This window comes from Mobula birostris, chromosome 3, assembly GCF_030028105.1.
Source record: "Mobula birostris isolate sMobBir1 chromosome 3, sMobBir1.hap1, whole genome shotgun sequence".
NCBI classification, from domain to species: domain Eukaryota; kingdom Metazoa; phylum Chordata; class Chondrichthyes; order Myliobatiformes; family Myliobatidae; genus Mobula; species Mobula birostris.
Window position 1 is genome coordinate 114,790,061 of NC_092372.1, and position 60,948 is coordinate 114,851,008.

The window sequence follows — 60,948 nt, forward strand, 5'->3', positions numbered from 1 at the left end:
AGCCAGAAAGCAAGCCGAGGACTAGTGAGGAGGATAAGGAAGACAGGAAGCAGTTTGATAGGAAGTCTCCTGGGGTTGTATGCTATAATTGTGGGAAAGCTGGTCACTTTGCATCCGGGTGCTTTGCCCCAAAGAACAAGTCAGGGGAAAGGAAAAACGACGATTCTCACTGGCTGTATTGAGCTGGCAAACAAACCGCTAGAGGAGAGACAGTCTGATAAAGTTCAGGAAGGGCGCGAGAAGTTTATTTCGGCCGGATTGGTGTCGGTGAAGGAGGGGTCAAACCCAGTTCTGGTACAGATCTGGAGAGACACTGAAGCTTGTCAGTCATTGATCTCAAAGAGTGTGTTAGACTTTAGTTCAGAGACCCAGACTGGGGAGGTCAGGGTGATAAAAGGCATTGGAAAAGGGACTGAAGCAGTACCTTTGCACCAGATACACCTAAAAAGTGACTTGGTCTCCGGATCAGTCACGATAGGGGTGAGGCCCGAATTACCGATGGAAGACGTGGAGGTCTTACTCGGTAATGACCTTGCAGGCGGGAATGTGTACTTAGCAGTAAAACTGACAAGCAAACCTGCCAGGATTGAAGACCTGCCCATGGACTCACAGGTTTATCCCGTTTGCGCAGTGACTCGGTGCATGTCCAGAAAGGCTGCCAAAGCGAATGTACGAAGCTGAGACGTTTTTACCAGCCTTGTACCAGGAGGGGTTAGAAAGTGAGAAGGAGCGTAGTGAAGCAGAAGGAAGTGAGGGAGTTGAGGTAGACTTATCATTAGCAAGGAAGGAATTTATACAGGCACAGGAACGAGACGCGGAGATGATGGTTTTGACGGAGACAGCTCTCTCTGAAGCAGAATTAAAAAGGGAGCCAGTGGGCTATTATGTGAAGGAGGGAGTACTAATGAGGGAATGGAGACCAAGTACCGTGCCCGCAGATGAGGAATGGGGGGTGGTGCACCAGGTGGTAGTGCCGAAAATTTATAGGAACGAGATTTTTAACCTGGCCCACAAAATACCCCTCGGTGGACATTTTGGGATGAGGAAGACAGTCGATAGAATTATGAAAGAGTTACTGGCCGAGCATGAGGGAGGATATTATTGAGTATTGTAGACGTGAGCCGACACAGTTACAGTCTATTGATATGCTAACAGCTTGCCATGATAAGTGAGCAGACCTAGTCGGTGTTATCACGAAAATTAATGAGGCTAGGGTGCCACCTGATGAGGGGAAAACCCATTTTGAAAAGATAAGCATGGTGCCGACCAGATGGGAGAACTTTATTGTTTTGGCCAGCTTTGCTGATAAAGTCTCTCCCTTAACTCCCGAACAGAGCGAGCCGCTGAGAAAGCTAATTAACCGGCACACAGATGTATGTTCGGATGTCCCGGGGCGATGCAGAGAGATGGTACATGGTGTTGTCACATCAGGTCAGCCTAGTAAGCAACATCCCTTTAGGATGATTAATCAGTGACAAAAGGGCTAAAGAATGCAGAAGCGTATATTGACGATTTAGTGGTCTGGAGTGACACGTGGGAGGAGCACATTGGGGCAGTAGAGGAGCTGTTTAAGAGGCTGTCAGAAGCCAACCTAACAGTGAACCTCGCAGAAAGTGAATTCGGCCACGTGAAGGTCACTTATCTGGGATTTGTGGTGGAACAGGGGCAGCTGGACCAATACAGGCTAAGGTGTGGGCTATCTCTGAAGTCCCCACCCTGACAGACAAGAGAGCCCTGAGAAGGTTCTTGGGGATGGTGGGGTACTATCGGAAGTTTTGCAAAAACTTTGCGGATATTACCCTCCCTCTTACTAAGCTCTTGCCAAAGAACGCGAAGTTTGTGTGGGACGACCTTTGTTATATTTGTCCGGCACAGAAACCACTGATAATTTATACTGATCACAACCCAGTAGTGTTTTTGGCCACTATGAAGGATAAAAACAAAAGGTTACTAAGTTGGAGCCTGGTCTTACAGGAATTTGATATTAAAATAAAACAAAAAAACAAAACAAAACAAAAAAATAAAATAAAAGCTCTCTGTATTAGCCGAATAGCTGCTGACCCTGTATTTTAGTGTGTATCTAATAATGTATTCATGCCCATAATTTTTACCCCGGTAAAAATCCTTTGAAGGGTAGGGATGTGATGCCAAAACCAAGTTATCAGACGATTGATGCTAATGAGAGAGATAAGGGAGACAATGGAGAAACGTTCAAAATGTTAATGAGAGAGGAGAGAGAGATAACAGAAAAGAAACAAAATTCAGAATATTGACAGACTTTGAACCTGAACTGTTTGAAGTTTGATGGACAAGCGATACCCCAGCAGGGGGATAAAAAGAACAGGTTCGCTGAGGCACAACACACCATGAGATCACGAGATAACGAGACCCTGGAAGAGCGGTGTGCCCCCACAAGTTGGTGGGAGTTTGGAGGTCCGATTCGTGGGAACCAACCATAGACTCACAGGGTGTAAAGGTACGATCGGTGGGAACCTGGTGTGTGTGTCCACCCTTGCCAGGGTGCCGGGTTCACCACAGAAGAACGATTGTATCTGGAACTGAGGGGTCACAGTCGGTGACCACAGCTGGATAAAAGACATAAAAGAGCCCGCCTGAAACCAACTGCGAAGAACATCAAAGGTCTGCCTGAATCAAATTTGCATCCCCCCCCCCTCCAACGGCACAACAGCGATTACTGCGAACTGTACTAAGCTGAACTGAACTCTGCGTCACTTAAGACTGATCATTTTATCCCGAGACTGTGATAGAGCTTGGTTGATTCCTATTACCCTAGTTCTGTGTACATGTGTGTATTATTGCTAACCTGTTGCATTTATATCCTTACGATTAGAGTACTGTGTTACTTGCTTCTTTAATAAAACTTTATTAGTTTGTAGTACTCCAGATTCCAACTAGTGGTCCATTTCTGCTGGTTTGGCAACCCAGTTACGGGGTACGTAACAAAGCATAACAATATAGCTGAAGCTCTCAATCTGCTTAATTCTGCAGACAGTTAAATGCTGTCATTGGTCCTGTGCACTGCGTATACTTTCAGCTCTAATCTAGTTATTAGAGTGGACCACTCGGTGCCCATATCCAGCTGAATTTCTCAGTAAGATGAATTATTTAAAAACCCTGAATTGCCAATCATAGGCTGGCTTGGGAAGAGTCAGTGCTTAAAAATGGGGAAAGGAAAGGTGATACAAATTCACTAGTACATGAAGAAACCGTTTGATCACGAAGTTACACAAGTAAAATTTACCCTGATTCACTCTATACTTAGGTTTCGTTAAGATCATAAGACATGGGAGCAGAATTATGCCATTCAGTCCATCGAGTCTGCTCCGCCATTTCCTCATGGTTGTTTTATTATCCCTCTCAACCCCATTCTCCTGCCTTCTCCCCTTAACCTTGGATGCCCTGACAAATCAAGAACTTACCAACCTTCACCTTAAATATATGTAATGACTTGGCACGCACAACCTTCGGAGGCAATGAATTCCACAGATGCCCCACCATCTGGCAAAAGAAATTTCTTGTGTTCCTAATGGACTTGCCTCGATTCTGAGGTTGTTGTGTCCGATGGTCCTAAACTCATTCATTATAGAAATATCCTCTCCACATCCACCTGTATTCAATAGGTTTCAATGAGCTCCTCCTCATTCTTCTAAACTCGAGAGAGTACAGATCAGAGCCAAATACTTCTCATATGTTAACCTACAAATGATGGGCAATTGACCCACTGCACCATCCTCAAGAACCCCAAAAAGTTCAGGACAGTATACAGGGTGATATAAAGCTCTGATGTATGTAATTGAACTGTTCACACAATGACTTTCATTCCGTATCTGCATTTTCGCAGTGACAGCAGCTGCTCCTGGCCCCGTGAACTGAAATTGTTTTCATCCAGACTGAAACAAGAGAAAATTTAGCTGATTACACTGATGACAATCACAACAAAATATGTTTAATACTGCAACAATAATTATGAGATATTTCATCTTTTAAAGTGTGTGATCCTATTGATACTGAGTATCAACTTAAATACTCAGTAGAAGCACTGGAATTCATGGTGGGTTGGAAGCTGGTCCCTGCTGGCCAGCTCCATCTCTCGTGCTGCTCTCTAGTGTTGAGTCCCTGGAAGGCAAGCTAGAACACTTTTGTCTGTGGATACCTAGCGTGAAACAGGCTGATTTGCCCTCACCTGTGGCTGACCCAGTAGGAGATGAGGAACTGTTGTCTGCTTGTTCTTGCATAAAAATAACTCCAGGATAACATCTTGCACCATCAATTGTCAGGCCATGCTACTCAGAGACTTGTGCTAACATTATTTTGTCACTATACGTGCTGTGTGTGACTGTTCACTACATTTTGCATCTTGGCTCCGGCATATGGTTTCGTTTAGCATGACAATTAAACTTGAACTTGGTACTCACTCTATCATGTTCAGATTTCCACACTTCATTATGAGGGTGCGAAATGGCTCAACAGACTCATCAGTAAATGAGTTAGACCTAAGGTCCAATTTCTGCAGCGATTGGACTGCATAGAGAGCACGGACAAGATGTTTTGTGCATAAATCAGTGAGATTATTCTTCCAGAACCTGTGAATCAGAGAAGAAATGAAGCATTACCCAGCGTTAATTTACACCATCACTATTTCTCATTGTCGGACACTTGGTTAGTACAAACAATTGTGACTTGTGACTTACTTCAGCTTTTGTAATTTAGAGTCCCAGTTCATCAGCCCCTCACACAACAATTCCATGCCCTTGTCTCCCAGTTCATTACCACCAAGGTCCAGAACAGTCAGTGAGCAGCTTTTCCTGAGCATGGAAGTGAGATCAGGGGCACAAGACACAGTGAGCCCAACAGTCCAAAGTCTAGGGATGAGAGATATAAAAGGAAGCTAAAATAAAGATGTTTTAGTGCAGATGCACAGAGGTTATTGAAAAGAATAATCACTATGAAATTAGTATTAGAAACTATCCAGAGATATTTATCAGGAGTGCTATGTTCACAGGGCCCTTAGCACAGTCAATGAACCTTCCCATCCATCCAACAATCGCTTTGATCCCCTACCATCAGGTAGGAAGTACCACAGCATTAGGACATGGACTGCTAGGTGGCAAACAGCTTCTTGCCCCAGGCCATGAGACTATGGAACTCCCTACCACCACCCAGGTCTCATCATAATCAAGATTTAATACCACCGGCATATATCATGAAATTTGTTAACTTTATGGCAGCAGTACAATGAAATACGCGATAAATATTTATAGAGAAAAAAATTAGTATACCCATGCCTATTAAATAGTTAAGTTAAAATAAATAGTGGAAAATAACAGAAATAAAAAAAAGTAGTGAGTTAGTGTTCATGGGTTCAATGTCAGTTTAGAAATTGGATGGCAGAGGAGAAGAAGCAATTCCTGAATCACAGTACGTGACTTCATGTTGTAAATGCCTCTCATTATTAGTGGTAATATTACTTGATGTTTCGTATGAGAGTTCTATGGACTGTGTTGTGCACCACAGCCCGGAGGAACATTGCTTTTTTGGGTGGTATACATGTAGAGTTGAATGACAATAAACCTGAACTATTGTTAATACTAGTTAATACCAAGTCCTGCAATCATTGAGATCATTTCAGATCATTTCACTTACCGCAGTTCCTCCAGATTTTGGTTCACTTTCGTAAGTGCAGCAAACAGTCTTTTCATTCCAGAATCTCCCAAATTATTGTTGCTCAGATTCAGCGCTCGTAGTGACTGGTACGTACTGAGAGTGGAAGCAAGATCCTCCGTGCAGCAGGCTGAGAGATTGTTATCATCCAGCCTGACCATCAGGGGTTTCAAGGGAAGGAGAAGCCAGAAAGTAAGAGTACGGAGAAGTTTACAGGGACAGAATGGCAGGAGGGGGTAGAGAGTCGAGAATTAATAACAGATGTTTGGTGATGGAGGACCAAGAAATTACAAAAAGACATACTCAGTGGCCATTTTATTTGGTAGAGGAGTGAAACTCATTGGGATATTCTGCGACTGTAGCCCACCCTCTTCAAGATCCAATGTGTTGTGTGTTCAGAGATGTTCTTCTGCAAACCACCGTTGTCATGTGTGGTTAGTTGATTTACTGTCACCTTCCTGTCAGCTTGAACTGGTCTGGCCATTCTCCTCTGACCTCTCTCGTTAACAAGGTGTTTTTGCCCACAGAACTGCCGCTCACCACGTTTTTTTCCATTTCCAGCATCATTCTCTGAGAACTCAAGAGACTTGTGCATGAAAATCCCAGGAGATCAGCAGTTTCTGAATACCCAAACCACCCTGTCCTGCACGAACACTCAATCCACAACCAGAAGTCATTTAGATCACATTTCGGATCGCTAGCAGGTGGTAAGGATGGGCTCCCTCATCTCTGCCCTTTTGACCCTCAACTAAGCCTCCCCAGGGTTGTGTACTGAGCCCCCTCTTCTACTCCTTATACCCCACGAATGTGCTGCTACGCACAACTCCAATTTACTGATCTAATTTGCAGATGATACGACATTGATAGGCCATATTTCCAACAATGGTGAGACAGCCTGCGGAGAAGTCAACCCCCAACACAGTGGTGTCAAGAAAACCACCTCTCCCTCAACGTTGAAAAAAACGGAGCTGATTGTGAATTACACACAGGCTAGCCCCAATTGACATTGATGGGACTGTAGTTGAGAAGGTGAGTAGTTTCAAGTTCCTTGGTATACACGTCACCGAGTATCTCACCTGGACTGCACATACTTACTGTCTGGTGAAAAATGCACAACAGCACCTCTTTCACCTCAGGCAGCTGAAGTTCGGCACAAGTCCCCAAATCCTCAGGACTTTCTACAGGGGCACCATCGAGAGCATCATGACTGGTTGTGTCATCGCCTTGTATGAGAACTGTCCTACCCTCAATCGCAGGGCACTGCAAAGAGTGGTGCGGACGGCCCAGCGCATCGTGGATGTGAAATTTCCTCTATTCAGGACATCTACAGCAACAGCTGCATAAAAAGGGCCCGGAGGATCAGCAGAGACTCCAGCCATCATAAGCACAAACTGTTTCAGCTGCTACTGTCTGGCAAATTACACCGCAGCATTAAGCCAGGACCCACAGGCTCTGGGATAGTTTCTTACACTAGACCAAAAGACTTATCAATATACAGTGGCTCGGCCGCCAGCTAGACCTCACACCGGCTCAGTTGCCTGCCAGACCGCACAGCTACAGCGGCCCAGCCGCCTGCCTGACCGCGCACCGGCCCGGCCGCCTACCTGACCGCGCACCGGCCCGGCTGCCTGTCAGACCACACACCGGTCCGGTCGCGTAGCTGACTGTACATACATGTATACAAAACAATTATGTATACAATTTTAGTGTTCGGGCAATATGCTCCCTCACTTCCCATCTTATTGCTTGTACATTGTGATGGAGATGCAACATAAAGAATTTTACTCCCTCATGTTGTGAGATGGATGTAAGAAAAAAAAACAAAACTTAAATAAACCTTTAATCTTAATCTTAAATCTTCCTCACTCTGATATTTGGTCTGAACCAACTGAACTTCAACCTGTAGGCTTTTATGCATTGAGTTGCCACCACGATTGTCAGATTAGATATTTGCGTTAACAAGCAGGTGTACCTAATAAAGTGGCCACTGAGTGTACGATGCCAGGATCTGGTACTCACTCCAATTCTTCGACGTTTCGCAGACACTTGGGCAGTTGATGCACTCCTGCGTCACCCAACTTATTACTTCCCAGAGACACAGTTGTCAGTGACTGATTTATACTGAGAGCGGAGAAAAGATCCTCAACACAAGCAGCAGTGAGACCATTGGCTTTCAGGCTGAGAATTAGGAAGGAGACAGGTGAAGGGACAAGGAAGATGTGTATTTTACTATGTGCAGTTGTCAAGTATGCAGTTAATATCAGCATAATTCCACAGTATCTGGCACATACCTCAGTTTCTTTATTTTACAGCCTGGATTCTTCAAAGCCACAGACAAATATTTGATCCCGGAATTTCCCAGTTTGTTATTACTCAGTTCCAGCACCAACAGTGACCGATTTTCACTGAGAGCAGCGGCAAGATCCTCAATACAGGAAGCTGTGAGATCATTAGCACCTAGTCTGAAGAGTCAGCCACAGAGATAAAAAGGCTGATGAGAAAGGGCAAAGGATTCTGTATAAATTTCATGAGTTTTCTAACCATATCATTGACTATTATACTTAATCATAATACAAATATTGAACCATAGTTCACAATACTAACATCCCCAATGACTGTAAGAGCATTTCTCAATCTGTTACTTACTGCAGTTCCTTTATTTTACATTGACGATTCTTTAGTACAACAGACAGTAATTTCACTCCTGAATCTCCTAGTTTATTGTTCCATAACCTAAACAAAGACATTGAAAAAGAAACTGAATGAAATCCTGGATCTGTTACAATTTCTCCTGTTGCACGATATAGGTTACAGAAAACATGCCAAGGTATTTATGTCATTTTCTTTAGTCATTCTCTCTGACTTCCTAGATATTGGGTGCCACAACAGTATAGTGGTTAGTGTGACACTATTACAGTTGGAGCTTGGGAGTCAATTCCAGCACAATCTACAATGAGTTTCCACATTCTCCATGTGACAACATGAGTTTCTTCTGGATGCTCCAGTTTCCTCCCACAGTCCAAAGATGCACTGGTTGGTAGATAATTAGTCATTTTAAATGGTCCAGTGATTAGAGTAAGGTTAAATAGGTGGGTTGTTGGGCAGAGGTGGCTCACTGAGCCAAAGAGACTTTTCTGCACTGTATTTCCAAATAAATAAATATTTTGGGATCAGAGTAGTTGTTTACTGGAAGTGCAATATGAACTTTCTACCTGTCCCTCAACTTCATCTCATTCCCAGATGACTGGATTTGTTCTCCTGCAGCTCAATGACTAATAATGTCATGGAAACCTACTGGGATTTCCTGGAGATGGGGAAATTTACATGAATTACATGATAGCATGTCAAGACCTTAAGAAATTCCTTTCCAACCCTTTCAACATCTCCTCACCCAGCTTGAAAGTTTTTCCTCCTCTCAATACAAAGCTTCTTTGATTACAGACCAAGAAACTACTGGGTTGCAGTGTATCATTGGTGTCTCAAGTGACCTGCTAAACCAGATATCCTGCAGATCACATGATAAACATCTTACATGTATCAAATTTCAAGCCAAAGTATGAGTTGGCAAATTGTGCAAAGGTGCTACTTTCAGAAGGAAAAGAAACATATCAAATGGTAAAAGGCCTTGATAGAGTACATGTGAAGAGGAGGCTTTCTACGGTGGGAGAGTCTAAGACCAGAGGACACAGCCTCAGGCATCCTTTCAGATCGGAGATGTGGAGGAATTTCTTTAGCCAGAAGGTGGTGAATCAGTGAAATTTTTTGCCACAGGCAGCTGTGGAGGCCAAGAGTTTACATACATTTGCATATTTAAAGCTAGAGGTTGATAGGTTCCTGTTGGTTGGGGCATGAAAGGATATGGGCAGAAGGCAAGGGACTGTGACTGAGAGGAAAATTGGATCAGCAGAGCAGACTCGATGGGCCAAATGGCCTAAATCTGCTTCTATCTGAGTCTGAGGCTGCCATCGATCAGAGTTCACCATGAATATTGCAACTTAGCTGTCCAGATTCTCAAGTCTGGCCAGTACAATATGGAAAGCAAGCTGTTGCCCATGTAGCAAGCTCCCCCTCTCCACACATCTGATGAACTCAAAGGAACAGCAGAGACCGAAACAGTTTTGTACCAGCAGAATTGCCAGTCTGCATTGAACTCAGTGTGGGACTGCCTTAAGAGCTCCTGCTCTGGATTTTTCCCTCGGGGTTCACTCCTGAAGACTTCCCCATGAGTGGGTATAGCTGCAAGGCAGTGGAGGTTTGAAATCAGAGTTTTCCTTCTCCTAAAGGAACAGCGAACCATGGCTGACGAGCCCCATCTACCCGAAGCAACTGGTTTTAAGGCACCATTTTCCTGTCAGAAACAACAGTTCTGCCAGCCTTAGAGCTAAGCCACACATGAAGACCAGTGCTGGACTTGGTTTTCAGAGGCTATTTGAGGCACATTTAGTAGATTGTGGCAGTTTGCCCCCATTACCACCGCCAGCTATATCTTGCACTTATATCTTGCTCTCCTCTTCACACTGACTATGCAATGACCTTGCTCCCACCCCTTGAGGCAAGCTGAAATGCTGTTGCAAACTGATTATTGCAGTTAGTATCTTGTTTTGGTGCAGGTAGCAGTGAAAGGGGATATTGTCGATACACACCACTGGAAAACATTTATTGCAACTAAATCAATTGTTCTTTAAAATTATAGATGTGTACCATCCCACAAGCATGCTAGGAACCACTTAACAATCTTTCTGTTCCATACCATATTCTCCTTCCCTCCCTTTGGAAGCAAGCACAGATAACAGACTTTTTATTTGCAGTTCGAGACAAAGCAATGATTACCTTAACACCACACACTTCTGCAATCCTGGTTTCAGCCACTGGAGTCCATCACACTGGATGGCGCAGTTCTGCAGATCAAGGTCTTTTATTGTATCACAGAAGCCAATCACATTGGATAGGACAGCGCAGTCAATCGGATTCATTTGCAAACCGCTAAACTTTAGTGTTTTCACCGAGCCTACTGTGGACTTGGTTAGTGGTACATTCTGAGACTCAAAGAGATAGTAGAACATATTCAGGAGATTCCGTTTATCAGCTTTGCTCCCTGTGGTTTTAAACCGCTTTTCGATTTCCATCTTTATCCAATCAATCACTTCACAGGTTATTTCATGAGGAAATTGTCCCAGAAACTCTTTCAGGGGCTGATAGGACTTTGAAGATAGACCTACAAAAAATCTGAGAAATAACTCGTATCGCCCATCTTCCTCCTGGTGGGCTTCCTTACAGAGCCTCTTGAAGTCCCCACGATCTGCAGTTAAGAATTGTGCTAGTGCAGCTACAAACTCTTGGACAGTGAGATGTGTGAATGCGTATACCACATTCTGAACAGAATCATCTCTCTCCAAAAGTTCAATCACAAATCCAGAAAGGACCTGGGATGGTCGCAGATCATACTCAACCAGATCTTCATTCCGAAACATGATGTTCTTCTCAGAGACTCCTGTAAAGGCCATTTTACCGATCCTCAGCAATACATCACGTGGCTTCTCGAGGTTGTTACTGTGGTTTTTCAGGATGTTGTAAATATGGTAGGAATACAATTCAGTAATGGTCTTGGGAATCTGCTGCAGATCATTGCCTCTTTTTATGAAGATAGGGCCTAGGGTTTGACCAAGGATCCAGCAGTAAGAAGGATTAAAGCTCATTGTGTACAGGATCTGGTTCTCTTGTATGTGTTTGAAAACGGCTGCTGCCACTGTCTGATCTTCAAAATACCTGTTGAAATATTCCTTCCGTTCTTCACGAGAAAACCCAAGGATTTCAGCCCAGACATCGATCTTGGCACTTTGCAGTAAATTCAACGCAGTGGGACGACTGGTTAGCAGCACTGAACACCCTGGGAGCAGCTTACGTTGTATTAACGCGTACACAATGTCAGCCACTTCACACCACCACTCAGGATCTTTGCACATATACTTGGGATCTGTCTCTCTCCGACTGTCTGCAAAATCAATTTTGAACTTGTATTCATCCAAGCCGTCAAATAGAAATAATATTTGCTCTGGAATTTTCCAAATTTCACTGAGCACGTTCTCGAGGTAAGGATACTGAATCAAAATCAATTCACGTAGGGTTATTCTACAATTAATATCATTCAACTCCCGAAATTTAAAACTGAATACGAATTTGAATTTCGGGTAGATTTTCTCAGTGGACCAGTCATAAATGATCTTTTGCACCATTGTTGTTTTTCCAATTCCTGGAATTCCACTCACTGCAGATGAACTCCCAGTATTGTATTTACTCCTGCTATAACTGCTACAGAACAATTTATCCATCCCTATTATATCCAGATTATCCTGGAGCTGTCTCTCTCTCCACTCTTCATGCTCCTGACCTTTTGCCAACAGTTCATGTTCTACAAGTTTCCAATCTCGAATGCATGGAATGACTGTAAGCTCAGCATATCGGTCAACCAGCTGGCAAACTTTAGGCCCCTCTTTGCCTTGAATTGGGTTCATTCTCAGCTGTTCTGTTTGTTTCCGGAGTTTTTCCATGTGTTGCTTCTGAACATCTTTATTAAAACAAAGCAGGTCACAATATTAGCTTAAGCAGAGAAATCCACTGTTCATTCAGATTGTGAGAAATCAATTAACAACTCCAACAGCATGTAGAAAATATCAGTTAATAAAATACATGTTTGAACACGATACACTGTTGAAATATACAAAAAATGCTGGAGGAACTCAGCAGGTCAGGCAACAATGATGGAGGGGAATGAACAGTTGATGTTCAAGCCAAGACACTTCATCAGGACCCAGCCCAAAATATCGACTCTTTATTCCTTTCCATAAATTCTGTCTTCCCATTGAGTGCCAGAAGCTTTTTGGGTGCGTTACTCTCGATTTCCAGCACCTGCTTTCCCTTTCTCCCATGGTCCACTCTCCCCTCCCATCAGATTCATTCTTCTCCAGCCCTTTACCTTCCCACCCACCCAATTTCACCAATCAAACTTAAACTTAAAGCTTGTCCTCCTTTCCCTCCACCCACCCTTTTTATTCTGGCATCTTTCCCCTTCTTTTCCAGTCCTGATGAAGGATCTCAGCCTAAAATGTCAACTGTGTATTCAGTTCCATAGATTCCGCCTGACCTGGTGAGTTCCTCCAGCATTTTGTATGTGTTGAAATTGAAACGACTCCTTAAATCCTCATTTGATTCTAATACATGGTGGTTACTATGAAGGCAGTACTTTGTTAATGATATGTAAAACTGTTTACTATGATGAACCCTTTCATTATTCTTCATGTACAGTACAGAATGCTCAGATAGACAGTTTCTGCTAACAGCTGGGATTGCTTAGCCTTTGCAGAATTAAATCATTTACTTCTTTATTAGTGTCAGACTCTCTAGTCCTTCAAGCCACGCCATTCTAGCAAGCCTCTGACAAATCCAAATAACCCTAACTACCCAGGAGACAATTTATAATAACCAATTAATCAACTGAGTACATGGACTGTGGGAGGAAAGAGGAGGACCTAAGAAACCTGACGCATTCCACAGGGAGGACATAGAGACTCAATATAGAATGGCACTGGGACTCTGGAATGCTCTGAGCTGTAATAGCATCATGCTAACTGCTAGGATACTCTGGAGCCTGAAACGCAACCACCTTCTGTCGCTCTGGGCATTTGCGTAGGTTACCTAGCGTACTCTGAGCACTGGGAGAGTGGCGGCCTGAGATGGACAGGTTACCCACAAGAGCCAGATTCACAACTGCTTTAGTTATATCAGTATTTAGTGTACTGGAAAAGCAAGACTATCCAACACCGTTTCCCCACATCCGGCCCTGTAATGCCACCCACTTCCGGTCCATCCTCTAATGATTGAACCACATTCCTTTTGTTCCTTCCAGACTTGAATGTTCTGCTCAGCTCCTGGCCAGTTACTTTCACAACAATTTTCAAAAACTCCTGCTTGCTTCTAATTCCAAATCCCTTGTCTGAACTCACACTGAAGCATTTCCACAAAAAAGTAAGACCAGAACACCAACAGATACAGGAGCAGAACTAGGCAATTCGGCCCACTGAGTCTGCTCTGCCATTCCATCATGGCTGATTTCTTTTCCATTCTCTTGCCTTCCTTCTTTAACTTTGGGCACCCTCACCAATCAAGATCCTATCAACCCCTGCTTTAAATATACCCAATGACTTGCCTTCCACAGCTGTCTGTGGTAATGAATTCCAAAGATTCACTACCCTCTGGCTAAAGAAATTCCTCCTCATCTCTGTTGCTTTGGGTTCTATTCTGAGGCTGTGCCTTCTGATCCTAGACTCACCCACTATAGGAAACATCCTCTCCATCTCCACTCTATCTAGGCCTTTCAATATTCAATAGATTTCAATGAGATTCCCCTCCCCGTTCTTCGAACTCCAGAGAGTACTGGCCCAGAGCCAATCACTCTTCATATGTTAACCCTATCATTCCCAGAAACATTCTCGTGAATCAATTCTGGACACTCCCTAGAGCACATCCTAGATATAGGGCCCAAAACTGCTCAGAGTACTCCAAGTGTGGCCTGACCAATGCCTTATAAAGATTCAACATGACATTCTTGCTTAGGTTTTAACCATATAACAATTACAGCATGGAAACAGGCCACCTCGGCCCTTCTAGTCCATGCCGAACTCTTACTCTCACCTGGTCCCAGCGACCTGCACTCTGCCCATAACCCTCCATTCCTTTCCTGTCCATATAGCTATCCAATTTAACTTTAAATGACAACATCGAACCTGCTCAAGCACTTCTGCTGGAAGCTCGTTCCACACAGCCACCAGTCTGAGTAAAGAAGTTCCCCCTCAAGTTACCCCTAAACCTTTGCCCTTTAACTCTCAACTCATGTCCTCTTGTTTGAACCTCCCCCACTCTCAATGGAAAAAGCCTATCCACGTCAACTCTATCTATCCCCCTCATAATTTTAAATACCTCTATCAAGTCCCCCCTCAACCTTCAACACTCCAAAGAATAAAGACCCAACTTGTTTTGGGTGATAGGGAGGAGTTAAAAGGAGTTTGAAGGAGAAGTAGTATTTCCTATTAGCGGTGGCAAAAGCAAATATGTCCCGATGTTTAAGAGACATTTAGACGTGCATTTAAAAGTATGCAAGGCATAGAAAGATAGGGCCATAATGCAGCAAATGGACCTTTTTATCCATTTGCAGCTTCTATCCATATCTATGTGTTGCATTTAAATGGACAAAAAGATTGACCTGAGTAAAACACACACAAAATGCCAGAAGTCAGCAGGTCAGGGAGCATTTATAGAAGGGAATAAAGGGTCGATATTTTGGGCCGGGGTACTATGGTACATTTGCCACTTCCATGGATGACATTTCCAAGAAAACTCAAGCTCAAAATTCAAACTAAATTTATTATCAAAATACATGTATGTCACAATATACTACCCTGAGATTCATTTTCTCACAGGCATTCATAGCAAAACAAAGAAATACAATAGAATTAATGAAAAACTACACACAAAGACTGACAAGCAACCAATGTGCAAAAGACAAACTGTAAATATAAATAATCATAAAGAAGTAGATGGACATGATTTGAGAACAAGAGTTCTAAAGTCCTTGGAAGTGAATCTATGCTTTGTGTTCAGTGATCAATTCAGTGTCCATACTGGTTCAGGAGCCTGATGGTTCTGGCAATAATTGTTTCTAAACCTGGTGGTGTGGGACCCAAGGCTCCTGTATTCATTCCCTCTACCATAGGGGTACAGTCTCTGTGATGTGTACCATCAACAAAATACAGCACTCACTCATTCCAAATAGCAGCTTCCATACTTGCAACCTCCACCACTAACAGGGAGGAAGACAACAGGCATTTGGAAACATTATCAGCAGTTTTTCTTCAAGTCAAACATCTCTCCCTGAAACAAATATATCAGGTTCTTTCATCACCTTATCATCATCATTTCTTCTATTCTCTCAAATTCAGGCATCCTATGCCTTCTCAATTTTTATTTCCTACAGCCTCCCCCAACTCTCAGCACTACATTAAATCTCATCATGCTTCCACTTTTTTTTTGCATCGTGAACTGGAAATGGTTGTTATATAGACACACGCCCCTCCACATGGCCTCACCAATTACCTTCAAGCTTGTACTCCTTCCCATTCCTCCACCTTCCCATCATGGCTTCTTGCCCCGTACTTTCCAGTTCCGAGGAAGGACCCCGACCCAAAACGTTGACTGCTTATCCCCCTCTATAGATTCTGCCTGACCCATGAGTTCCCTCTAGTATTCTGTGCATGTTACTTTGTGTTTCCAGCATCGGTAGAACCTCATGTTTAACATTTACCAGGACTGCACCAAGATGGGAACTACACACTAACATCACTTATGTATTAAGGATGGACCATAACATACAATGATATTTACATTATTAAAAATGAAAATGAAATTTCTCACTTGCCTTTTAGTTCACTGGGAACCTCAGCAAAGTCCCGGAAGTTTTTGAAATAATCATCAGGATTCGTACCTGTTTATATCAGTCAGATTGTTATGAATTATGATTTGTGTAATACTGTGGTAAAACATGGAAAGTTTGAATTTAACATGTGACTTTCCCTTACCAAATTCTTGTATTTCTTTCAGAATTGTCTCCAATTTTGGTAATCTAGTTGTTTTCAGAAATGCCTCCCACATTACCCTTCGTGCAGCAGAACCTTTCTCCATCACGAGAGTTAGAAGTAGTTTGGAACTGTGGGTCTGGTTGTCGTGCTCCACCAGTAGCTGTGAATAATCAAAATGAACAGATCAGAGTGAAAGAAAAACACAGGGAATGGACCGACTCAGTGACCCAATCAAGTTTGTCATCTCACTGTACATATATATAACCAAATGAAACGATGATCCTCCGGGCCACAGTAAACGTAAACACAAACAAACACACACACACACAAAACAATATATTACCACAAATAAGGTAATAAATATAATTCAAAATGCATGTAGTGTGCAGCACTGGTAAACAGTTGCCTGTCAGTGGTGGCAGGGTATTCATTATTCGTCCAGCATTGTGAGTGTGTGTGGCTGTGGATTTCGAGCACCTGCAGATTTTCTTGTGTTTATTCATTGGTCTCACAGTTTGAGGAAGAGGCTATTATCCAGTCTGCAAGTCCCAGCTCTGATGCTACTGTACCTCCATCCTAATGGTAGTGGTGGTAGGGATCCTCAACAAAGCTTCAGGCCCTTCATCTAAAATGTTCCTGATAAATATCACAAACCTCTCACAATAAGTATCTGCTGTGTACATACATCTATTGATGCTTCTGGACACATCTTCAGTGATGTTCCTGGAATCATCGGGTGTTTTGGGTCTTTCAACATCATACAACCTCCTCCAGGTGACCCAGCCAGGGCTGATCAGACCCCAGCTTGTGTCCAGATGGCTAGCTACTTATGACTCCATGGCTTCCCTCTTTTGAGCCACAGCCATCTTGAGGCCCTCTCTGCTGCATCGATGGTACTGCAGATGGCTCTCCTCTTCCTCTCTCCCTCGATGCCCAAAATGCTGAAGGCTCTAACTAAAGAACGGGCTACGAATCCCCTACAACCAACCTCCACTGGGAGACACCTCGCTCTCTATCCAGCCTGCTGACAGTTGCTGACCAGTCCTGCGTATTTGGAGAGCTTCCTTTCAAAGGTCTCCTCCAAGCTATCTTCCCATGGGACTGTCAGCTCCAGCAGCACCACTTGCTTAGTAGACTCAGACACTAGGACAACGTCTGGTCGCAGGGTGGTGCCTGCGATATGGTTGGGGAACTTCAGCTGCCCTTCGAGGTCCACCAACAGCTGCCAGTCCCTCGCAGAGGTCAGAATGCCTGCAGATGTCCTTTTGGCAGGTATTGGCTGCTCCCCAGCTCTGACAAAGGCAATGGTCTGCTTGGAGGGTTGGGACCGCTTCGCCCACTCAACTCCTGCACTGACGGCTTCGGCGATGGTCTTCAGGACCTGATCATGCCTCCACCTGTACCGTCCCTCACCAAGTGCCCTTGCACAGCCGCTGAGGATGTGCTCCAGGGTTCCTCGCTTGGAGTACAGATGACTCTGCCTTGCCCAATGTGTGCAGGCTTGATGGGCTTGGAAGCACATCATACACGGCCTGGATGAGAAATTGGATGCGGTGTGGTTCGGCTTTCCAAAGATCAGCCCAGGTCACTTTCCTCTCAACCGCATTCTCCCATCTTGTCCAAGCTCCCCGTTGCTTCATTCCCACTGCCTTGCAGGCTCTCATCTCCTCCACTACTGCTCTCACCTCCTCCTGAAATAGACGACGCCTTTCCTTCCCTCTGGTGTCCATTTGGGGAGTTGGAAAGGATCCTAGCCCAGTTCGGCCTCGTGTGACCACTCCCACCAGCTTCCTGTGATGCAGCCTCGCCTCTGCCTCCTGAACAGCTTCCTCTGCCCTCCACTTCCTGCCAGTACTTACTTGGATCCCTGCTCTAGCCACCTTCGGGTCACTTGAGTCCCTATGCTGTAGCACTTCTCTGGCTCTTGTTACCTTGAATTCTTCCTCCAAGGATTTGAAGGACAGTTGCAGTTTGTTGTGGTGTCCACAGAGTGCGATGCTGCTCAGGCTCTTTGGCAGCCCCAGCCATCTCCTGAGGTGGTTGCTAACCCTCCTCTCTAAGGTTTCGACTGTCGAGATCGGAACTGCATAGACAAGGAGGGGCCACAGGATTCTGGGAAGAATGCCATGCTGATACACCCAGGCTTTAAACTTCCCAGGTAGGCCAGACTTGTCCACAGATTTCAGCCAGCCATCCAATTCGGTGCAGGTTGCCTGAATGGATGTTGTGTCCCTTAAAGAGCTGTCAAAAACTTTGCCTAAGCTCTTTGCTGGCTTTTCTGTGATGGTTGGGATGGCTGTGCCTGCGATGCTGAACTGGGACTTGTTCTCCACCTTCCCTTTCCTCAGCACCATCGATCTTGACTTGGCAGGTTTGAAACGCATCCGGGCCCACTCCACCAGCTTTTCGAGCCCTTGCAGAATCCTCCGGCAGCCTGGGACTGATTCTGTGGTGACTGTGAGGTCATCCATGAACGCCCTGATAGGTGGTTGCCATTGAGCGGAATTCATTCTGGGCCCTCTGCACTCTGGTTCAGCAGACTTAGTGAGCATGCTCATGGCTAGGAAGAACAATGTCACTGAGATAAGGAAGAATTTTTTTTAAAACAGACTGGATATTCTCGGAAGACTGGCTGCCCAATCAGCTTACAGCCAATTCAGGCTTTTAGTAATATTAAGTGATAGTGATCACCATGTCTTAGAGAAAGGCCTAATTGGGATGTAGAAGACACTTTAGACGAGTGAGAAGGGGAGAAGAATTTTCTTTTTAAAATCATACGAGTAGCCCCAATACACTCAGTGGCCACTTTATTAGGTACACCTGCCTGTTGACCCAAATCAGCCAATCACATGGTAGCAACTCAGTACCTAAAAGCATGCAGGCATGGTCAAGAGGTTCAGTTGGTGTTCAGACCAAATATCGCAAAAGGGAAGAAATGTGATGCAAGTGACGTTGACTGCAGAATAATTGTTGGTGTGCCATGGTGGTTTCAGATCATCTCAGAAACTGCTGACCTCTCAGGATTTGCACACACAGTCTCAAGTTTACAGAAAATGATGCAAAAACTAAAAACTTGTTCTGTCAATGAAAAGGTCAGATTGGTTCTAGCTGACAGTACTCAAATAACCATGCATTACAACAGTGGTGTGAGTACAGAAGAACAGCTCTGAAAATACAACATGTTGAACCATAAAGTAGATGGGCTATAGCAGCAGAAGACCATGAACATACACTCAGTAGCCACTTTATTAGGGCGAGCATTGTATAAACAGAAAATAGCAAAATGTAGCATAGCTAAAGTGAGGGGTATAGGGGTATACTAAGAAAGGAACAAATAAACCTATAACTGGATACTAGTTAGATGATCAACCACACAGTGGAAGGATACTCTTTTAACAATAAATCCACCCATCTATAGAGTTACACGTGTCCATACCAACAAGTAACACATATCCATACCAAGAGTGGTAGTAAGGAAAGTGGAAATATCAAACCAGAGCAAACAAGTACCACGAGAAGTTTTCTATGATGACAATGGAGGAAATACAGTGCTGCTAGGAAGTTGGTGAACTTTGTAGAATTTTCTCAATTTCTGCATCAATATGACCTAAAATGTTACGGGATCTTCACTCAAGTCCTAGAACTAGATAAAGAGAACCCAATTAAATAAACAACAGCAATATTATACATGTTCAATTATTTATGAGAAAAATGATCCAATATTACACGTATTTGTTGGAAAAAGTATTGAACCTTTGCTTTCAGTAACTGGTATGACCCCCCTGAAGCAATAACTTCAACCAAACATTTCTGGTAACAGTTGATCAGTCCTGTACATCGGCTTTGAGGTATCTTAGGCCATTCCTCCTTACAAAACTGCTTCAGCTGTGGGATGTTGGTGGACTTCCTTGCATGAACTGCTTGGTTCAGGTCCTTCCACAAGAGTTTTATAGGATTAAGGTCAGGACTTTGACTCAGTCATTCCAAAACACAAATTTTCTTCTTTTCAACCCATTCTGATGTTGATTTACTGTTGTCTTTCGGATCATTGTCTTGTTGCATTATCCAATTTCCATTAAATTTCAGGTGATAGACTGCTACCCTGAGATTCTCCTATAAGATGCCTTGATACAATTTTGAATTCATTGTTCCCTCAATGATTGCAAGCTGTCCAGGCCCTGAGGCAGCAAAGCCGTCCCAAACCATGATGCTCCACCATGCTACACAGTTGGAATGAGGTTTTGCTAATGGTGTGCAGTGCCCTTTTCCCTCCAATGTGCATTTCTGACAAAAATTTCAACTTTTGTCTCATCTGTCTACAAAACGTTGTCTCCAAAGCATTGTAGAACATCCATGTGGTCTTTTGCAAACTTGAGATGTACAACAATGTTTTTTTTTTGGAGAGCAGTGGTGTCTTTTGTCATCTTCAGAAGTTTTCTGATGACTCTGCCATAGTTGATGCATCAGCAAGGGAGATGAGGCTGAGTACAGGGCTACGGTAGGAAACTTTGTCACACGATGTGAGCAGAATTATCTGCAGCTTAATGTGAAAAAGACTAAGGAGCTGGTGGTAGACCTGAGGAGAGCTAAGGTACCGGTGATCCCTGTTTCCATCCAGGGGGTCAGTGTGGACATGGTGGAGGATTACAAATACCTGGGGATATGAATCGACAATAAACTGGACTGGTCAAAGAACACTGAGGCTGTCTACAAGAGGGGTCAGAGCCGTCTCTATTTCCTGAGGAGACAGAGGTCCTTTAACATCTGCTGGACGATGCTGAGGATGTTCTACGAGTCTGTGGTGGCCAGTGCCATCATGTTTGCTGTTGTGTGCTGGGACAGCAGGCTGCGGGTAGCAGACACCAATAGAATCAACAATCTCATTCGTAAGGCCAGTGATGTTGTGGGGATGGAACTGGTCTCTCTGATGGTGGTGTCTGAAAAGAGGATGCTGTTCAAGTTGCATGCCATCTTGGACAATGTCTCCCATCTACTACATAATGTACTGGTTGGGCACAGGAGTACATTCAGCCAGAGACTCATTCCACCGAGATGCAACACAGAGCGTCATAGGAAGTCATTCCTGCCTGTGGCCATCACACTTTACAACTCTTCCCTTGGAGGGTCAGACACCCTGAGCCAATAGGCAGGTCCTGGACTTATTTCCTGGCATTATTTACATATTACTATTTAACTATTCATGGTTTTATTACTATTTATTATTTATGGTGCAATTGTAACGAAAACCAATATCCCCCGGGATCAATAAAGTATGACTATGACTCACCATGGGAAACATCCCTTCCACATCTACTCTGTCTAGGCTTTTCCATATTCAAAAGGTTTCAATGAGATCCCCTCTCATCCTTCTAAATACCAGTGTGTACAGACCCAGACGTATCAAACGTTCCTCGTATGATAAACCTTTCACTCCAAAATCATCCTAGTGAACCCCCTCTGAACCCTCTCCAATGCCAACACATCTTTTCTCAGATAAGGAGCCACATCACCCACTCGGCCGACCTTCCTATCCCTCAATACAATGTGTAAGCTTGGACATTCAGCTCATAAGAATGTAAGAAATCAGAGGAGTAGACCATCTGGCCCGTTGAGCCTGTGCTGCCATTCAACAAGGTCACGGCTGACCTGGCTATGGACTCATCTCTACCTGCCCCTTCCCCATAACCCTTAATTCCTCTACTATGCAAAAATCTACCCAACCTTGTCTGAAATATATTTACTGAGGTAGCCTTCACTGCTTTATTGGGCAGAGAATTCCACAGATTCACCACCCTCTAGGAAAAGGAGTTTCTCATCTCCGTCCTAAATCTGCACCTCTGAATCTTGAGGTTAAGTCCCCTAGTTCTAGTCTCATTTATCAGCGGAAATGACTTTCCTGCCTCTATCTTATCTATCCCTTTCATAATTCTACATGTTTCTATAAGATCTCTTCTCCTTCTTCTGAATTCCAGCGAGTACAGTCCCAGGCGAATCAATCTCTCCTGGTGACAAAGTGTTCCCTCAGACCTTGAAGGAGACTAGTGTTGAAATTGCGGGGGCCCTGGCAGAAATATTTAAAATGTCGCTGTCTACGGGTGAAGTGCCGGAGGATTGGAGAGTGGCTCATGTTGTTCCGTTGTTTAAAAAAGGATCGAAAAGTAATCCGGGAAATTATAGGCTGGTGAGTTTAACGTCAGTAGTAGGTAAGTTATTGGAGGGAGTACTAAGAGACAGAATCTACAAGCATTTGGATAGACAGGGGCTTATTAGGGAAAGTCAACATGGCTTTGTGCATGGTAGGTCATGTTTGACCAATCTGTTGGAGTTTTTCGAGGAGGTTACCAGGAAAGTGGATGAAGGGAAGGCAGTGGATATTGTCTACATGGACTTCAGTAAGGCCTTTGACAAGGTCCCGCATAGGAGGTTAGTTAGGAAAATTCAGTCGCTAGGTATACATGGAGAGGTGGTAAATTGGATTAGACATTGGCTCGATGGAAGAAGCCAGAGAGTGGTGGTAGAGAATTGTTTCTCTGAGTTGAGGCCCGTGACTAGTGGAGTGCCACAGGGATCAGTGCTGGGTCCATTGTTATTTGTCATCTATATCAATGATCTGGATGATAATGTGCTAAATTGGATCAGCAAGTTTGCTGATGATACAAAGATTGGAGGTGTAGTAGACAGTGAGGACGGTTTTCAGAGCCTGCAGAGGGACTTGGACCAGCTGGAAAAATGGGCTGAAAAATGGCAGATGGAGTTTAATACTGACAAGTGTGAGGTATTGCAAGTTGGAAGGACAAACCAACGTAGAACATACAGGGTTAATGGTAAGGCACTGAGGAGTGCAGTGGAACAGAGGGATCTGGGAATGCAGATACAAAATTCCCTAAAAGTGTCATCACAGGTAGATAGGGTCGTAAAGAGAGCTTTTGGTACATTCGCCTTTATTAATCGAAGTATTGAGTATAAGAGCTGGAATGTTATGATGAGGTTGTATAAGGCATTGGTGAGGCCGAATCTGGAGTACTGTGTTCAGTTTTGGTCACCCAATTACAGGAAGGATATAAATAAGGTTGAAAGAGTGCAGAGAAGGTTTACAAGGATGTTGCCGGGACTTGAGAAACTCAGTTACAGAGAAAGGTTGAATAGGTTAGGACTTTATTCCCTGGAGCGTAGAAGAATGAGGGGAGATTTGATAGAGGTATATAAAATTATGATGGGTATAGATAGAGTGAATGCAAGCAGGCTTTTTCCACTGAGGCAAGGGGAGAAAAAAACCAGAGGACATGGGTTAAGGGTGAGGGGGGAAAAGTTTAAAGGGAACATTAGGGGGGGCTTCTTCACACAGAGTGGTGGGAGTATGGAATGAGCTGCCAGACGAGGTGGTAAATGCGGGTTCTTTTTTAACACTTAAGAATAAATTGGACAGATACATGGATGGGAGGTGTATGGAGGGATATGGTCCGTGTGCAGGTCAGTGGGACTAGGCAGAAAATGGTTCGGCACAGCCAAGAAGGGCCAAAGGGCCTGTTTCTGTGCTGTAGTTTCTATGGTTCCTTGGTACAGGTGTCCCCAGTTTTTCAAACGTTCGCTTTACAAAATCTCACTGTTACGAAAGACCAATATTAGTTCCCTGTTTTCGATGACAGAAGGTGTTTTCACTGTTACGAGAAAAAGCAGCGCGCGATAAAAAACTCAGCACGCGATAAAAGGCAGCGCGTGCTCCAAGCAGCCACTCTCCCCCGGATTTGGAACAGCATTCTCGCCAGCACTGCTTAAACACATGCCTGTGAGCAGCAGTTAGCAAGATGAGTTCTAAGGTATTGGAAAAGCCTGAAAGAGCTCGAAAGGGTGTTACATTTAGCATAAAACTAGACATAATTAAGCGTTTTGATCGTGGTGAACGAAGTAAGGACAAAGTGAGTTTGGCTTGTAGAAGCTGACGAATATGATGTTGAAGAGGTTTTGGCATCCCATGACCAAGAAATGATAGATGAAGGGCTGATGCAATTGGAAGAGGAAAGGATAACAATCGAAACTGAATTCATTAGCGGAATGAACGTGAAGCAACTGTGTGAGATTTTCACTGCAATGATAAAGTACGACTTTAATTTTGAAAGGGTACATAGGTTTAGGGGATATTTGCAGGACGGTTTGATTGCTTACAAAGAACTGTATGATAGAAAAATGCGCGAGGCTCAGCAGTCAAGCAAGCCTTCCACATCAGCCACAGCAGACGACGAACCTCGACCTTCGACATCGAGGTGGGCAGTAATAGGAGAAGATGATTTTCTATGAGCTGCCTGCCCTAATGGAAACAGACGACGAGATGACACCCTAGTGTCCCACCACCCCAACCCCCAGGCCGTGGACAGATACCGATTCGCGGAGAATGCAGCGGTAACCGGGAGGCACACAGCACATCTTTATGAAAAAAGCCGAAATAAACATGCTAATTAATTAGGTGCCGCCCAACATGTAATTGTTGGCCCAGATCAGAGGCCATGCAATCGGCAATCGCCTATCGCCTCTGATCTGGACCGAGAATAACATGTTGGGCGGCACCTAATTAATTAGCATGTTTATTTCGGCTTTTTTCTTAAAGATGTGCTGTGTGCCTCCTGGCTACCGCTGTACCCCTGCATGCTTCGTGGATCAGTATCGGTCGGCGGCCTGGAGGGTGGGGGCCACTGCACCACCCCAACCTGCGACGACTCAGCCTAACACACCATCATCAGTGTGCCTGGCGCTGTCCCGATTCCGGTAAGTGATACTAAACTGTACATACATTATTTCTACTTTAGATCGGCTGTGTATTTTTACGTGTTATTTGGTACGGTTTGGCAGCTTCATAGCTTAAAGGTTACTGGAGAGAGTGTTTTTACCAACAGCGCATGAGATTTTCTGCCAAGAGTGCTTGTGTGAGATTTTCGCTATGGAGAACAGTGCCGGCAATGATTGTGGAAAAGTATTTCTACTTTATATAGGCTGTGTATTTATCATATCATTCCTGCTTTTACTATATGTTACTGTTATTTTAGGTCTTATGTGTTATTTGGCATGATTTGGTAGGTTATTTTTGGGTCTGCGAATGCTCACAAACTTTTCCCATATAAATAAATGGTAATTACTTCTTCGCTTTATGACATTTCAGCTTACGAACTGTTTCATAGGAATGCTCTACCTTCAGATGGCGAGGGAAACCTGCACTGCAAGAGTAAAAGGACCCTGATGGTAGCCTCCCAACAGTGACTGGTATGTGGCCACAGATTACAACAGGAAATAAAAAAGGCGTATCAAAAGGGCAATGTTATGATTGTCATGGGAGATTTCAACATGCAGGTTGATTGGGAAGATCAGGTAGGAAATGGATCAAAAGTGAGTTTATTGAATGCCTACGTGATGGCTCTTTAGAGTAGTTTGTTGTTAAGCCTACGAGGGGATCAGCTATACTGGATTGGGTGTTTATTTAATGAACTGGAGGTGATTAAGGAGCTTAAGATAAGATCACCCTGAGGAGCCAGTGATCACAATATGATTAACTTGAAATTTGAAAGGAAGAAAGTTAAGTCTGATGTAGCAGTATCTCAGTGGAGTAAGGGAAATTACAGTGCTGGCCGAAGTAAATTGGAAGGAGCTGCTGGCAGGGATGTCAGCAGAGCAGCAAATGCGTGAGCTTCTGTGAAAAATGAGGAAGGTGCAGGATAGATGTAATCCAAAAACAAAGAAATACTCAAACGGCAAAATAATACAACCATGGTTGACAAGTGAAGTCAAAGCTAATGTAAAAGCAAAAAAGAGGGCATACAAGTAAAAATTAGTGGGAAGACAGGATTGGGAAGCTTTTAAAACGCTACAGAGAACAACGAAAAGAAATACAAGGAGGGAAAAGATGAAATATGAAAACATACTAGCAAACAATATCTAAGTGGACAGTAAAAGCTTTTTCAAGTATGCAAAAAATAAAAGAGAGATGAGAGTGGATACAAGACCGCTAGAAAATGAGGCTGGAGAAATAATAATGGGGGACAAGGAGATAGCTGATGAATTTATTGAATATTTTTCTATCAGTCTTCACTGTGGAAGAAACTGGCAGTGTGCCAGATATTGAAGGGTGTGAGGGAAGAGAGTACTCCTGTTTGAGTACTGTTGGGGGGTGGGGGGTAGCCTACCTGGGGGAAGCTACAGTGGCTGCTCCTCTGACATAGAGTCTGGCCCTGTGGCTCAGAAGGGTAGGGAAAGGAAGAGGATGGCAGCAGTGATAGGGGACTCTATAGTTAGGGGGTCAGACAGGCGATTCTGTGGACGCAGGAAATTAACGCGGATGGTGGTTTGTCTCCCAGGTTCCAGGTTTCGGGATGTTTCTGATCGTGTCCACGATATCCTGAAATGGGAAGGTGAACAGCCAGAGGTCGTGGTACATATTGGTACCAACGACACAGGTAGGAGAAGGGAGGAGGTCCTGAAAACAGACTACAAGGAGTTAGGAAGGAAGTTGAGAAGCAGGACCTCAAAGGTAGTAATCTCGGGATTACTGCCCGTGCCACACGACCGTGAATACAGGAATAGAGTGAGGTGGAGGATAAATGCGTGGCTGAGAGATTGGAGCAGGGATCAGATTTCTGGATTATTGGGACCTCTGGGACAGGCGTCACCTGTACAAAAAGGATGGGTTACACTTGAATCCAAGGGGGACCAATATCCTGGTGGGGAGGTTTGCTAAGGCTATTGGGGAGAGTTTCACCTAGAATTGCTGAGGGGTGGGAACCGAACTGAAGAGACGGAGGAAGGGGCGATTGGCTCACAAATAGAATACGCAGTGACACAGGACAAGTTAGTAAAAGTCAGCATGGTTTCTTCAGGGAAAATCCTACCTGACAAACCTGCTGGAATTCTTTGATGAGATTACACATAGGATAGTTAAAGGGGATGTAGTGGATGTTGTATATTTGGACTTTCAGAAGGCCTTTGACAAGATGCCACACATGTTAACAGCCCAAGGTATTGTTGGCCAGAAAGAATGACAATATGCAAATCAGTGAATTAAAATGAATCAAAGACAGTGGAAGCAGACAGACTATTTGGCGTTGTTCCTGCCCCATGCTTGGGGATGGAAGCTGCCATTTTGTGAAGACACTCTATTCTCCATTTTGTGAGCTTGACATGCTGAGCTTGATCAATGCTTTAAAGACACAATGATTCCTCAGGTAATCTGCTGGACTGGAGATCATTTCCGGATAAGAAGTTATTTATGAGATGTTCTTTGGTTGGCTATAACATGCAGGTTTGCAAATGTTGAGGTTGGTGCCTGCCTGGAGAGATTTGAGCTTGTTGCTGACTGAGAACAAACAGCCATAAATTATTGACTGTCACTATTACAGGAAAGCTACTGGCATGGTTAGAGCATTAGCTGATTGAAAGAAGGCTATGAGTGGGAATAAAAGGATCCTTTTCTGGTTGGCTGCCAGTGACTAGTGGTGTTCAATAAGAGTCTACGTTTGGATCCCTTCTTTTTATGCTGTATTTAGATGATGGAATAGATGGCTTTGTTGTCACATTTGCAGATGAGGTGGAGCGACAGGTAGAGATGAGGAAACACAAGGTTCCCGAAGGACTTAGATTAGGAGAATCGGTACGAAAGTGGCAAATGAAATACAATGTTAGAAAATGCATGGTTATGCACATTGGTGGAAGAAATAAATGTGCGGACTATTTTCTAAATGGGGAGAAAATCCAAACGCCTGAGATGCAAAGGGACTTGGGAGTCCTTGTGCAGAACACCCTAAAGGTTAACCTGCCATTTGGGCTCTTCATCTTAGAAGAGATGTGCTGGCATTGAAGAGGGTTCAGAGAAGGTTCACAAGTATGTTTCTGGGAATGAAAAGGTTATCATATGAAGAATGTTTGATAGCTCTGGGTCTGTACTTGCTGGAAGATGGAAGGATTGGAGGTGGGGGGGGATGGTCTCATTGAAACGGTTTGAGTGTTTAAAGGGTTAGACAGAGTAGATGTGGAAAGGATGTTTCCCTTGGTGATGGGGGGTGTGGGGGAGTCTAGGACAGGAGGGCACAACCTCAGGATAGAAGGGTGTCCATTTAATTGATGTGGAGAAATTTCTTTAGTTAGAGGGTGGTGATTTGTGGAATTTATTACCACAGGCAGCTGTGAAGGCCAGGTCATTGGCTGTATTTAAGGCACAGCTTTATAGGTTCTTGATTGGACAGAGCATCAAAAGTAACTGGGAGAAGGCAGGGAAGTCGGGCAGAGAGCAGCAAAAAAAGGATCAGCCATGCCTGAATAGTGCAGCAGACTCGATGGGGCAAATGGCCAAATTCTGCTCCTATATCTTACACTCAGTACCAGTAATCCGGTCTGCATGGTATTCCCCTGGGAGGTCACACACCACCACCACCACCACCACCACCGCCACCACCTCCCCCCGCCCCCCCCCCGACCAAAATAGTATCCAAACAGATATGTTTATTATTGAGGGGAAGCTGTGCTAACTGCCTATTCACATTTTCATTTCTCTTGACAGTCACCCACCCACTTGTCTCCTGCAACTTTGGAATGACTCCATCCCTGTAACTCTGATCATCTCATCATTCCTCCAGAACAAGCCGCAGGTCATTCAGCTGCTGCTCCAGGTCCCTAACATGGTCTGAAAGGAGCTGCAGCTGGATGCACTTCACGCAGATGTTGTTCCCTGGGAGACTCTGGCTCTCCCAGGACTCCAACATTCAGCAGTTTCCAAAATCTTCTGCAATTACTGGTGGTTACGAACAGTGAAAAGCCAACTGATCAAACCAATCACACAGGGTTAGTGGAAATGTGCGAAATTCAACAAATGATTTATTGCTGCCTTTGCTGAAGTTAATACATGATTCCTTCCAGGTCTCAAAGGAATGTGGGTTGGAACAATAGCTGGATGCAGTAAATTGTCCCTAATGTGCTAAGTGTATTAGCAAATGAGAGGGGAAGAAGGACTGTTGAATTGATGTGTAAATATTTTCTTGTGGTTTAACCTTGTTTTGCTAGTTTGTATTATTATATGAACAGATTTTTATGTTTCTGTGCCATATCATTCACACTTCTACTTTAAAAGTACTTCTCATTTTCTATGTATTTGCCATCTCCAAGTTTCTGAATTCCACGCAGTTTCACAGACACTTTACTTGAAAACTTCCTTCTAAATTTGATCTTCATGCCAAAAATATCACTGCTTACAAGCAGAAAATAAAACATTTTCCATCTTCTGTGCACAAACAAAAGCAGCTGAGAATGGTCACTATTTCCTACTTCAAGAAGGTAAAGGATCATTAGTTCCCACATCACCAGGTTCAGGAACAATTATTACCCTTCAAATATCAGGCTCCTGAAACAATGTGGACAACTTCACTTACCTCAACACTGATCTGATTCCACAACCTATAGACTCATTTTCAAGGACTCTACAACTCATGTTCTCTGTACATTTTAGGTTTTTTTTGTATTTGCACATTTTCTTTTGCCCATTGGTTGTTTGTCCATCTTTGTTTGTGTAGCTTTTCATTGATCTCATTGTATTTCTTTGTATCTACTATGAATGCAAGAAAATGGATTTCATGGTAGTATATGTTGACATGTACATACTGTGATAATAAATAAACTTTGAACTTCAAATTCATCAGTTTATTTTTGTCCGTTTCTCTTCAGCATCATTGTTGTTCTCAGAACAGATGCACGTTGTTTTGTGAAGGTGGTACAAAACACATTCATTCAATCTATATGCCACTCACCCTGTGTTCTTGTGCACTGAAATGCTGCTGCTCTTTAAGTAGCAAGCTGATTGATTTCACTTCCCTTTCAATTGCCGGTTCTAATCTGCCCCGGTAGAATTGTGTCAATTTGAACAGGCTGTAGTCATTGCAATTTTCCAAGACTTCCTTGAACGTACACCTCAGAGCTGCGAACAAAGTCAAGACAAAATAAACATTAATTTCCCATGGTAGCATAGCAGTTTATGTAAAAAAATTACAGCTCAGGGCACTGGAGTTCAGAGTTCAATTCTGGTGCCATCTTTAAAAAGTTTGTACTTTCTCCCCGTAACTGTGCGGGTTTCCCTTGAGTGCTGCGGATTCCTCCCACAGTCCAAAGACGTACCAGTTGGTAGTTTAATTGGTGACTGTAAATTGTCCTGTGATTAGGCTCAGGTTAAATAGGTGGATGGCTGGGTGACGTGGCTTGGTGGACAAGGAGGGCCTGGTCCACGCTGTATCTTGACATAAATAAAAATAATAAGATTCTTTCCAGGATGCCGCATTTCCTTTTACCAAAATGGCCAAAGGCTGCTACCTGAAAAAGCACCCATAATGCACAAATTTCATGTCACATACCTGATTCTGTTCTGCATTTTCTCAGTGCCTACGTTGCAAATCATGTTCTATCCATGTCCTATGCAACTAATCCATTCCTATTCACCCTTATGCACCATCTCTTGTAACAGGTTAATGTTTGAACAATGTTTGACTGCTCTGGGTCTCAACTTGCTGGAGTTCAGAAGAATTAAGGGGGAGGGGGGAGGGGGAAAACATCATTGAAAAGCCTCGATAAAGTGGATGTGGAGAGGACATTATTACAGTTGGGGAGTCAAGGGCAAGAGGGCACAGCCTCAGAACAAAGATGAGGAGAAATTTCTTGAGCCAGAGGATGGTGAATCAGAGGAATTAATTCATTGGCCGTGGAGGTATATTTAAAGTGGCGTCTGACAGGTTGCTGACGAATAAGGGTGTCAAAGATGGCAGGAAAATAGGATGGGGTTGGAAGGGATAATAAATAAGCCATGGTCTTTCACTGATTCTATTCTGGGTATTAGAAAATGAATGTAAAGGTTGAATATGGTGACATTTATGCATGTTGATAATAGATTTACTTTGAACTTTTTGAACAGCAGAGTGGACCCTAATCCCCTGAGTGGTCTAATTCTGCTATCCAAGATCTTGCTAATGTGACTCGAAATTAACATTGCTGCAGTAAAGGAAAGAGTGACTGATGTAGATCGGTTTATGCTCTGTGAGAGCACGATTAGACTGGGGAGAAGGTATGAGGAATATTCTCCTTGGAGAGGGGAGCTTTAATATGGATTTACAAGATTATGACAGTTCTAGATAGCAGTCAAAGAAAGTTTTACTCATTTATTGTTGGGAGAAGAATGAGCAGACATGGGAAAGAGACACAGGCAAAAACACAGCAGAAAATTAAATCTGGTATAGCTTACAGTTACAAAGGAGATTAAAAGGTCTAGACAGAGTGGGTACTTATCCTATAGTGCAGAAGTCCAGGACCAGTAGGTACAGCTTCAGAACAAAAAGATGTCCATTTAGAACAGAGATGAGCAGGAATTTCTTTAGGCAATGGATGGTGAATCTGTGGAATTCATTGTCACAGGTGATCTCAGTCTGCGCCACATCTGAGGCCAATCCCCTAAATCAAAATGTCACTTTTGCAGTACAAAAGGAGACTGGGCTAGAAATTGCTTGTATAGGAAACAAGGTTTCTACAAGCAATGTTGGATGTAATGGATGTATTGTTGCATTCAAAAACAACACCATCTCCTGAACAACTTTCAATTCCCTGGCCCTGATCACCTCATTTTCACCATGAACATACATCTATTTCCTCATCAAGGCGGCCTTAAAGTTGCTTGCTTCTTTCTCAAAAAAAGACCCAATCAGTTCCCCTCTACTACCACTCTCCTCTGTCTGGTAGAAGTGGTCCTCCCACTTTCTTCAAGCTCAAGGAGTAGACATGGACACTCCCATGGGTCCCAGCTGTGACTGCATTTTCACTGGCTACATAGAACAGTTCATTTTCCAAGCCTTCCTTGGAAATTCTCCACAACTCTTCCTGTGCTGCATTGCTTTTGCTTCATGCACCCACACTGAGCTTGTCCAATTTCATCAACTTTGCCTCTAACTTTCACACTGCACTTAAGTTCCCTTAACACACATAAAATGCTGGAGGAACTCTGCAGGCCAGGCAGCATCTATGGAAAAGCAGTACAGTTGATGTCTTGGGCTGAGGCTCTTCAACAGGACTGGCAGGTTGGTGATGCTTGTTTAAAAGGAAAACTTTGTGGGCATTCGGGCTTATTCTGATGGCCCAGTAAGTGGCAGAAGCAGGTCACAGCGACGAGGTTTCCTGCAGGTCTGAGATGCTTGTTTATAAGTAAAGAAGGGACAAGCATGGTGGCCACTGGTGTGAGTAGGCCAGTGGTGAGAGTAGGAGTGTCAGGCTTTGGCTCAAAGAAGGCTTCAGCTCGAAAGAGGTATTGGCTCTGTTAATAGAACATAGAATAGTACAGCACGGTACAGGCCCTTCGGCCTACAATGTTGTGCCGACCCTTACACCTTGCCTCCCATATAGCCCCCCACCTTAAATTCCTCCGTATACCTGTCTAGTAGTCTCTTACATTTCACTAGTGTATCTGCCTCCATCACTAACTCAGGCAGTGCATTCCACGCATCAACCACTCTCTGAGTAAAAAACCTTTCTCTAATATCCCCCTTGAAATTCCCACCCCTTACCTTAAAGCCATGTCCTCTTGTATTGAGCAGTGGTGTCCTGGGGAAGAGGCACTGGCTGTCCACTATTTATTCCTCTTAATATCTTGTATACCTCTGTAAGGGTTTCTTCTTTTATGTTACTGCTAAGGCTAATAAAATGGCTTCTTTGTTATTTTATAATAAAGTGGCTTCTCTGTAATGTTAACTGCTGAGTTAACAGTAGCAGCTTCTTTGGGTTATAATTACTGATAATGGGAATTGTATTCATTTGCTAACCAATTTGGATAGATGTTATTCTTTCTTGTATGTCTGTAAGCTGTTGTTTTCGCAGGCTTTGGGCAGAAGGCGTAATGGGGACAGAGAGAGGAGACGCGATGAGAGAGAGGAGACGAGATGAGAGAGATCCTGTAAGCTGGACGAGGATCGGACCCAAGAGGGAGTCCGAGGCCCAGGGCTTTTCAGGAGGAGAAACGAAGAGGAATGGTGGAAAGAAGACTCCGTTAATTGATCTCCAACGGTTGTGCGCGAAGTGGTTGAACTTTGATAAGTTTGGCGCCTTTTAATTTCCTTTTATATTGTATCTCTATTAATTACATAGTTCCAGGAAGATCTATAAAGTGTAATCTGTAAATCGTACATTGTGTGCTGTCTGTTAATTGGCGGGTGGGGTACATCACACGGCATCCCCACAAACTTGATTACCCAGTCTGGCGGGGCCGAAGGCTGCTCCCCCTTGACGAAAGCGAGCCTGAGGCTTACCAGGAGGCTACACCTCTGAGTAAGGCCCTAGCTCCCTTAATCTCTGATCATAATGCATACTCTTTAAACCAGGCAGCATCCTGGTAAATCTCCTCTGTACCCTTTCCAATGCTTCCACATCCTTCCTATAGTGAGGCAACCAGAACTGGACACAGCACTCCAAGTGTGGCCTAACCAGAGTTTTATAGAGCTGCATCATTACATCGCGACTCCTAAACTCTATACCTCAACTTATGAAAGCTAACACCCCATAAGCTTTCTTAACTACCCTATCTACCTGTGAGGCAACTTTCAGGGATCTGTGGACATGTACCCCCAGATCCCTCTGCTCCACCACACGACCAAGTATCCTGCCATTTACTTCGTACTCTGCCTTGGAGTTTGTCCTTCCAAAGTGTACCACCTCACACTTTTCCGGGTTGAACTCCATCTGCCACTTCTCAGCCCACTTCTGCATCCGATCAATGTCTCTCTGCAACCTTCGGCAATCCTCTACACTATCCACAACACCACCCACCCTTGCGTCATTTGCAAACTTGCCAACCCACCCTAACCCTCACATCCAGGTCGTTAATAAAAATCACAAAAAGTAGAGGTCCCAGAACAGATCCTTGTGGGACACCACTAGTCACAAACCTCCAATCCGAATGTACTCCCTCCACCACGCCCCTCTGCTTTCTGCAGGCGAACCGATTCTGAATCCACCTGGCCAATCTCCCCTGGATCCCATGCCTTCTAACTTTCTGAATAAGCCTATCGTGTGGAACTTTGTCAAATGCCTTATTAAAATCCATGTTGATCACATCCACTGCACAACCTTCATCTATATGCCTGGTCACCTCCTCAAAGAATTCTATCAGGCTTGTTAGACACGATTTGCCCTTCACAAAGCCATACTGACTGTCCCTGATCAGACCATGATTCTCTAAGTGCCCACAGATCCTATCTCCCTTTATTGTGCTCCCAAAAGGGTCTCCTCAGGAGAGTGAGGAGATAATCAGAGTTATAGGGAAGTAGTCATCGCAAAGTTGCAGAGGGCGAGTAGCTGGAAGACTGTCAGCAGAAGTGGAAATGTGAAGAGGCAGTTAGTGCAGAACATCGGTGGACATTCTCAACAGTAAGTATAGCACTTTGGATACTGTTGTGGGGAATGACCTCCCAAGGGAATGACACCAAGACCGTAGTGCAGAAGGGAAAGAGGGAGGAGGGGAGCACCAGTGATAGGGGTCTCAATAGTCAGGGGAACAGGCAGGAGATTCTATGGACATGATCAGGATACCTGAATGGCACAACATTTTGGAGAGAGAGAGAGAGCAGCCAGATGTCTTAGTGCATATTGGTAGCAATGACATAGGAAGGAAAACCAAAGAGGTCCTGAAAAGAGAATTTAGAGAGCTAGGTAGAAAGCTGAGAAACAGCACCTCCTAGATAGTAATTTCTGGACTGCTACCTGTGTCACGCGCCAGTGAGGGTAGAAACAGGAAGATTTGGCAGACTAATGCATGGCTGAAAAGCTGAAGGAGACAAGGCTTCAGGTTCTTGGATCATTGGAGTCTCTTCTGGGGGAGGTATGACCTGTTCAAAATGACAGGTTGCACCTGAACCAGAAGGGGACCAATATTCTCATGTGCCGGTTTGTTAGAGCTGTTGGTTTAAACTAACTTGGCATGGGGGTGGGAACTGGAGAGAAGGGTCTCCAGACAGGTAGCGTACAGTCAGACTGTCAGGAAGGGCAGGCAGATAATAGGACAAAATTGGAGCCAGCAGGGTGAGTATCAGTGTATTCGGGATAAAAAGGGTAGCAAATACAGCATTCAAAGTGTTATATCTCAGTGCATGGAGAATAAGAAATGAGGTGGATGATCTTATAGCACTATTACAGATTGTCAGGTACGATGTTGTGGCCATCACTGAATTGTGGCTAAAGGATGGTCGTAGTTGGGAGCTAAATGTTCAAGGTTACACATTCTAAATGAGGGATAGATAGCTCGGCAGAGGTGGTGATGTGGGTCTCCTGGCAAAGAATTGCATCAAATCAGTGGAATGATGTGACATACGAGGGGTGATTGATAAGTTCGTGGCCTAAGGCAGAAGGAGTCAATTTCAGAAAACTTAGCACATTTATTTTTGAACATAGTCCCCTCCTACATGTACACACTCAGTCCAGCGGTTATGGAGCAGACAGTTCCCTTCTTTGTAGAAGTGGTCCAGAGCAGGGGTGATTGATAAGTTCGTGGCCTAAGGTAAAAGGAGATATTAACTTCAACCTTTCTGCATTATCACTCAAAGAGTTGAACTGCACGTGCATGTAACGAGAACGTCTTGGACCTCCAGGTGGTCCACTGCAGGGGTGATTCATAAGTTTGTGGCTTAAGGTAGAAGGAGATGAGTTATACAGCTCTTATTACATGCACGTGCGGTTCAACTCAGTGAAAATGCGGAAAGTTTGAAGTTAATAACTCACCTCCTTCTACATTAGGCCACGAATTTATCAATCAATCCTGCTGTGGACACTTTCTGGAGGTCCAAGATCTGTCTGCTCCACAATCGCTGGACTAAGTGTGTAAATGTAGGAGGGGACTATGTTGAAAAATAAATTGACTTCTTCTACCTTAAGCCACGAACTTATCAATCACCCCTCGTAGGGTTGGGGAGATGTCGAATCCCTGTGGGTTGAGTTAAAAAATTGCAAAGGTTGTAGGACCCAGATGCCAGCTATATACAGGCACCCCAAAAGTAGCTGGGATAGGGATTGCAGCTTACAATGGGAAGTAGAAAAGGCGTGTCAAAAGGGCAATGTTATGATAGTCATGGGAGATTTCAAAGTGCAGGTCCATTGAGAAAATTAGGCAGGAAATAGATCAAGAGAGTTTGTTAAATGCTTACGAGATGGCTTTTTAGAGTAGTTTGTCATTGAGCCTACAAGGGGATCAGCTATACTGGATTGGGTGTTATGTAATGAACCAGAAGTAATAAGGGAACTTCAGGTAAAGTATCCCTAAGGAGAGGGTGATCACAATATGACTGAGTTCACCTTGAAATCTGACAGGGTGAAAGTAAAGTCTGACGTAGCAGTACTTCAGTGTAGTTAAGGAAATTACAATGGTACGAGAGAGGAGTTGGCCAAAGTAAATTGGAAGGAGCTGCTGGCAGGAATGACAGCAGAGCAGTAATGGCGCACGGTTTGAGGAAAAATGAGGAAGGTGCAGGAAAGATGCATCCCAACAACAAACAAATACTCGAACTGCAAAAGAGAACAACAAGAATCGAAGAGAAGTGAGTCTAGTTACTATTACAAGCGAGAAAGTGCTCAAAAAGCTGAAAGACCTAAATGTTACACAAGTCACCCTACCAGATGAATTGCACCTAGGGTTCTGAAAGAGGTAGCGGTAGAGAGTGTGGAGGCATTAGCAATGATCTTTCAAAAATTATTGGACTTTGGCATGGTGCCAGAGGACTGGAAAATTGGAACATCACTCCACTCATTAAGATGGAAAGCAGAAGGGAAATTACAAACCAGTTAGCCTGACTTCAGTGGCTGGGAAGATGTTGGAGTCAATAGTTAAGGATGATAATTAAGGAGTACTTGGCGACATGGGGCAAGACAGGACAGAGTCAGCATGGTTTCCTTAAGGGAAAACCTTGCCTAATGAAACTGTTGGAATTCTTTGAGTGATTACAGGTGGGATAGATAAAAGGGATGCTGTGGATGTTGTATATTTCACAAGGCCTTTAACAAGATGCTACATATGAGGTTGCTTACTAAGTTAAGAGCTCATGGCATTGCAGGAAAGCTACTGGCATAGTTACAGCATTGGCTGATTGGTAGGAGGCAGCAAGTGGGAATAAAAGGATCCTTTTCTGGTTGACTGCCAGTGACTAGTGGTGTTCTGCAGGGGTCAGTGTTGGGACCACTTCTTTTTATGCTGCATATCAATGATTTAGATGATGGAATAGATAGCTTTGTTCCCAAGTTTGCAGATGGTATGAAGATTGGTGGAGGGGCAGGTAGCGTTGAGGAAACAGGTAGGCTGCAGAAGGACCAAGACGATTAAGATAATGGGCAAGAAGGTGGCAAATGAAATACAAAGTTGGAAAATGCAGGGTCATGCATTTTGGTAGTAACAATAATGTACAAGCTATTTTCTAAACAGGAAGAAAATCCAAAAATCTGAGATGCAAAGGGACTTGGGAGTCCTTGTGCAGAACACCCTAAAGGTTAATTTGCAGGTTGAGTCGCTGGCGAAGAAGGCAAATGCAATGTTAACATTCATTTCAAGAGGTCTAGAATACAAGAGCAGGGACGTGATGCTGAGGCTTTAGGGCACCGGGGAGGCCTCACCTTGAGTATTGTGAACAGTTCTGGGCTCCTCATCTAAGAAAAAATGTGCTGGCACTGGAGATGGTTCAGAGGAGGTTCACAAGGATGAGTCCGAGAATGAAAATGTTATCGCATGAGGAATGTTTGATAGCTCTGGGTCTGTGCTCACTGGAATTTAGAAGGATGAGGGGGATCCCATTAAAACCTTTTAAATGTTGGAAGGCCTGGACAGAGTAGATGTGGAAAGGATGTTTCTCATGGTGGGGGAGTCTAGGAGAAGAGGACACAGGCTCAGGATAGAGGGGTGACCATTTAAAACAGATGTGGAGAAATTTCTTTCACCAGAGTGTGGTAAATTTGTGGAATTTATTATCACAGGCAGCTGGGAAGCCAGGTCATTGGGTGTACTTAAGGCAGAGCTTGACAGGTTCTTGATTGGGGACAGCTTCAAGGGTTATGGGGAAAAGCTGGGGAGGGGATAAAAAGGAGCAGCCAGATTTGAATGTCAGAGCAAACGTGATGGGCCAATGGCCTAATTCTGCTCCTGTGTCTTATGGTTTTACTTTAAAGACACTTGTGCTCACCCCACCTTTCTCTTGTCCTCACCTACCACCCCATGAGCCTCCATGTCCAATATATCATTCTCCTTAATGTCCACCATCTTCAACAGGATTATATCACCAAACACATCTTGAACTCCTCCCCAATTTCCACTGTCCACAGGGATTGCTTCTCAGTGATCTTCTTCTCTATTTGTCCCTCACACACTAATCTCATATAACACCTGCACTGTGACTTCCTCCCTTACATCTATTCAGGGCCCTCAGCAGTCCTTCCAGGTGAGGTAACACCCCACCTGTATTTTCCTGCATCTTTCTCTATACATGTCCCGGATGGTGGGTAAGGTAGTGCTGGTGAGGTGCTGGGTAGTTTTGACTACCTGTTCTAGAGCCCTCTTGTCCACCACAAAGTAGTCTCTGTACCCCACATTGATGTTGCCTGTCAGGATGCTCTAAGTTGCGCCTGTGTAGAAGATTGTATCAACTGCTGTGTCTAGTCCAGCTCTCTTCAGCCTTCTCAGAAAATAGAGACCTTGACTGTGGACAATGTGTTACGGGACCCTGGATGTGCACTCTCAGGAGTTTGAAACTGCTCAGTTTCCATTGCTATGCTGTTGATGTGGAGAGGGTTTGAGTTTGGCAAGTTTTTGTGAAATGTCTCATTTATATATAACCTTTCCACAATTTGAAAAGACAAATTTGTCATACCTGTATCCACCGCAGATCCCGGATCTTGATTCTCATTTGAACCTTCAGCCATGGTAATGAACAAATGCTATGTCTGACAGGAGGTTGAGATGTTCTGCGGTAAAGGAAGTAATGGAATGAGAATTACATAAAGTTATTAAGACGAAAAAGACAATTAGTACACTTCCCTTCCGAATTGCAATAAGAGTTGATAGTATTTGGAGAGCAAGTACAATTTCAAAAGAAGGCAACAATCAAAAGCAAATATTAGAATTCTGAAGCAGGGAAGAAAGAAGCAGTCTTACACTTTTAGCAGCAAGGGTATGTCATTTTCCCTAATTCATGAAGATCTGAATTTCCCCAATTCATTTTGCATGGAGGTCAGTGACCAGTGGTGAGCCTCAGGGATCTGTTCTGGGACCCCTACACTTCCAGATTTTTATGAATCACCTGGATGAGGAAGTGGAGGGATCGGTTAGTAAATCTACTGATGACACAAAGGTTGGGGATGCTGTGGATAGTGTGGAGGGCTGTCAGGGGTTACAGCGAGACATACGATGCAAAACTGGGCTGAGAAGTGGCGGATGGAGCTCAACCCAGATAAGTGTGAGGTGGTTGATTCTGGTAGGTCAAGTACGATGGCAGAATATAGTATTAATGGTAAGACTCTTGGCAGTGTGGAGGATCAGAGGGATCTTGGGGTCCGAGTCCATAGGACACTCAAAGCTGCTGAGCAGATTGACTGTGGTTAAGAAGGCATACGGTACATTGGCCTTCATCAATCGTGGGATTGAGTTTAGGAGCCAAGAGGTAATATTGTAGTTATATAGGACCCTGCTCAGACGTCACTTGGAGTACTGTGCTCAGTTCTGGTCACGTCACCACAGGAAGAATGTGGATACCATAGAAAGGGTGCAGAGGAGATTTACAAGGATGTTGCCTGGATTGGGGAGCACGCCTTATGAGAATAGGTTGAGTGAACTCGGCCTTTTTTTCTTGGAGCGACAGAGGATGAGAGGTGACCTGACAGATGTGTATAAGATGATGAGGTATTAATTGTGTGGATAGTGAGAGGCTTTTTCCCAGGGTTGAAATGGCTAGCACAAGGGCAGTTTTAAGGTGCTTGGAAATAGGTACAGAGGAGATGTCAGGGGAGAGTCCAGGACCAGAGGACAAGGACACTCATTTAGAATAGAGATGAGGAGGAAGTTCTTTAGCTAGAGTGTGGTAATCTGTGGAATTGATTACATATTTAAAGTGGAGTTTGACAGATTCTTGATTAGTAAGGCAGTCAAAGATTACAAGGAGAGGGCAGAAAAATGGGGTTGAGAAGGATAATAAATCATGATCAAATGGTGGAGCAGACGATGGGCTAAATGGCCTAATTCTGCTTCTGTTTTATGGTCTCAAGTAATTCACAGCCTGGTAGATGGCAATTAGTGGGTATCCCACAAGTCAGAGACCGAAGACCAACTTGATCCACAGCAACCCTATCATAAGAACATTTTGACCTACCAAAATAAACCACCTCACACTTACCTGGGCGAACTCCATCTGCTACTTCTCAGCCCAGTTTTGCATCCTATCAATGTCCTGCTGTAATCTCTGACAGCCCTCCACACTATCCACAACACCCCAACCTTTGTGTCATCAGCAAATTTACTAACCCATCCCTCCACTTCCTCATCCAGGTCATTTATAAAAATCACAAAGAGTAGGGGTCCCAGAACCCCTGAGGCACACCACTAGTCACCGAGGAGTAAATAAGAGCAGGAGTAGAGATGAGGAGGAGGAATGTCGAGCCTGCTCCGCCATTCCATAAGATCAAAGCTGATCTGGCCATGGACTCATCTCCACCTACCTGCCTTTTCCCCATAACCCTCAATTTCCCTACTATGCAAAATCTATCCAACCTTGTCTTAAATATATTTACTGAGGCAGCCTCCATTGCTTCATTGGGCAGAGAATTACACAGATTCATCACTCTCTGGGAAAAGCAGTTCCTCCTCATCTCCATCCTAAATCTACTCCCCCACATCTTGAGGTGATGCTCCCTAGTCCTCATCTCACCTACCAGTGGAAACAACTTTCCTGCCTCTATCTTATCTATCCCTTTCATAATTTTGTATGTTTCTATACAAAATCTCCTCATTCTTCTGAATTCCAGAGAGTACAGTCCCAGGCGGCTCAATCTCTCCTTATAGTCTAACTCCCTCATCTCTGGAATCAACCTGGTGAACCTCCAGTGCAGCATAACCGCCCTGCTCTTAAATTCAATCCCTCTAGCAATGAAGGCCAACATTCCACTTACCCTTGATAGCCTGCTGCACCTGGGCAAACCCACCTTTTGTGATTCAAGCGCAAGCACTCCCAACTCCCTCTGCACAGCAGCATTTTGCAACTTTTACCATTTAAGTAATAATCTGATCTTCCATTTTTCCTTCCAAAGTGGATGATCTTACATTCACCAACATTGTACTCCATTTGCCAGACCCTTGCCCACTCAGTTTCTCTGCAGACTTTCTGTATTCTCTACGCAATTTGCTTTTGCAATCAATTTAATGTCATCAGGAAACTTAGATACACTACACTTGGTCCCCTCTTCCAGATCGTTAATGTATATCGTGAACAGTTGCGGGCCCAGCACCGACCCCTGTGGCACACCGCTCACCACTGATTGCCAGAGTAACACCCATGCATCCCAACTCTCTGCTTTGTACTAGTTAAAACCAACCCTCTATCCATGTTCTGGTTTGGTTGCCGGCCGCTCAACCATGGTTTTTTGGTCCGGCACTGGATGCTCGGAGAGATTCGGCGGGGGGGGGGGGGGCGGGTGCCCAGCGCTCGGCTGGGGGCTGTGGTCAAGTGGTCAGCGACTTGGGCCGGCTCCCCCACCGGACTTAGTCTGGTGAGGAGGGTGTGAGGACACCCAGCAGGACTCAAAAAACAAGGGTGGATGAGCTCCTTGTAAGCCAACGGCCATCTTCCGTGGAAGAGATTAAAGCCTCACCATGTATCTACAAATCGTATGCTATGCACCTAGTTAGAAGAGATATGATGAACTTGGGCGCTGCACCGTGTGCCTGGACCTGCTCAAGGCCTCCGCCTTAGGAAGGGCCGGGCTCGAAGTAGCGGCCGCAGCTGGAGGCCGACACGGCCTCTATCTCGAGTTCAGCGGGGGCGGCTGCGGGTGGTGCCAAGGCGGCCAGTGAGAACAAACTGGAGGAGAGGCTGTACTCGGTGCTGTCACAAGATCGAAGAAGATGGAGGTGCATAGCCGCCAACCCTGGATTCGGGACGGCACCCACTGACTGACTGACTATCCATGCTAATACATCACCCCCAAGTCCAACCCAGCCAATTACTGCCCTATCAGCCTACTCTCAATCACTAGTTAAGTAATGAAAGGGGTCATCAACAGAGTTATCATGCAGCACCTACTCGGCAATAACCTGCTTATAGATGTCCCGTTTGGGTTCTGTCAAGGCCACTCAGCTCCTGACCTCATCACCTTCTTGGTCCAAACATGGACCAAGGAGCTAAATACCAGAGGTGAGGTGAGAGTGATAGCTCTCAATACCAAGGCAGCATTTGACCGAGTATGGCATCAAGGTGCCCTAATGGAGTCACGGGAATTAGGAGGGAAAACCCTCCGTTGCTTGGAATCATAGCTGACACAAAGGAAGATGGTTGTGGTGGTTGGAGGTCAATTATCTCATTCTCAGGACATCACTGCAAGAGATCCTCAGGGAAGCGTCCTAGGACCAACCATCTTCACTGCTTCATCAATGACCTTCCCTCTATCATAAGATCACAAGTGGGAATGTTTGCAGATGACTGCACCATGTTCTGCACCATTTGTGACTCCTCAGATAGTGAAGCAGTTCACATCCAAATGCAGCAGGACCTGGACAATATCCAGGCTTGGGCCGACAAGTGGCAAGTAATATTCAAGCCATGCAAGTGCCAGATAATGACCATCTCCAACAAGAGAGGCTCTAACTATTGTCTCCTGACATTCAGTGGCATCACCATCACTGAATCCCCTATCAACATCCTGGAAGTTCCCATTAACAGGAAACTGAACTGGTCTAGCCACATAAACACCATAGCTACTACAGCAGGTCAAAGGCTAGGAATCTTGAGGCATGTAATTCACCTCCTGACTCCAAAAGCCTGTCCACCATCTTCAAGGCTCAGGTCAGGAGTGTCATGGAATACTCGCCACTCGCCTGGATGAGTGAAGCTCCATCAACACTCAAGAAACATAGAAACATAGAAAATAGGTGCAGGAGTAGGCCATTCGGCCCATCGAGCCTGCACCGCCATTTATTATGATCATGGCTGATCATCCAACTCAGAACCCCGCCCCAGCCTTCCCTCCATACCCCCTGACCCCCGCAGCCACAAGGGCCATATCTAACTCCCTCTTAAATATAGCCAATGAACTGGCCTCAACTGTTTCCTGTGGCAGAGAATTCCACAGATTCACCACTCTCTGTGTGAAGAAGTTTTTCCTAATCTCGGTCCTAAAAGGCTTCCCCTCTATCCTCAAACTGTGACCCCTCGTTCTGGACTTCCCCAACATCGGGAACAATCTTCCTGCATCTAGCCTGTCTAATCCCTTTAGGATCTTATACGTTTCAATCAGATCCCCCCTCAATCTTCTAAATTCCAACGAGTACAAGCCCAGTTCATCCAGTCTTTCTTCATATGAAAGTCCTGCCATCCCAGGAATCAATCTGGTGAACCTTCTTTGTACTCCCTCTATGGCAAGGATGTCTTTCCTCAGATTAGGGGACCAAAACTGCACACAATACTCCAGGTGTGGTCTCACCAAGGCCTTGTACAACTGCAGTAGTACCTCCCTGCTCCTGTACTCGAATCCTCTTGCTATAAATGCCAGCATACCATTTGCCTTTTTCACTGCCTGCTGTACCTGCATGCCCACTTTCAATGACTGGTGTATAATGACACCCAGGTCTCGTTGCACCTCCCCTTTTCCTAATCGGCCACCATTCAGATAATAATCTGTTTTCCTATTTTTGCCACCAAAGAGGATAACTTCACATTTATCCACATTAAATTGCATCTGCCATGAATTTGCCCACTCACCCAACCTATCCAAGTCACCCAGCATCCTCTTAGCATCCTCCTCACAGCTAACACTGCCACCCAGCTTCGTGTCATCCGCAAACTTGGAGATGCTGCATTTAATTCCCTCATCCAAGTCATTAATATATATTGTAAACAACTGGGGTTCCCAGCACTGAGCCTTGCGGTACCCCACTAGTCACCGCCTCCCATTCTGAAAAGGTCCCGTTTATTCCCACTCTTTGCTTCCTGTCTGCTAACCAACTCTCCACCCACACCAATACCTTACCCCCAATACCGTGTGCTTTAAGTTTGCACACTAATCTCCTGTGTGGGACCTTGTCAAAAGCCTTTTGAAAATCCAAATATACCTCATCCACTGGTTCTCCCCTATCCACTCTACTAGTTACATCCTCAAAAAATTCTATGAGATTTGTCAGACATGATTTTCCTTTCACAAATCCATGCTGACTTTGTCCGATCATTTCACCGCTTTCCAGATGTGCTGTTATCACATCCTTGATAACTGACTCCAGCAGTTTCCCCACCACCGACGTTAGGCTAACCGGTCTATAATTCCCCGGTTTCTCTCTCCCTCCTTTTTTAAAAAGTGGAGTTACATTAGCCACCCTCCAATCCTCAGGAACTAGTCCAGAATCTAACGAGTTTTGAAAAATTATCACTAATGCATCCACTATTTCTTGGGCTACTTCCTTAAGCACCCTGGGATGCAGACCATCTGGCCCTGGGGATTTATCTGCCTTCAATCCCTTCAATTTACCTAACACCACTTCCCTCCTAACATGTATTTCGCTCAGTTCCTCCATCTCACTGGACCCTCTGTCCTCTACTATTTCTGGAAGATTATTTATGTCCTCCTTGGTGAAGACAGAACCAAAGTAATTATTCAATTGGTCTGCCATGTCCTTGCTCCCCATAATCAATTCACCTGTTTCTGTCTGCAGGGGACCTACATTTGTCTTTACCAGTCTTTTCCTTTTTACATATCTATAAAAGCTTTTACAGTCCGTTTTTATGTTTCCTGCCAGTTTTCTCTCATAATCTTTTTTCCCCTTCCTAATTAAGCCCTTTGTTCTTCTCTGCTGAACTCTGAATTTCTCCCAGTCCTCAGGTGAGCCACTTTCTCTGGCTAATTTGTATGCTTCTTCTTTGGAATTGATACTATCCCTAATTTCTCTTGTCAGCCACGGGTGCACTACCTTCCTTGATTTATTATTTTGCCAAACTGGGATGAACAATTGTTGTAGTTCATCCATGCAACCTTTAAATGCTTGCCATTGCATATCCACCGTCAATCCTTTAAGTGTCATCTGCCAGTCTATCTTAGCTAATTCACATCTCATACCTTCAAAGTTACCTTTCTTTAAGTTCAGAACCTTTGTTTCTGAATTAACTATGTCACTCTCCATCTTAATGAAGAATTCCACCATATTATGGTCACTCTTACCCAAGGGGCCTCTCACGACAAGATTGCTAATTAACCCTTCCTCATTGCTCAAAACCCAGTCCAGAATAGCCTGCTCTCTAGTTGGTTCCTCGACATGTTGGTTCAAAAAACCATCCCGCATACATTCCAAGAAATCCTCTTCCTCAGCACCTTTACCAATTTGGTTCACCCAATCTACATGTAGATTGAAGCTTGACACCATCCCGTACAAGGCAGCCCACATGATTGGTACCCCTGCACAAACACCCAATCTCTGCACCATCAACGAACAGTTGCAGCAGTGTGTACTATCTACAAGATGCACTACAACAACACATCAAAGCTCCTAAGGCAGCACCTTTGAGACCCATGACCACTACCAGCTAGGACGAGAACAGCGTATACCTGGGATTAGCACCACTTGGAAATCCCCCTCCAAGTCACTCACCATCCGGACTTGGAAACATTTCCCTGTTCCTTCATTGTCGCTGGATCAAAATCATGGAACTCCCCCCCTAACAACACTGCGGGTGTATCTACACCTCAGGGACTGCATTGGTTCAAGAAGGCAACTCAAGACCACCATCTCATGGACAACTAGGGATGGGCAATAAATGCTGGCTGAGCTGGCAATGCCCACATCCCGTAAGTGAATAAATAAATCAAACCCTATGCATCCTTATTTTATGGATGTGTTTTATGCGGCACCTGATCAAACCCCTTCTGGAAATCCAAGTAAGTAATGCCCAACTGTTCCCCTCTATCCACTGCGCTCATTCTATCCTCAAGGAAATCCAGCAAGTTTGTCAAACAGGATCTGCCTTTACTGAAACCATGCTGCATCTGCCTGATGGATCCATTTATTTCCAAGTGCTTCACTATTTTTTCTTTAATAATGGCTTGAAGCATTTTCCCAACTACAGATGTTCAACTAACTGGCCTATAGTTACCTGCTTTTTGCCTAGATACATTTTTGAACAGTGGAGTGACATTCGACCTGCCCACAGTCTGGAGAATTTTGGTAAGTTAACTCCAAAGCCTCTGCTGTAACGGCTGCCCTTTCCTTCCCGGGGATGCGTTCCATCAGAACTGGGGATTTGTTTATCTTCAGGCCCACAAGTTTCCTCAGCACTACTTCTTTAGCAATAGCTATTGTATTGCGGTCCTCACCTCCCATTGCATCCTTAACATCTCTCTTTGGCATGTTAGGTGTGTCCTCCGTCGTGAACACTGACACAAAATAGTCATTCCAAGACTCTGCCATATCCTCATTACCCAATATCAATTCCCCCTTCTTGTCTTTCAAGGGATCTACGTTCACTTAAGCCACCCTTTTCTGCTTTATATAATGAAAACTTTTACAATACATTTTTATATTTTGTGCCAGTTTATTTTCGTAATCTATCTTCTCTTTTTGCTTGCTTAGTGGTTCTTTGTTGCTTTTTAAAGTTTTCCCCCATCTTCCAGTTTCCCACTTCTCTTGGTGAGACTATATGCACAAGCTTTTGGTTTAATGCCTTCTTTTATTTCCTTAGTTATCCAAGGCTGGCTGTCCTCACCCTTACTGTCCTTGCTTTTAACTGGAATATACCTTTTTTGAACACTGTGAAAAATCTCTGAAAGTCTTCCACTGTTCCTCAACTGTCCCACCATATAGCCCGTGTTCTCAGACTACACTAGCCAAATCCTCCCTCATCCCATTTTAGGTGTAGTACTCTGGTTTTAGATCAAACTATTGCACCCTCCATTTGTATGAGAAACTCCATCATTCTGCGATCACTCCTTCCAAGAGGATTCCAGCAACAAGATCACTAATTTTACCTGTCTCATTGCAGAGGACCAGATCTAAGATAACACATTCCCCTGGAGGTTCAGTAACATGCTGTTCAAGAGAGCCTTCACCGATGCGTTCCTCCTCAAGACTGCCTCAACCAACCTGATTCACCCAATCTATGTGCAAGTTAAAGTCCCCCATGTTAACTGCTGTTCCAATCTTACATGCCTCTGATATTTCTCCGTTTATTGCCTGTGCCACTATAATATTATTCAGTGGCCAATAGATAACTGCTACCAGTGATTTTATTTCCTTTACTTTCACGAATAACTTCAGATACTTTTGCTTTGAGTCAAGTCTGATCTGTGCTATTGATACCTTACTAGGACACTGCCATAACCATAAATTACTTGAAATTGGTTAGCAGTTAGAGGAGGGTGGTATGACCATGAGCAAGGCAGTTGCAAGGAACCACTGATGAGGATTTGATCTAGAAAAGGTATCAAGTTCTTGCAGCCTATGTAGATGCCAACAAAGACTGTGGGGAGGATAAGCTAAATGACAACAGGGTTGCACTGTCTATTCCAGCTCTGGGAGCAAAAACTGTGGGGCACAGAGGAAATACAGATTAGGGTATTAAAACTAATCTCTAGGCCATCCTGAAATCATGCGCGACCTGTTTTATTCAGTTATAAAAATGAGAAATGCTGGATGGCTGAAATGAAAACAGAAAGAGCTCATTAGGTCAGCATTCATGGAGGAAGATCGAGAGCAGTTGTTCTTCACACTGCATCTCCTTCATCAGGACTGACTGGGACAGAGAATGACTTTGGAATATGAACTGCTAAAGGTAGTTTTTCAGGTGCCATGTGTTATCAAGTGGAATCTTGGCCTTCATTGTGAGAAGAAACTTAAGAGCGGAGAGTTTTGCTGCAAATGTACTGGATACATGGAGTCCAAGAACCCAGATAAGAACTTAGATTGTAATTAAAATATCTTTATTAATTTCATTAACAGTGACAATGCAGACTTTGTGGCAGTATTGCATACCTGCTGTCTTTTCTGGGCAAGCTCATGCAGTTCTCTCACACCAGTTGGATATGACATGTTAAAAGCTCAACATTGCTTTTTCTCAGCATTATAATGCAATTGTTCTACTTCGCTTTAAAAGTGTCGCAATGCATGAACACACCCAGCCTGATTCAGCATTTTCTGACTTAACACTTCAAGGGTGTTTCTTTTTCCCTTGTCCGTGTAATACAATTGGCTTACCTTTCTTGCTTCAAAAAGCTATTTTGAAAGATGCTTCTTCTGTAGTGTTCACACAACCCTTCCTTGAGGCACCACTTATTCCGGTCAGCAGTCTCTGCCCACTTCCCACTATGGACTGCTCGGTCACTCCACAATCACCAAAAGTTGCTGCTGCAAGAAACAGTAATCAACTTCAGGGCAAAGCAAAATGTAACAAGATTCATTCCATTTATGGTTATTCTGGCTCAGATTCTGCAGATGATGGAAGTCTTGAGCAACACACAAAATGCCAGAGGAACTCAGATCAGACAGCATCTATGGGGAAGAATAAACAACCGCTGTTTCTGGTGACACCCTTCATTAGGGCTGGAAAGGTAGGAGGAAGAACCCAGAATAAAAAGATGGGGGAGGGGAAGGAGGATAAGCTAAAAGGTGATAGATGAATACAGGTGAGTGGGAAAGGTAAAGGGCTGGAGAAGGTATCTGATAGGAGGAAAGAGTGAACCAAAGGAAATGGAGAAGGAGGAGGGGCACTAGGGAGAGGCAATAGGGAGTTAAGGAGAAGCTAAGAGGCCAGAGTAGGGAATGGAAGAAAAGGAAAGGGAAGGGAAAGGGGAAAAGTTACATTGTTTTACTAAACAGCATCATTATCACACTTCTGTTTTAAGTTCAGATTTCCTTTAAAAAGTTCAGGTTTCCTGGTCAATCTCATTTCAAGAACAGATGGTAATGCATCCTTATGTTCTTGTTTAGTCTTAAAAAAACAAGAGTTAATAAATGCAGCAGTTTGATTTTTCTTCGCTCCAGCTTCCAGCTCTTTGTGTCAACGTACGTTGCCAGTTTAGGGTGCGGTAATCGCAATGCTATTGTAGCTCAGAACATCAGAGCTCAGTTCCAGCATCCCTTGTAAGCTAGCTTGTACGTTCCTTCTTGCGCGCATGAGGGTTTCCTCCCACAATCCAAAGGCATTCTGGTTAGTAGGTTAATTGGTTATTGTAAATTGTCCCATGATTAAGCTAGGGTTAATTCAGTGAGTTGCTGGGTAATGCAGTGGATTCTGGATAATTGGGCCATTGGTTAATCAGGGCATCTACTTATTTGGGTCAACTCTTAAAAGAACAAAAACTAATTGAGAAAATAGCTGGCAGCATCCACTGGATGAACTCATGCACAGTTTTATAGCACTGTAATGTTCTAATTTGTTCTGTGGTTCATTTAAATACATAACTTGTTACTCAGTTAAACGGTAGTTTGTCATTTTCATACCTTTTTAATAATTCTTGGAAACTAGCTAATTGGGGCAAACACTTAATTGGGCCGAAAATGTGGCCCAATTAATTGGAATATGCCGTATACTAAATCTCCCTATGCTTCCAAGAACGTAAAGGATTTGCATCAATGTACTGGCCCCAGGACAGGCGACTAGGGTTGTTAATATCCAGGAAATTGAAGCTGCTTACCCTCTCCACCTCTGACCCAGCAATGAAAACTGCCACGTAGCTTCCCAACCTCCCTTTTCTAAAGTTAACTACAACTCTTCAGCTTTGTTCCAGTTTATTGTCATTCATGTACCACATTCATGCACACTGCCAAACAAAACATACCTCCCGACCACGGTGCACAACACAAAATAATACTTGTTGATTTTCTTATTGTGAAACCACTCAACCAATCTCATTCCTGTGACTCATCAACCATGATTTGGCTAACAGCAGCGTGGTGGATAAATATTAGACGGCACTGCTGCAGAGAGCAGAACAAGGCAATAAACACACCACCCTGAGGTGCATTTGTACTGATGATCTGTGAGCAGAGGAACCTGTACAAATTACAGTACATTAAGATGCGACTTAGATTCAGAGTATGAATACAAACACACCAGCGGCATTTCATTCCTCCAGAAATGACTAGTGATTGTCCCTGAAAGCAAAATTCACCTGAAACTATTTTCAAATCCAATACTAATTCAGAGCGAGGATAACAGGCTGGTTCTCTGGCATAACCCAACTGAATAGCGGAATTCAAAATAACACCTTTTCTTAATACAAGTTAAGCATGTGTTTGTGAAGTTTAAGTAGCAGTAATAATATTTCACCTCCTGCTCAAACTGCATTAGCCCATAAGACATCGGAGCAGAATTAGGCCATGAAGTTTGCTCCACCATTCAATCGTGGCTGGTTTACTTTTCCTCTCAACCTCATTTTCCTGCTTTCTACCAGTAACCCTTGACACCTTTGCTAATCAGAATCTAAATTCCACTTGAAATACACCCACTGATGGCCCCCACAGCCATCCACGGCAATGAATTCCACAGTTTCATGATCCTTTGGTAAAGCAATTTCTCCTCATGTCTGTTCTAAAGAGGTGTTCTTCTATCCTGAGACTGTGCCGTTAGTCCTAGACGCCCCGGTTATGAAAAATCCTTTCCACCACTACTCGATCTAGACCTTTGACTATTTGATCAGTTTCAATGAGATCTCCCACCCCTCCCCCCATCATTCTTCTAAACACCAGCAAGTACAGGCCCAGAACCATCAAACACTCCTCAGATTGGAAATGGATCTCAACAGAGTGAGTTTATTGAATACCTACAAGATGGCTTTTTAGAGCAGTTTGTTGTTGAGCCTACGAGGGGATCAGCTATACTGGATTGGGTGTTATGTAATGAACCACAGGCAATTAGGGAATTTAATGTAAAGGAACCCTGAGGAGGCAATGATCACAATGTGACTGAATTCAACTTGAAATTTGATAGGGCGAAATTAAAGTCTGACTGAGTAGTATTTCAGTGGAGTAAAGGAAATTACAGTGGTATGAGAGAGGAGTTGACTAAAGTAACCTGGAAGGAGGTGCTGGCAGGGATGACAGCAGAGCAGCAATGGTGTGAATTTCTAGGAAAAATGAAGAAAGTGCAGGAAAGATGTATTGCAAAAAGAGATACTCAAATGGCAAAATATAGTACAACCGTGGCTGATGAGGGAAGTCAAAGCTAATGTAAAAGCAAAAGAGAGGGCATACAACAGAGCAAACATTAGCAGGAAGACAGAGGATTGAGAAGCTTTTAAAAAGCAACTAAAATACTCATTAGGAGGGAAAAGATGAAATGTGGAAGCAAGCTAGCAAACACAAGGTGGATAGAAAAGGCTTTTTTGTATATAAAAAAAAATGATATTGAATATAGGACTGCTAGAAATGAATCTGGAGAAATAATAACAGAACAAGGAAATGGCAGACAAATTAAACGGGTTATTTTGCATCAGTCTTCACTGTGGAAGACACTGGCAGTGTGCCAGGTGTTGAAGGGTGCGAGGGAAGAGAAGTGACTGCAGTTACTACTACAAGGAAGAAGGTGCTCAAAAAGTTGAAAGACCTAAAGGTACTTAAGTCACCCACACCAGATGTACTGCACCCTAGGGTTCTGAAGGAGGTAGCAGTAGATATTGTGGAAGCATTAGTAATGATCTTTCAAAAATCATTGAATTCTGGCATGGTTCCACAAACTGGAAAATTGCAAATTTCTCTCCAATCTTTAAGAAAGGATGGAGGCTGCAGAAAGGAAAATATTGAGCAGTTAGACTGACTTTGGTGGTTGGGAAGATGTTGGAGTCAATAGTTAAGGGTGAGGTTATGGAGTACTTGTTGACACAGGACAAGACAGGACAAAGTCAGCATGATTTCCTTAAGTGAAAATCTTGCCTGATGAAGCTGTTGGAATTCTGTGAGATTACAAGTACGATCGATAAAGGGGATGCAGTGGACTTTCAGAAGGCCTTTAACAAGGTGTCACGCAAGGCTTCTTACCAAGTTAAGAGCCCGTGGTATTACAGGACAGTTACTGGCATTGTTCGAATTGGTAGGAGGCAGTGAGTGGGAATAAGAGGATCCTTGTCTAGTTGGCTGCAAGTGACGAATGGTGTTCCACAGGGGTCGGTGTTGGGACTGCTTCTTTGTATGCTGTATTTTGATGACTTCGATGATGGCTTTGTTGATAAGTTTACAAATGACACAAAGATTGGTGGAGGGCAGGTAGTGTTGAGGAAACAGGGAGGCTGCAGAAGGACTTAGATAGAAGAATGGGCAAGAAAGTGGCAAATGAAATACAATGTTGGAAAATGGATGGTTCATGCACTTTGGTAGAAGAAATAAATGTGCAGACTGTTTTCTAACTGGGAAGAAAATCCAAAAATCTGAGATGCAAATGGACTTGGGAGTCCTTGTGTAGTACACCTTAAAAATTAACTTTCAGGTTGAGTCGGTGGTGAGAACGGCAAATGTAACTTAGGTAATCATTTCAAAGTCTTGAAAAAAGTGCAGGGTTGTGATGCTGAGGTTTTATAAGTCAATGTTGAGGCCTCACCTTGAGTACTGTGAAGAATTTTGGCTGCTTATCTAAGGAAAGATGTGCTGACATTAAAGAGGGTTTAGGGGATGTTCACCCAAGGATGATTCTGGGATTGAAAGGTTTATCATATGAGTAATGTTTGATAGCTCTGGGTCTGTCCTTGCTGGAATTTGGAAAAATTGGAGGCCGGGGGGGGGGGGGGGGCAGGGGGGAGAGGAGAATGATCTCATTGAAACCTTTTTGAATGTTGAAAGGCCTAGACAGTAGATGTGAAAGGATGTTTCCCATGCTGGGGAGTGGTCAAGGACAAAAGGGCACAATCTCAGGATCTCCATTTGAAACAGAGATGCAAAGAAATTTCTTTAACCAGAGGGTGGTGAATTTGTGATCACAGGCTGCTGGGGAGATCGTTAGGTGTATTTAAGACAGAGCTTAATAGATTTTTGATTGGCCATGGCAAACGTTACAGGGAGAAGGCCAAGGATTGGGGCAGAGAAGAGAATAAAAAGGATCAGCTATGATTGAATGACGGAGCAGACTGAATGGGCCAAATGGCCTAGTTCTGCTTCTACGTTTTACGGTCTTATTCATTAACCCTTTAGGTGGCAACGAATTCCACAGATTAAACTGTGGTAGGTAATAACCACCTTACCCTTTGCTACAGAATTACATGTTCCTCACACTACTTTGTTCCTTTGTACATGAGGACTATAAATTGAAAAAAAGATGCTGATAATCTGGCTCCTAAAATACATATTTTTAGGTCTCACCATAACAACGTACAGCCATCTTCCACGAAGAGGAACATGTCAGGATTTACTTTTCAACCTAATGAAACCAAAACGTTTGTAAACTAATACAAATATTATTTCAAACTATGGCAACGTAATTGTACAAGGAAACTGACAAGTTTTATCGGGCTCTAACCACTTGTTATGTTGCCATATTGGGGAAGAGGAAGTACGCAGGCGGACATTGACCTAAACCACTATCCACCATTCGGCGATCAATGCCCACAGAGCTCAGGAACAGACAACGATTCAACACTCACCACACGATTGACGGGCATTGAGTAACTCTCCAGGCCCGAGCCATTAGGCCCAGACCCGGGCAACACTCAAATAATCCGACAACCACCCTCCTTCAGCTTCCAAAGAAATTTATGACCTACCCACCGCCGGAAATCGCTACTTTCCACTGGCTAAGCGAGAATGATTGACATTCATGATAACCAATAGGACACCAGATCATGCTGCGCCTCTGCGGAACTGGTGTTGAATTGGGTGCGATGAATCACATGACAGCCAAGTCATCTGACACTTGATATGGTCACGTGTGTTCATTCGATCGCCTAAATGGCAGGCTGTAGCTGATCAGGTGTTGTGCCTCTCTGGAGTGAAGTGGTGTCGGAGCTGTCAGCTGTTGAAGGGGCGGAACTGAGTGAGGCACGGGGGGTATAAGGGCTCTCTTGTAACTTTGGTGTTGCGGAAGAAATCCATTCTGTTTTCCCCTTTCCAGACGTGATGAAGGGTTTCGGCTGGAAACGTCGATTATGAGAGTATGAATACAAACACTCTAATAACATTTTTCCTCCAGAAACGTCTGGTGATTGGCCCAGAAAGCAAAATTTGTGCGAAATGCACCCACTGACTTGGCCTCCACAGCCATCTGTGCAATGAATTCCACAGATGCTGCCGGACCTGCTGAGTATCTTCAGGATTCTCTGATGCTCAGTATACGTCTTGCTTCGGTTTTCCAGCATCTGCAGACTCTAAAGTGATTAAAATTATTTTTTTATAACGTAGTAAAAAAATCACTGCAAACAATGGAGAGGTGAGTAAATGTGAGGTTATGTCAAAGGTCTATGCATGTGGGTGCGAGGCGAAGTCGAGGCGTATTCGAGGCAAAGTTAGGATAAGCAGAGCAAAGTCAGAGCTGAAGAGGCAGTTTTGGGGCGTGTCCACCTTAACTAAGAGCGAGGTTTGATTGATCTAAGAACCAGGCTGATTTGGTAAAGTCCGATATACGCTGAAACATGGGGTGGGGTCCAGGCCCAGGGCATATCGATACAAAGGGGCCCGGATCCGAGAGTGAAGTCGAATGTGTTCTAAGATTTGACAACCCCTTATACATGCTTGGAATTATTCTACTACCTTGTCTGAATTATATGCTTTTCTAAATAGCTCTATCAGACATGTACTTGTCTTGGTTACAGCACCTTAAACCTGTGTCCTCTTGTGGCAACCCTTCAACCCTTCGAAAAACCCTCTGACTATCCACACGTTCAATGCCTCTCATCACCTTATACACCTCTATCAAGTCACCTCTCATCCTCAGTTGCTCCAAGGAGAAAAGGCCGAGTTCACTCAACCTGTTTTCATAAGGCATACTCCCTAATCCAGGTAGCAACTTTGTAAAATCCAGGCAACATCCCTGTAAGGGTTTTCAGGGTGTTTTCAGGTTGTCAGGGTTTTTAACCTGACATTGCCTGACCTCAATAGGATATATCTGGGTATAACCTCTCCCTCAAATTTCTCCTTACTAATTCCCACATTGCACAAAATATAAATGATCAATACAAATTAGACAGTGCATACTTAAAACCACAGAATATGTACTCGGGAATCTGCCACTTATATGTGTCACATACCCTGTGACAGGTTAAAGAACCGGCAGAGATGAAAACACTTTAGAGTCCAGTATTGCTATTAACCAATAATATTTATATTTATTAATAACTATGCAATACAGTAATATAAAATCAGATATATAAAACAGGTTAGCAATGATGATATATAAGTAAGTATATCAGTAAGTGTGGAACATACAGGAAAACCAAGCTTCTTCAAGTCTGGGGGTAAATGGATAGTCTTATGATGGTGAGTAAAGTTCAGTTCAGTTTGTGGTATTCAGTTGAGTAGTGATGGAGAGAGAGAGAGGGAGAAACTTGAGTCTTCAGGTGAGCTGACGCCGTTGATCTTCCCGTTGTCCTCCGAAATCCTTTAAAAGTCACCGACTGTGACCCAATAAAGGGAACCGTTTTTCTCTGGTGCAGCCATCAACCCAGGCAAGGGTGGACACATGGACAACTCCCCATCGGTCAATCCCTTTTCTCACTGCAAGAGCCACTGATTGATCCTCCAAAAACCCACTTTTTCTGTGGGCACAACAAAGCTCATTCAGTGTCCAAAAACATGTGCCTGAAGTCTATCATCTGACCTCCTATTTATCTCACCGTACTGAGTACCAACTGTCTCTCAAATAACTCCTCCTCTGTGTAAGAATGCACTAGCAAGCCATGTCCTTGGGAAGTATAAGACGCTGCCGAAAAATCATAACGTGGATTGTCTATCAAATAACGCCACCCTCAGTCACCATAGCGACTTACGAGCTGCTCGGTGCTCTCTCTCTCCAACCCAGCAGAAATCCAAAAGTTCCTCCCAGTTCCTCCTCGTGCCTTAAAGTGACAGTCCAAAAGTTAGTTATCCTTCCTCTCTCTCTCTCTCTCTCTCTCTCTCTCTCTCTCTCTCTCTCTCTCTCTCTCTCTCTCTCTCTCTCTCTCAGCACAGTGCATAGGGGGGTAAATCAGGATCACATCACATATGCATCTGAATTTATAATACCTGTTACATTCCTTTGCATTTAAAATAGTTATGCCAAGGTTATAGACTCATTCTTAAATCACACAAATGCACTCGCAAATAAGCCTGCTACTATACAGTTCCCCGAGTGACTATACCCACACCACACTACATCAAATTATACAAGAATGTCTAGTCTCTTACATACACACACATACACACCACACTACTTTTCAATTCAGCTTTCTAGTTCAGCCCTCTCTTGTGTTCATGATACTTCATGATTCCATAGTCACTGATCTAAACAGATCTAAGTGTGAGAACTAATCTGAAAAAAATACTCACCCACTTGGACTGCTGAGATACCTGGCCACACAATGGGTATTTTGCCTTCCAGGTGCCTTCCAGATGAGCCCTCAAGTGTTGTGACTGTACAAAGTCACTGGAGAGACACTGAAGTTGGTGATATAGAAGTCTTTATTCAGCCAAGTTCTTATATCTCAGGTCCTCCAGTTCTCACAACATCCTTGTAAATTTTCTCTGGACTCTTTCAATGTTATTTACATCTTTCCTATAGGTAGGTGACCAAAACGGCACATGATACTCCAAAGTAGGCTTCAGCAATGTCTTACAGAACTTCAACGTAACAACCCAACTCCTGCACTCAATAGTTTGATCTGTGAAAGCCAATATCCCCAGGTCCCTCATGTTCTACTGCATTCCTCGGTGCCTTACCACTCACTATGTAAGTGAGTGACCAGGACAAACTCTGGTGGGTCCTTCCATATGCAACAACACACACGTCTGGATTAAATTCCATCTGCCATTTTTCAGCCCATTTTCCTGTGGGTCCAGATCCCACTGGAAGCTTTGATAGTTTTCCTTGCAGTCAACTACACCCCCGATCTTGGTGTCATCTGCAAATTTACTGATCCAGTTAACCATATTATCATCTGCATCGTTGATACAGATGACAAACTACAATGGACCCAGCACTGATCCCTGCAGCTGTCCACTAGTCGTAGGTCTCCATTCAGAGAGGCAACCATCTACCACCACTCTCTGGATTCTCCTGCAAAGCCAAAGTTGGTTAGACACAACCTACCATGCACAAAAGCCATGCTTACTGTCTCTAATCAATTTCTGCCTATCCAAACACTCATAAACCCGGTCCCTTTAAATACCTGCCAATACCTTTCCCACTAATATGTCAGGCGCTCTGGACGATAATTTTCTGGATTATTCTTAGAGTCTTTCTCAAAAAAAAAACAATAGTAACCATCCTCTAATCTTCAGGGACCTCAGCTGTCACTAAGGATAATGGAAATATATCTGGTAGAGCTACTGCAATTTCTGCACTTGCCTCCCACAGGGTTTGAGGGAAATCCTCGGCAGGCCCTGGGGTTTGTCTACCCTAATATGCCTCAAGACAGCAGACAGCTCCTCCGTGATGTGTATAGGGTCCATGACCTCGCTGCTGCTTTGCTTCACTTTTATACACTTCGTGTCCATCTCCCAAGTAAATACAGATGCAAAATATCATTTCAAGACCTCCCCCCTCTTTTGGATCCACGCATAGATGACAATTCTGATCTTCCAGGGACCAATTTTGTCCCTTTCAATCTTTTTGTTCTTAACATATCTGTACAAGCTCAGGATTCTCCTTCACCTTGTCTGCGAGAGCAAATTCATGCCTTCTTTTATTCCTCCTGATTTCTGTTGTATGAGTTCTCTCGCATTTCGTATACCCCATAAGTACCTAATTTGTTTCTGCTTATCTCTACCTGCTATGTACCTCCTTTTTTTTTTCTTAACCAGGGCCTCGATGTTGCTAGAAAACCAAGGTTCCCTAATCCTGTTATACTTGCCTTTTATCCTGGCAAGCACATATAAGCTTTGTTCTCTCAAAATCCTACTTTTGAACACCTCACACTTATCAAGTAAAGCTTTGCCAGAAAACAGCCTATCCCAATCCACACTTGCAAGATCTTTTCTGGTACCATCAAAAATTGGACTTTCTCCAATTTAGAATTTGCACCAGATGACCAGACCTATCATTTTCTATAATTAGATCGAAGTGTTCGCCAACACAAACTTCTGTCACCTGACCTGACTCATTCCCAAATTGGACATCAGCATACTCTCTTGTTGGGACTTCTATATACTGATTAAGGTAAACATTCTGAACACATTTGGCAAACGCTATCCCATCTAGTCCTTTTACAGTATGGGAATCCCTGTCAATATGTGGAGAGTTAAAATTGCCTGCTATCACAAACTTATGTTTCTTGCAACAGTCTGCGAATTCTCTACAGATTTGTTTTTCTAAACCCCAAGAACTGTAGTATGGTCTATAATACAGTCCCATTAACATGGATATATCTTCCTTATTCCTCAATGCTACCGATAAAGCCTCACCAGACCAGTTCTCCAGTCTGTCCTGATTGAGGACTGCTGTGACACTTTTCCTGACCAGTAATTCCACCCCTCTCCCTGTAATCCTATCTAAAACAACGGAATTCTGGAATATTGCACCACCAGCCCTGCCCCTTCTGCAACCAATTCTCAGTAATGGCTACAATAGCATGATTCCATCTGTTGATCCATGGTCTGAGCTCATCTGATCTTTCATTGAAATATGCACATCTGAGAACATTAGTCCCACCATGCTCAACCTTTTGCTTACTGACTTTGTCTGAGCTCTTAACAACATTTGTCTGCACAGCTACTCTATTATCTGTTCTGGCACTCTGGCTCCCATCCCACTGCAATTCTACTTTACCCCTCTCCCCCCTTGCAATACAAGCAGGTCTCTACACTGTTATATTAGCCCCTCCCCCTCTAGATTAGGTGCAAGCTGTTGCTTTTGTACAAGTCCCACCTTCCCTATAATAGGAGGAGAAGATGGTGGTGCGACGGCAGTGCGCGCAGCCTGTCTGGTGAATGATATCTGTAATCTGTCAAGTAGAGTACCGTGCACAATTCTGATTTGATGGAGACAGACGTGAGAGTACGGAGGAACATCTGGAGAAACTTCTGAAATGTCTGCTTCGCTGTCGCTGCTACTGTGTGGTAACCGGAATCTCCAGAGCAGAAGGCCCCGAATCCTCGGCTTTGCTTGTTTCAGTGGCCTGGGTGAGGTCGATGGCGCTTGGGAGGCTGTATCGGAGGGGCTGGTCGGAGGTTCGAAGTTTTCAGATGGACGGACTCAGTGTCGGCTGTGGTCGGCTGCTTCCAAGGCATTGGCAAGTTGACGGTGCCTGGAGGTTTATGGCAGAGAGTTTCTCCCTTTTGCCACCACCTATCGGGGACTCGGGAGTCGATCGACTCGGGGATTTGAGACTTTTTTTTACAGTGCCCATGGTTTGTTCTTCATCAAATTATGGTATTGCTTTGCACTGCTGTAACTAATTATGTGGTTCTGTCAGTGCTAGTCTTTGGTTTGTCCTGTTTTTCTGTGATATCACTCTGGAGAAACATTGTATCATTTCTTAATGCATGTATGCATTTCTAAATGACAATAAAAGAGGACTGAGTGTTCTCATAATCTAAAAAAAAATACAGCCAAATGTTCCAAAAATCTGAAGTCCTCCCTCCTGCACCAACTCCTTAGTCCACGTGTTGAACTGTGTCTGGCCTCACTGGCACACGGCACGGGTAGCAATCACATCACAACCCTCGAGGTCCCTCCCTTTAACTTAGCACCTAACTCCCTGAACTCACTTTGCAGAAATTTGTCCCTCTTCATTATTTCTACAGCATGTAGACCACAACCTACAGCTCTCAACCTCCCCCTTAAGCACGCTAAGGACTCGATCAGAGATTTCCCAGACTCTGGCACCTGTGAGGCATCATGCCATCTGGGAATCTCGTTCTTGTCCACAGAACCACATTTCTGTTTTCCTGAGTATCGAATCCCTATCAGTACAGCTCGCCTCTTCTTTCCCCCCTCCCCCCGCCCTCTTGAGCCACAGAGCCAGACTCATTTCTGGAGATCTGACTGCTGTCTCTTTCCTCTGCAAGGACATCACAACTCCACTCCCCCCCCCCCCCAACAGTATCAAAAATGGTACACCTGTTGTTGAAGGGGATGGCACAGGGGTACCCTGCACTAGATGTTTAACCCCATTCTCCCTCCTGTCTGTCACCCAGTTTCCTGTGTCCCGTACTTTGGTGTGACTACCTCTCTAAATGTCCTGTCTATCAGCCCCTCGGCCTCCCAAATAATCCGGAGTTCGTCCGGATCCAACTCCAACTCCTGAACGCAGAGTGTTAGAAACA

General features: G+C 44.0%; 1 protein-coding gene across 3 annotated transcripts; it reads right to left on the reverse strand.

The window, feature by feature from the left end:
• Window positions 1–2,868: 2,868 nt before the first annotated feature.
• On the reverse strand, window positions 2,869–54,271 carry LOC140195223 (NACHT, LRR and PYD domains-containing protein 3-like). Of its 3 annotated transcripts, none has more exons than XM_072253220.1 (14): window positions 54,138–54,271; window positions 48,766–48,912; window positions 39,200–39,293; window positions 30,086–30,252; window positions 16,311–16,470; window positions 16,151–16,216; window positions 10,513–12,247; window positions 8,329–8,415; window positions 7,974–8,144; window positions 7,702–7,860; window positions 5,665–5,835; window positions 4,713–4,883; window positions 4,437–4,604; window positions 2,869–3,911 (listed from the first exon to the last, which is right to left on the reverse strand). In XM_072253220.1, exons 3-14 carry the CDS (start codon window positions 39,249–39,251, stop codon window positions 3,824–3,826), a joined length of 3,195 nt encoding a protein of 1,064 aa, XP_072109321.1. In that variant the 5' UTR covers window positions 39,252–39,293; window positions 48,766–48,912; window positions 54,138–54,271; the 3' UTR covers window positions 2,869–3,823. The 3 variants fall into 3 exon arrangements, with proteins under 3 accessions (XP_072109321.1, XP_072109319.1, XP_072109322.1); XM_072253218.1 differs by having other exon boundaries at window positions 48,766–48,915; XM_072253221.1 differs by lacking the exon at window positions 16,151–16,216 and having other exon boundaries at window positions 48,766–48,915.
• Between the last annotated feature and the right edge of the window lie 6,677 nt (window positions 54,272–60,948).

Bases quoted from the DNA above. Each gene is read 5' to 3' on its own strand.
- LOC140195223 (XM_072253220.1), bottom strand. From the start codon at position 39,251: ATGGCTGAAGGTTCAAATGAGAATCAAGATCCGGGATCTGCGGTGGAT. The intron at 12,248-16,150 runs GCAAGTGAGAAA...GTTTTAATAAAG, and splicing joins GGTTCCCAGTGAACTAAAAG to ATGTTCAGAAGCAACACATG. The intron at 7,861-7,973 runs GTATGTGCCAGA...CCTAATTCTCAG, and splicing joins TGTAAAATAAAGAAACTGAG to CCTGAAAGCCAATGGTCTCA.